The 72,089-nt window shown below is 35.7% G+C and overlaps 1 protein-coding gene across 1 annotated transcript; it reads right to left on the minus strand.

Annotated features, from left to right (window-relative positions):
* Positions 1-25,263: 25,263 nt before the first annotated feature.
* On the minus strand, positions 25,264-26,732 carry LOC133803339 (AT-hook motif nuclear-localized protein 23-like). Its single transcript, XM_062241345.1, has one exon. The coding sequence runs from the start codon at positions 26,452-26,454 to the stop codon at positions 25,531-25,533; it is 924 nt and encodes a 307-aa protein (XP_062097329.1). The 5' UTR covers positions 26,455-26,732; the 3' UTR covers positions 25,264-25,530.
* Between the last annotated feature and the right edge of the window lie 45,357 nt (positions 26,733-72,089).

The raw sequence follows: 72,089 nt of genomic DNA on the forward strand, positions 1-72,089 counted from the left end.
CTTGAGCAAAAAAACGAAAACTATATTTTTACCACAAGCATCTTCTAATTTTGAAGTTATTAAGCATGTATATCTGTTTTGATACATGGTGACCTCCATAGTCTCTTGTTTATGTGCATTTATTTGTTTATGGTAAGATAATGGTTTTGACATCTTATTTTTTTAGTTGCAGAAATTATTTTTCATAGATTGAACCTATTTGTTATATTGTATAATTTTCAAGCATATATCCATATGAATTTGTAAGCACACGCACACGCACACACACACACACACACACACACACACACACACATATTTATATATATGAAACAGTTGGAATGGAAAATGGAGAGAACGAGCCAGAGCAAGAGCGAGAGTAGGAGGATGTTATAGTAGACAATACTCTCCAAGTTTCTTGTTTAAAATCAGACACCACTCAACTTGGCCGAAATGAGTTTCTGAATCAGATTTCTGCAGGTATATCGTACCTACAAAAGTTCAAATATAAAAAACAACACTAAGCTATATCGTAATTAATAATAAGAGAAATTGGTTTCTTTTTAAAGTAATTTTGTCTACATTTGATGCAAAGTTGATTGACTTTATTTGTCTTTGACATGGAGCATTGAGAGACACCTCATTTCTTTCTTTTTTTTACTCATTAAATGTGATTTTATGGTTTCAGGAGTTGGAAAAGTCAGTAGATATTTTGAAGCATGCTCATGACTTGCTATCAACAAATCTTGAGAGGCATTTTCTTTTAGCTTCAAATTAATAGAACGAGTAGAGGTAGTTTCTCTTAGCTTCAAATTAATAGAACGAGTATTCACACACACACACAAGGATCTTATTTACTGTTTGGGAAAATATAAGACGCAATTTTTTTTTTAAATATTGGAGCGTTTATTATGAGTTTTCTCTTAATCAATTTGTGTCTTTCAGATATGGTTAGAGATGCAAAATGATTTCTTGCCAAACTTTATCCTTTGCAACACTACCCAATGTTTTGTTAGATCATCGAAGGTTCCACATGTTCATGTGCAACAGCCATCAGTTCCCTATGCAAAGCCTATTTTCTATTGTGGCACTCAAGTACTAATCTATTTCCCATGCACCACAAGTAATATCAAAGATCAACTTTTCTGTTTTTTTACTAATAACTAAGTATAATAATGTTTTCCATCATATATTTGATTTCCCTGGATAATCTTATTTTCTGCTACATTGGCTTTTGGCATGATAGGAATTAAATTTGGCTCATCAAAGTTTTGCACGACTTCATAGTGGTTTCTTTGGAATTCCTCATTTGTTCTTCATTGTCAAGCTTCTAGGATTGAGATCTCTGCCTTGGCTTATTAGGGCACTTCTCGATCATATATCAAATAAGGTGTTCCTCCTATCCATTACAAGTCCTTATTCGCATCCAGTATTTCAAAACAAAATAAATTTTATTTAGCATAATGATCTCTTCCTGCTTGCTTCAGCTAACAACACTTGAACCAATGATCACTGGATTGCAAGAATTATTGCCAAAGTCCATTGGATTGCTTCCTTTTGATGGAGGTGTGGCAGGTATATGATATTATCATACTTGAACCTGAAGACCTTTCTTTAGAGTTTGTTTATAAAATTAAGGTTGCCGGTGTCCTTGCTTTTGCTATAATTTTATTGAAGTCTTCAAAATGAACTGGAGATGCCTGAAACATGATGTATACGATCTAATTGGTTAGTTAAAGTTGAAATAAGTGTTTCTGGCCACTTGAATCTTATTGTTGCCATCTCACATGCTGAACAGAGAGAAGTAGATACCTTACACTTCATGTAAATAGCCCCTTGGCTGCAAGTATTACATTCTCAAGATGGTGGAGATAGTCCAATTCTCAATCTCTTTAAATCAGTCACTACTGCAATATTATCTAAGCCAGGGTGCCCAAATCCAACCACTTTCAGCACCCTATAAAAACAAGCAGAAGCTGCAGGTACAAAGCTGAACATTCAATATTTAGAAAACTCATTGTATGTATATATCATCGATTCTTGGGTAGTTAAAATGGTCAGACATGTGGTTTGCTCTCATAAAGTTTGAGATTCGAGTTTCCATAGCATTTTTCTTGAAGTAATAAACAATGTCTTATAATTTAGTGTTTGGTTTCTTTGTTTGATTTGGTGTAGTTATGAATTCATTATTTTGTATGTGGTGTCATTTCTTGGATATAATTTCCATAGCATTTTTCTTGAAGTAATTTGTGATGCTAGATAATAACAATAAAATATTTTTTTGTTTATTTTGCAGATGTGACAAGCAAAGTAGAAAATGATACTTAATTTTGAAGGCTTTGTGTTGGGCAGCTGTAGAACATTTTGTGTTGAAAGTAGTAACTTTTCACTATGTTGAATATTTAAGACTCCTTGAATACTTAAAGAACATTTTGTTGTTGATGACAGTGTTGAATGTTTTAAACTAATTTGTGGATTGTTAATACAATGTTGAATGTTTTTACTTTTTGTTATTTGAAAATCAAGTTCATTTGATGATGCTAGTATATATTAGAAAGCTAATTTTAATATAAATAAAAAATAAAAATATAATAGAATAAATTAGTGTTATATAAATGAATATATAATGAGAATTTAAACTTATCTAAATATTAAAATAATACGAAAAATGTGTTATAATATCTATTACAATAACACTTTTTATAAGTAAAGAATTTTGTTATGCAAACTTCATTATATAACACAAAAAATGTGTTATACTAAAGTGTAGTATAACACAAAAAATGTGTTATACTTAAGTGTAGTATAACACAAATTTATAAGTATTGAAATGTGTTATATAATCGACTATAAATAATATAATTTGTTGATGCCGTTTTTCGTCAACAGTGAAAGAAAAGCACGTAAACAGTAACTGATAATGGCCAATTAAAATATAACAACACAAACACACGATTTTTTCGTGGTTCAGCAGTTAAATTTGCCTAGTCCACGAGTCTCTGTTATTAAACTCAAGATTATCTCTGAAAATTCTTAAGAATGAATTCTTCAGAGTTTTCTCTCAAGCTTCAGAATTTCGGTCCATTACAATGGTGCTTGACCTCTCTATTTATAGAGAAGGCTGCAGAATACTATCCCACATATTTTGGGTAGTTACTCTTTTTGTGTGAATAAAATAAATGGCTTTAAATGCCTATAATCAGATATAAAAGGAAACGTCCCCTGAAGACCAGGGGACGTATAACTGACCAAATAATATCCCATGATATTATGGGATTTACAACAATAAATGCAGACTGCGTCTGTTATGGATAACACTTATAGATATTCTAGGTTTTTATCATATATCTCCAAGGCCTTAGCTTCCCAGCTTTTGAGCTAGAGACGTCTCCCGAGGTCACATGGCTTTCGAGATCGTATGTGCGTTGAGCTCGGGACCCCTGATCCGAGGTCATCCCTGAGGATGGATGCATCTCCGGAGCTACCTCTCGAGATCATGCACACTTCGAGGTCACCATATCCGAGGTCGTCTATGTCTTGCAGGCTCGATATTCATTCCTGGAGCATACTTCAAACCTTATGAGTCCACTTGCTGTGAATCCACCTTTCGAGGTCATATTTAACATAGCTCGAAATCTGGGTATAACATCTTGCCCCCTCAAAAGTATTTGTTCGAATCCTAAGAGAAGGAAACTTTTGAACTACTTTCTTTGAGAACTGTACTGTCATACACTTTTGAAAATGGACACGCGTCAGCTGGGTATTGCTCATTTTCGGTACTTGAGTACCTTGGAAACATGCCCACGATCATCTGTCTGCCACCTTTTCGGCGCCATCTTGTCATTGATCCCCATCCGTTGGATCTAGCAAGGATTTCATTCAACGCCCCGGATTAATCCCCCTTTTTCCATCTATATATACGAGACCCCACTCTTCATCTTCTTTTTTACCTTCGTTCACCAGGAGCAAGAAAAAAGGAAAAACAGAACCAGAGACCTTCCTATAAAGCTTCTATCCCGTGCATGTTTTCTCAGCCAAAGAAACAAAGAAACCTTGGTTTGTTCGAGTCCGTGAGTTCTTATTTGCAACCTCTCCTTCAATCAACGATCTCTCTGCAATCTCCATTATTGTGTAAGTATGCAATCTTTGTTTTTCATTTTGTCAGTTTTTGTCCATGCTGTTCTTGCTGTGTCTGTGTATGTACTAGTTTACATCTTAGCATAATACGATAGGAGATTTCTATCCGATAGGCTCTTGTGTTTTTTTTTTTTTTACTCCCAACATAGAATTTGCATCACTGGTTCATACCCAGTTTTGATGTTTGAACAAGGTTCCTGTTTTCTGGGTTTTAAAATTTTAAGAGACTTTTCTTGTGCACCAAGATTTCGGGTAAAAGACATGGGCCTTGACAAATGCACGAAACCCAAGGCCGCCTTTTCTAGTTAACCACCACTCTTTTTTCCCTTGATTTTCGGGATTTTCAAAAAATTATCCACTCTCCTTCCTTTCACGTGGAACGCACGTCCTGACTCTTTAATAAGGGCCTTAATATGTAGCTTGTTTTGTTCCTAAACCCGAGCTCGAAACTCTTGCATGCATGGCCCTCACCATTTTTTCTTTCTCGCTAGATGTCACAAAATCTGAAAAGACGGTGGGGGTCGTTGCTGGCAATCCCTTACGAGCCAAAATCTCCGAGCCCAGAATCGTTGTTCGCCCGGAATCAACGTCGGATAAGAGAATACGAGCTTGCGCGCGAGAAAGAGGACATTCAAGCTCATTATCACCGCCAGATAGACGAGGTCATAGAGGGGAACAGGAGAGTTCTTCGGGAGGCCCTCTATCCAGAATCCAATTCAGGACCTAGGCCGATTCCCCTCGACCCTGCACTAAAGGTCACTGTCGCATACCATCCAGGAGAGCTCCAATTTTCACTAATGGGGGAACCTTCTTCCTCGCAGCCGAGGAGAGAAATGTTTGAAGCCGAGCACTATTGGAGCTCGGTTACCACAACTAGTCAGATAACTGAAATCCTGGCTTTCCACGGCCTTATCCTGTCAGGCTCCTTGAAGTGTCGAGCTCCGGTCGACCATGAACGAAGCTGCTTCGCCCCTGGGGGCCGCGACGCCAATGTGAAATATGCGGCCTGGAGCCAGGAACACATGAGGGCGGGAGCACTATTGCCCTTGAAGTCTTTTTTCAAGGACTTCACGAATTTCGTTGGGTTGGCTCCGTTCCAACTCAACACCAATTCTTACAGGGTGCTGTCTGCCCTGAGGTCCTTATACCACGAGATGGGGTGGAAAGGACCTTCGCCTCAAGAGATTTTGTATCTCTTTTGTCTGAAAAGTAACCCCTCTCGAGCTCGGGGTGGGGATGGCTTTTATTATCTCTCGAGCTATCCCAAGGAGAAGAAGGTCTTTGAAGATCTTCCCAATCATCCCCCTGATTTCAAAAGGGCCTTCTTCTGGACAGACGGTCTGTCCCCGTCTCGACACTACTCGTTCAGACGGATTCGTAAGTATTCTCGTTATCTTTATTTCTGTGCTCGAGATTTTAGCTCTTAGATCCGTACTTAGTAGAAATATGTCTTGTCTTTCAGCCAATTTTCAGCGTCCCACTCCTGACGAGAACATGAAGGAGCATAAAGAGACCCTGCTCCAACTCCCCCATGGAAAGAGGTCTCTCTTATACCTTTTACACGAGGATAGGCTCCGAAAGTGCATACTTTTGGGGGAGGGCCAGTCCACCTTTGACTGGTCCAATAAAAAATATGAACACTGGGAGCAGGTGCCACTGCCCACAGGCGCCCTTCCTCCGAGGAGAGAAACGAGGCCGCCACTTCCAGTTCGCCTGAGGAGTCCGCTGTCGGGGAATGAGGCTAATGATGAAGCCTCGAGCTCAGATTCGGATGAAGGTAAAGTCCTCCCTACCTCGAGAATGTGGTCCCCCACCTTACTAAAACATAAGCCCAATAGGTTAGTCTCATGCCCACAGGATAGATACCACTTCTACATATGGATTTGGGTAGATGAGTGTGTCCATAGATTTGATAGTGGGCTCGGGAAATACGACACCATGTATACCACGGACGAGGTGTGGAACGGGATAGCTGTTCAGTACGAGACCAACGATTATAGGGACCTTTCGAGGTTATCACCCACATATAGGGAAGGCACTCCCCCCGCCTCCTCTGAAGATGGGGGAATTTCATGGTCCCCAAGCTCGAGCTCGGGGGAGAGTTCCAGTTAGGTTTCTTCTATCATCACTTTATATGTCTGTGATACTGAAAAAACTTGTATGCTTCTCTTTTATTAACTCACTCTGTGTTGTGACTTGTGCAGGCAAGATAGACTCCGACCTCGACAACATCATCGATGGTGTTGGCGCCAAGAGGAGCAAGCGTCCCAGAGCGGGGTCGCTGAAGACCGACCGGCCGGGCAAGGGCCCCAAGAGATCCAAGAAAACCCCTCCTCCTGCTCCGCCGGTTTCGAGCTCCACCACCGCGGCGACTTCCCAGGCCGGCGCTTCCGCAACGGCGCCGTCCTCGTAAGTCGTCGCTTCTGTAGTGGCGCCGACTTCGCTGGTCGGTCCCTCCGTTATGGTTGAGTCCCAACCTCCTGTGGTGGTTCAGTCATCCTTAGTTCCGCCTTCTATAAGGCCTTCTGCTTCTCGAGCTCAGAAGCTATCAATTTCCACCCACATGGATGCATATGTGGTCGACAATGCCGCTGGGTCCCATGGATCTACGCTGGTCTCGGATGTTATGTCCCGGATCGGCCAGAGCTTTGGCAGTCTCGAAGCTCCCCAATGGCAATGCTTGAACGATACCCAAGACTGCAATGTCCTCTATGAGAAGAGTATCGAGCTCGCTGCCGCGGTAAGTATCCTTCTATAGCCCTTCTTCTTGGTTATAATCACACAGACTTGGTGTTAATGATGACTTTTCTTTTTTCAGTCTCTTGCCTTTACCGCCCAGCTCAATTATAAGTTGAACAACGAGATTCATTCGAGCATGTCTCATGCTCAAGAGGCGAAGAATCTCCACCTCAAGGCGAGCGATGATCTAAAGGCAGCGAATGCGAAGCTTGAGGCAGGAGCCAAGGAACGTGAGGACATGGCCATCGAGCTTGGGAAGGTGAAAACTGAGCTCGAGGAGCATAAGAAGGAGATCACCCAGCTCCAGGAGACCAACAAGAAGCTTGAAGAGGAAAAGGCTGCTACCTTTGACATCATGGAGGATGCAAAAGCTCGTCTCCTTGCTGAGTACAAAGAGAAGAAGGATCAAGCGGTTGACTCGGCCATGTACCGAATGTGGGCCTACAATGAAGATCTGGACACCAGCTTCTTAGGTCCTCACGAGGCGACACTTCTTGACAGGTGGAATGCTCGGCTCGAGAAGGAAGAGGCTGATCAGCTCGAGAAGGAAAAGGCTGATCAGCTCGAGAAGGAAAAGGCTGCTCGGGATGCCGTTTCGGAGGGAGCCCAGGAGGACAGCCATGCTATTCGTCCTGAGGAATCCGGTGCTGCTGATGCTGAGAAGGCCAAGGAGACTCCTCTTCCTTAAATCTGATCTCGGGGAAATCATTTATTGGGGCTGCGTCCCCTTATTTTTGTAATTATTTTAATTTATGCCCTCGGAGCTGATACAATTTCTTTAAATATTACTCATATATGCTTTACATTTCTTGGCTCAAAATATTTTGCACATTTTTTATGGATGAACCATTTATGTTTATTTATTCATACAAACATATTGTGGATTTAGGTTCGAAGCTCAATGCATTCATGCACAGTTTGTTCAAATTATCCGCTTCCGACCTCGTTATGTTTCAAAGTCGGATATTACTTTAACCATGAACCCAAAAGTACTTATATGGTATGTAATGTGAATGATTTGGTTATATCTTTTTTGCTTAGTCACTTTTCCTCATCCTCAGTTTTTGCTCCAAGGTTAAGAGTTCGAAACTATTTTTCTTTAAGATATTCCAACCTCGATCTCGACTTATTTCGAAATGGGTTTAGGTTCCTACTTATCATCGATTAGTTTTTTGGCTGGTTTGTTCCAAACCTGTTTAGTTTGCACATCTGGTTAACTCCAAACGTTTTCGGTTTTCGATAATTTGGTTATGTCCGAACTATCTAAGCTCGCGTATCTGGTTACATCCAAATACTTTATACGTTTTTGATAATTCGGTTATGTCCGAACTATCTAAGCTCGCGTATCTAGTTATATCCAAATACTTTATATGTTTTTGATAATTCGGTTATGTCCGAACTATCTAAGCTCGCGTATCTGGTTATATCCAAATACTTCATATGTTTTTGATAATTCGGTTAGGTCCGAACTATCTAAGCTCGCGTATTTGGTTATATCCAAATACTTCATACATTTTTTATTTTTTAAGCTGATAGTATATCTACCGTTGATGCCCCCTTAATATCCTATGAGTGTGACCATAGGTTATTAAATTAAGAGAGATTGCAAAAATAAAAAATAAACAGAGATAATATACTGAATGAAATAAATATTTATTTGATGGTAATCAAAAGGCAAACAAACTAATACAAATAGAAACTCATGGTTATAGGCAACACTTTTCCTATACTACTGATAGTAACGTCTAAGGTGTTCGCCATTCCATGCTCGGGGTACTAGGCTCCCGTCCAATCTCGCAAGTTTGTACACACCAGGTCGGGTGACTGACTCTATCTGGTATGGTCCCTCCCAATTCGGCCCGAGCACTCCAGCTGCCGGATCTCGAGTTGCCAAGAATACGCGTCTCAACACCAGATCTCCCATTCCGAACTTTCGATCTCGAACCCTCTTGTTGAAATATCTGGTAATTCGTTGCTGGTAGGCAGCATTTCTCAGCTGAGCCTCTTCTCTTTTTTCTTCAATTAAGTCTAGGGTTTCTTCGAGCTGAGTGTGGTTTGAACTTTGATCGTAAATCTGAGTTTGGATCGTTGGGATTTCGACTTCTATGGGCAACATTGCCTCGCAGCCGTATGCTAGAGAGAACGGGGTATGTCCTGTTGAGGTTCGAGCCGTGGTCCTATATCCCCAAAGGACTTGGAGCAATTCTTCGGGCCACCGTCCCTTTGCTTCCTCCAACTTTTTCTTTAAAGAACTCTTGAGAGTTTTGTTCACAGCTTCGACCTGGCCATTCGCTTGGGGGTGAGCCACTGATGAAAAACTCTTTATTATGTCGTTCTTTTCACAAAAGTTGGTGAACAGGTCGCAATCGAACTGGGTTCCGTTGTCGGATACGATCTTCCTTGGTACCCCGTATCGGCACACGATGCTCTTTACTACGAAATCAGGGATCTTCTTTGAGGTTATAGTTGCCAATGGTTCAGCCTCCGTCCATTTTGTGAAGTAATCCATGGCGACTACAGCATATTTTACTCCGCCTTTGCCAGTCGGGAGAGAGCCTATGAGGTCGATGCCCCATACCGCGAAAGGCCATGGGGATGTCAACATGGTCAGCTCGGATGGTGGGGCTCGGGGTATCGTGGCGAATCTCTGGCATTTGTCGCATTTCTTCACATACTCGAAAGAATCCATTTTAATGGTTGGCCAGAAATATCCCTGACGTATGATTTTCTTGGACAGGCTATGCCCCCCCGGTGTGATCTCCGCAGAACCCTTCATGAATTTCTTCAATGATTTTCTTAGCTTCGGGAGGGGTTACGCACCTGAGTAACGGCATGGAATATCCCCTTCGGTACAGCCTTCCATCCAAAATTGTGTAACGGGGAAGTTGATACATCAACTTTCGAGCTTGGTTCCGATCTTTTGGAAGAACTCCGTTCTCGAGATAATCAACTATCGGGGTCATCCAGGTCGGCTCTGTTTCGATCATACACACATCTTCCTCTTCTGGCTCGTTAATGCTAGGCGCTGATAGGTGTTCTATGGGTACAACATTCAGCTCTTCGTTTTCGGCGGACGTGGCGAGTCGAGCTAAGGCATCTGCATTCGAGTTCTTCTCGCAGGGAACCTATTCAATTGTATAGAATTCGAAACACTCTAACGCGGATTTTGCCTTCTCCAAATAAGCTGCCATTCTCGTGCCGCGAGCCTGGTATTCACCCAAGATTTTATTAACCACTAGCTGGGAGTCACTGTAGCAATGTATAGCTTTAGCTTTGAGCTCCTTAGCTATACGAAGTCCCGCGAGTAAAGCCTCGTACTCGGCCTCATTATTCGACCCTTTGAAGCCAAATCTTAGGGCAGAATGAAATCTTCTTCCTGCGGGGGTAACTAAAATGACCCCTGCCCCCGCTCTATTTTCATTTGACGAGCCGTCGACGTAAAGTTTCCACAGCTCGTGGGTCGTGGTTATTACCTCGTCGTCGGCTATACCAGTACATTCCACTATAAAGTCCGCCAATGCCTGTGCCTTAATGGTCGTTCTCGGGTGGTAGGTGATCTCGAACTGACCGAGCTCAACAACCCATTTAAGAAGTCGTCCTGAAGTTTCTGGTTTAGACAGGACTTGCCTAAGTGGTTGATCAGTCAGCACATGGATGGGATGTGCCTGAAAGTAGGGGCGGAGCTTACGGGATGAATGAATTAGACTGAGCGCGAGTTTATCCATCAATGGATATCTTGACTCTGCCCCCAGCAATCTTTTACTGATGTAATAAACGGGTCTTTGCACCCTCTCTTCTTCTCGGACGAGCACTGCACTTATCGCGTGTTCGGTAGTTGAAAGGTATAGGTACAGTATTTCCCCCATTTCAGGTTTTGACAGGATGGGTGGTTCTGCAAGGTGCTTTTTGAGCTCCTGAAAGGCCAGATCGCATTCCTCTGTCCATTCAAACTTCTTACCTCCTCTCAGTAAGTTGAAAAATGGAGGACCACGATCAATAGACTTCGAGATGAATCTGCTTAGGGCCGCCATCCTGCCAGTCAGACTTTGGACATCCTTGTGCCTTCGAGGTGAGGGCATGTCAATCAGGGCCTTGATCTTGTCGGGGTTAGCCTCGATTCCACGAGAGTTCACAATAAAGCCTAGAAATTTTCCTGAAGATACCCCAAAAGTGCACTTCTGAGGATTTAGCTTCATGTTATACTTCCTGAGCACGTCGAAGCACTCTTCGAGGTCATCAACATGGTTCTTGTTGAGTTGAGACTTTACAAGCATGTCATCAACATAAACCTCCATATTGTTCCCTATTTGTTCTGAAAACATCATGTTTACGAGCCGCTGGTATGTAGCTCCAGCATTCTTGAGCCCGAATGGCATGACATTATAGCAGTATAGCCCTTTATCCGTGATGAAGCTCATATGTTCTTGCTCGGGGGCATGCATGGGAATCTGGTTATATCCAGAATAAGCATCCATGAACGACATCAGGCCATGCCCCGCCGTGGCATCTACGAGCTGGTCAATCCTCGGTAATGGAAAACAGTCTTTTGGGCAAGCTTTGTTGAGATCTGAGTAGTCAATACAGGTTCTCCACGTCCCATTGGGCTTTGGGACCAACACCGGATTGGCTACCCAGTCAGGGTAAAAGGCATCCCTAATGAATCGGTTCGCCTTCAACCTGTCAACCTCCTCCTTTAGCGCCTTCTTTCTGTCTTCGTCCAGCTGTCTTCGCTTTTGTTGCTTTGGGGGAAAGCTTTTGTCTATGTTTAGAGTGTGGCTTGCTACATTCGGGCTTATCCCCACCATGTCTAAGTGCGACCACGCGAAGACATCCTGGTTTTTCTTCAAAAAATAGATTAATTGCTATTTTTCCTCGTCTTGGAGGTGTTTTCCGACCTTCACCTTCTTTGAGGGATCAGCTTCCTCGAGCTGAATTTCTTCGAGCTCTTCTAAAGGTTCGAGGTCAACTTTCTCCTCAATCCTCGGATCGATCTCTTCGTCAATCTCTAAGACCGTTCCGTCTTTGTTTTGTACGATGACGAGTGCTTGAGCGTTCGTTTGTTTCTTTCCCCTCAAGGAGATGTTATAGCATTCCCTCCCTGCCAATTGGTCTCCTTTTAATGTCCCGACTCCGCTAGGGGTCGGGAACTTAAGGGCCAGATGCCTCACTGATGAAACTGCCCCCAGCCCGACCAGGGCGGGTCTCCCGAGCAGCACATTATAGGCAGATGGTAAGTCTACTACCACGAACTCCATTATCTTGGTCACCGAGACTGGATAGTCTCCCAAGGTCACGGGGAGCTCAATGGATCCCATACAGGCAGTTCCTTCTCCTGAAAAGTCGTACAAAGTAGTTGCACATGCTTTCAGGTCGCGAAGGGAGAGTCCCATCTTCTCGAGGGTTGCTTTATAAAAGATGTTGACTGAGCTCCCATTATCTATGAGAACTCGGTGGATCCTTTTATTGGCCAACTGAAGAGTAATGACCAGCGGATCATGATGAGGGAACTGAACATGGGAGGCGTTTTCCTCGGTGAAGGTTATTGGTTGTGTTTCAATCCTCTGGCTTTTTGGTGCCCTAGGTTCGGGTTCATAAGGAGACCCGTCCCCTGTCTTCAACTCGTTAACATACCTCTTTTGGGCATTCCTTCCCCCTCTTGCGAGATGAGGCCCTCCCGAGATGGTTATTACATCCTCTCCATCTATCGGTGGGGGCCTGTCTTCTTCCCGAGCTCGGGAGTTATTGTTTTGTATCATCGGAGGCGCAGCTACTCTCTGGCTCGCGGCCGCCTGACCAGTACTCTGGTTTTTGACATAATGCCGGAAGTAACCTCTCGAGATCAACCCTTCGATCTCGTCCTTCAGTTGTCGACATTCATCGGTTGTATGTCCGGTGTCTCTGTGGAACCGACAATATTTACTGGAATCCCTCTTGGATTTTTGATTTCTCATCGGGTCTGGGCGCCTAAAGGGGACCTGGTTCTCATTAGCCAGGTATATGTTCTCCCGAGACTCATTGAGCTCGGTGTATACTCTATACACGGAGAAATACCTCTCCCCTTTCTTTTTCTTTCCTCCCTCAGCTTCGGGGTTACTTCCTTCGTTCTTTTTCCTCTTGGAGGGGTTCTCCGTGGCAGGCTTTGGAGCTGCTGGGTCCGCCGAGGTTAAGGCAGAGTTGATGTTTGTCGTTGTAGTTTCGGACTGGGAGGTCGCTTTGAGCGTCGACCTCGCTTCCTCTACATTGACAAACCTCTGCGCTCGTCTGTTAAACTCGGTTATTAACCTTACCGGTTTTCCTTGCATGTCGTCCCAAAGGGCACTTCCCGGTAATACACCAACTCGGATAGCCATTAGGTGCCCACTGTCATCCACGTCCCGAGCTCGGGCTACTTCCAGATTAAATCTCGTTAGGTAACTTTTCAATGTTTCGCCCGGTTGCTGCCGAACGTTAGTTAAGGTGGATGCTTCTGGTCTGACCCCCACCATTGCTCTGAACTGCTTCTTAAAGTCTTTAGACAACTGCTCCCACGAGGTTATTGAGTGTCTCTTATACTTTTCAAACCAACTTTTGGCAGGCCTTGCCAATGATGTTGGAAACAACATGCACCTGAGCTCGTAACCCACGTTACTGGCTCTCATGATAGTGTTGAACGTGCTCAGGTGACTACACGGATCGGTCTTTCCTTCAAACGTAGGGATGTGAGGAATCCGAAACCCTTGAGGAAATTGAGTGTCAGAAATATGGGGAGCAAACGGCTCGAGCTCCTCATCAGAGTCCTCATATCGACCATTCCCTCGTTCATTCTTTAAAAGCCTAAAGGCTCTTTCGAGCTGATCGATTCTTTCTTGGACTGGGTCAGTAGGAGCTGCTGTCTGGAATTGATTGTCATCGATCGTGATTCCAGGCTCGCGTCTCCGCAAGGGATCTCTACGCCTATTCAATCGATCCCTTAGGTCCGGGTTTGTTTGCTCTCCATTACCCCGACTCTGGTTTAGGTGATTTCGCAGGTCGGGACGATTCTTGCAGCTTCCAGTGTTATTATGACCTTGGTCATGTTTACTAACGGACCTGGTCTCTCCGGACTCATCACTGGTGAAGCTCATTGCTCGGTTATTCCGTGATGGATTCTTTCTATGTCGCCTCGTCTCCGCCGTGCGAGACCGAGACGTTTGACTTTTCTCAGATGGATCGCCTCTCCGCTCCTGGAAAGTCTCCCTGTTTCCTTGTCTTTCCCCCGTACGCCCTTCATTATGATCTCGAACAGGTTGAGCGTTCCTGCGAGGGGGCGAACGAAATCTTATGGGTGACGGAGGAAACCGTATAGGCGACGGTGGCTGCCACCCTTGCCGCGGCCTAGAGGGTCCGGAATTCGCCCGAGATGGGTCGGTCGCATTTGGTGCGCTCCCAGGTACCTGAGTCCGAGCCTCTGCAGGGGTTCGGTTATTCTCAGCTCTCGCAGGCACTTCCACAGGCGGGTTAGCCGGGGCCCGAGCTCGAGTACTCCTCTGGGGCCTAGGTGGAGAGGATGGCTCTGTTGGTGTCAGAGGTTGAGTCGGCCTCCTTGTGGCAGCATCCTTTCGTGGACGCCCGCGGAGCCTCCAGGGAGGAACATGCACGTCCCTTGGAGGAGGGACTTGGTTTTCGCGCGGAGGCGGGGGCTGAGCCACCTGCGCCTCTGCGGCTATCCTTGTCAACTCCTCATTTCGTTTGTTGGCCTCTGCCAACAGCTGCTTCAGTTGCCGGTTTTCAAGTTCCACAATAGGAACGTACCGCTCAGGATTGTAGTACATATCCTCATCTCTTGGTGGAGGAGGTGGTCCCCAGGAATCAGAAGACCCACTTCTCTCTTCAACATCCGGATTCTCCATTGGCTGTTTTCCAGGATGTCTTGGGTAATTTTCTTCAGGTGTGTTCTGATTGTTTGTGGCCATGATTTTCTCAGGGATGAATGCTTATGGCTCTCAATGAAAGCACCAAACTGTTGACGCCGTTTTTCGTCAACAGTGAAAGAAGAGCACATAAACAGTAACTGATAATGGCCAATTAAAATATAACAACACAAACACACGATTTTTACGTGGTTCAGCAGTTAAATCTGCCTAGTCCACGAGTCTCTGTTATTAAACTCAAGATTATCTCTGAGAATTCTTAAGAATGAATTCTTCAGAGTTTTCTCTCAAGCTTCAGAATTTCGGTCCATTACAATGGTGCTTGACCTCTCTATTTATAGAGAAGGCTACAGAATACTATCCCACATATTTTGGGTAGTTACTCTTTTTGTGTGAATAAAATTAATGGCTTTAAATGCCTATAATCAGATATAAAAGGAAACGTCCCCTGAAGACCAGGGGACGTATAACTGACCAAATAATATCCCATGATATTATGGGATTTACAACAATAAATGCAGACTGCATCTCTTATGGATAACACTTATAGATATTCTAGGTTTTTATCATATATCTCCAAGGCCTTAGCTTCCCAGGTTTCTCGTCAGCTTTCGAGCTAGAGACGTCTCCCGAGGTCACATGGCTTTCGAGATCGTATGTGCGTCGAGCTCGGGACCCCTGATCCGAGGTCATCCCTGAGGATGGATGCATCTCCAGAGCTACCTCTCGAGATCATGCACACTTCGAGGTCACCATATCCGAGGTCGTCTATGTCTTGTAGGTTCGATATTCATTCCTAGAGCATACTTCAAACCTTATGAGTACACTTGCTGCGAATCCACCTTTCGAGGTCATATTTAACATAGCTCGAAATCTGGGTATAACATAATTAAACACTTATCTATTTATTAAAATAACACAGAAATTGTGTTATCGTTGACAGAATAATAACACATCTGTATAACAATGATAAAGTGTTATGTAAAGTACCCTGACCTACGATAACATAGTCGGTCATAACACATCAAAAAGTGTTATGGTATGTTTTGATAACACATTTTTGGTGTTAGTAAAAGCATTTTTTCTTGTAGTGTCACGTCCTTGAGCATGACTCTAGGCTCAGTCTCATGGTCTTGAGGACCAGGACCTTCTGATCTAACAGGCTCTCTAGAGGAACCTGGCTTCTTGGAGGCCGCATTGGTGTTCTTAGGCGCCATAATGCTACAGGGATCGTCTGTCTTTCTCTTCAGGCTCTCAATGAAAGCACCAAAATGTTGACCGCGGTTTTGGCCAACGACGTGTAGACGTCAAAACGACAAAAAACCTTCAAGAAAATAAACGACATAGACAATTTTTATAGTGGTTCAGCCCCAATGTGTTGGTAATAACCTAATCCACTTAGATTTATGATTATAGATCTACACTCAAGATCAGATGAACCTGAGTCAACTGAGTTTCTTCAGCGCAGATTAAAAGAATACAAGAGTTTCTTTCAAGATACAATTACTTTCTCCCTGGAAAATTGAAATCCGAACCCTTTTATGATGCCATGAGCCTTGTATTTATAGGCTTAGGATCGTACAGATGATGTCCCCCATAATCAGGATATTTTGTTATTCTTCCTATATTCAATTAATAATAATATTCAAAATACAACAAAACACTATTTTTATGGGATAATCTGAGAGATTCCCGCACAAGTATGACCGATTCTTGTTGAAGTCGTTACTGGGATCTTTTGTGTAGCCTTGCTCTGTTTAGTCGGTCCACATCATACCGAAAACTGAAGGGCCAAAATTCCTCACTAATCGGCCAAACCTTCACTGGTCGGACAAGCACCTGACTGGGCGGACATGCACCTAACTGGGCAGACAAGCACCTGTCCGATCGGCCAAGGATATGACTGGTCGGCCAAGGGCATTGACTGAGCGGACAAGTATGTGACTGGTCGGCCAAGGTCATGACTGGTCGGTCATGACACTAGACTGGTCAGTCAAAAATCTTCACTGGTCTACCGGGTCACTCCTAAGTCAGATTACCCAGCCATTCCTTGCTATTTGTCACTTCCATTGCCACATCATCGTTTTCAAATTTTGGGGATAACACCACTCAACATCCACAACCCCCAAAGCTTCCGTGTGTAGAGCCATTGACACAGAAGGTATTGTCAATCTCTCATAATGATTCGACATCTATGTCAAGCACTTTGACCTCTTTATTGAAGTTTGTATCACCATGGGATAATGACTACCACAAGAATCTTAATATCACATCGCATGTTTTTGGATACAACACAATTGCTATGCTTTTCAAGGAAGACGTGACACAATTTTGCAACATGGACAAGATTGGGCAAACTCCAATGATATTTTATTTGAGTTATATATTCATGTCTTTTATAATTTTAAGTTTAAATTATATGCAGGCCATTATATAATTAAATATGATTAATTTCTAGGTTGTTGGATGATATACTACATACCAATGGGTTGGATCATTTGTATGCATTTCAGCATCCAGGTGAAGTTAGTGTAGGTCATGAGAATAAGCATGCTCAAGCACTTAAAGATCGATTCATTCAAATGGACGAGAAGCAATTCCTTATTTGTCCTTGGAATAAAAAGTAAGTTTATATTGGGTTTTGAAATGTTAAGTTCATATAGTCATCTTCTAAATATTTGATTGTTTGTTTTCTAGTGAACATTGGATGTTATTGCTATTTCAACCTCCCTCACATTCAGTGGCGTTCTTGGATCCCATATTAACCTTCAGTTACGCATTGAGATTAAAAATATAGTTAGGTTGTAAGTTTATATAAGTTTCATTCTTTAAAGTATATTATCTTTTTAATAGTACTTGTTTGCTAATTAAAATACTTTTATTATGTATAATGCTTTCACGCTATATGATACGAAAAAAGAAAAAAGAGTTGTAAGCCTAAAGTATTATAGTCCAAAGGTATGTAACATTCAACTTTATAAAACATAATATTTAAATTATAAATATACTAACAAGTATATGTAATATACTTTTATATTTGTCTATGTTAATAGTGCCGACAACAACCAAAAACCACAGAGTGTGGTATCTACTACATGAAGTATGCTAGGGATCTCATTTTACAACAAAAAACCAGAGCATATCTATCGAATAATGCAATAATTAAATGTGTTTACCTTTTAACTTTAATAAAGTTACATATATATATTTGACATGTAACTTATAAATTCAATTATTTGCAGTTCAATTCAGATTTACCGTATACTGACGCTGAACTTAATGAAGTTCAAGAGGAGTGGGCAAAATATATTCTACTACATCTCACTAAATAATGATGGCATGCATGCTCAGTACCTATGTGAAGGGATTTACTCATTTTTGGAACTTTGTATTTCTTTTATTAGAAATTGTTAGAACTAAACAAATACAAAATCAATCTAACAAATTATAGGTTGAGTTCATTTAGCTTTTTGATGTGCATACTAAGCTAAATATTCATTTTATGACAAACTAGTTTTTTGGAACTTTACTAGATATCCATTTTATGACAAACTTTTTTGGAACTATATATTTCTTTTATTAGAAAGTGTTAGAACTAATCAAATATAAATTTAATGTTACCAATGTTAATTTAATTTAATTTTTTATGTGCATTCTTTTACTACAATTGTTGCGTTGATTTTGAAACCAGGGGGCATTGACAACATATTTGCAATGTCCTCTGGTGTGGAAACTTTGTGACTGTTAAAAACTGTCACCATAGAGAGTCAATGACAACACCTAATAACTGTCGGCGTTGCCAGCAACAGTGACACATAATAACTGTCAGCGTTGCCCGCAACAGCGACAATGTTTAACTGTCGATGTAGCTACCCCTACGCCGGCATAGGCAAATACGACAGTCAGTCGACTGTCGTCATTGCTCAATAGCGACAGTTAAAAACTATCGGGAAAGCCTATTTTTGTAGTAGTGAATATAATGACGCACGTGAAAAGACTTGCCATTATACGAATTAGTTTATTACATCCTCGAGCAATGTTTGACGTTATAAAGTGTTACATTAAAATTGATATGTTTACTTTTCTTTAATTTTTCTTTTATGTTTTGAGAAAACTTGTATCATAAAAAAGCAAAAGCAATAAATTCTTTTGCTCTTTCTTTTTTCTCTACTCTCTCTCTCCCATGCACATTCTCTCCAAGGAGCGAAGCTAGAAATTTAAGTCAAGTGAGATAAATATAAAAGAAAATAAATAAAGTAGGGCATATAATATAAAATTAAACAATTAATTAATAAACAGAAAGAAATCCCTAACTATATATGATTATATGAGAAATAAAATTCAGGTAGGGCGACACTATTCTATCCCTTTCTCTCTTTTCTTTTTTCAAATCTGAAAAAAAAAATCCTTAGCAAAAAAAATTAAAAAAACAAAACCTCTCTTATTATCTCTTTGACTCTTTCTCTCTCAAACTCGTTAGAGGCTCATTGTCGAAGGACGAGGGTGTAGGAGGTCAAAGGCAGAGGTCTAGGACAACTGGGTTTTGGGCAAAGGTTTGAGGTAGAGATCAAGCGGCGTTGGCCTTGAGGCTGTGGGCTATATTTTTTGGGTTGTGGTATATTGATTTGTTGTATTATTGTTGTGGGTGTATTTTTATGTGTTTGAAACTCATTTTGTAAGTATATTTTTCAGTATTTGTTGTGTCTCTAGGTATTGGTATTGGACGTTGAGCACTTTTGGGTATTGTGTTCTTGAACATTTTTTAGATTGTTTTAGGTATTGGTATTGGGTATTAGTAATTATTTTATTTTATTTTTTGTTTTATTTGTTTACTGTGGGAAGTTGTGATGGTTTGGTTTTTTTTTTTCATAGTGCACATATGACATTGAATTGCTCGATGTCATAATATTTATGAGTAGGATTGGCAATTTGTGTAAACATATCGTGTTCGTGTTAACATGTATATAATATGATACAATAAAACAAACGATTCATAAACGGATCGTGAGACCCAGATATGAAATCATCACATTTAATACACAATTAAATGTGTTATATGACACAGACACAAAATTAACACAATTATTCATAATCTTATAATACATAATCTAAATTCTACAAAACAAACACAACACATAGTTCAAGTGTTCATCAATAATTTTTCATAGAAAAAAAAGTGTTATTTTATGATTTTTTTTTCCAAATTTATTTAGTGTAAAGTCAAAATATATTTTTAAATTAAATATTTACTTAAACAGGTTAGACAAGTTATAAGCTAGTTAAGCAGGTTGACACGAAAATGACATGTTTAATATAAGTATTAAATGAGTCGATATGAAAATTAAATGTGTTACGCAAACCTATCTATTTTGTATCGTTTTTTAGTCAAATCTTCTTGTCATGCCAAAAATTATCGATTATATTTATGACCTTCAGCACTGCTTCGATCGACGCTGAAACCCCTGTTATTATGTCATGGGTGACTATCTTTTATAGGGGCAAAGCAAGCTGCTCGTCCCTATCTATAGTAGTGTAAATACATAATGATGTGTGGATTGTTGTCTTGGTCATCTTTTATTTGGATTCTTATTGTGTCCTACAAGATAAACTAATTAGTACTAGTTACATATTAGAATATTCTAAAAAGAATATTATTTGATTCAAATGTGTTAACCATATCGTATTAATATATCTAATAAGCGCGCTCTAATTAAAGAGAACAATACATATATATGCGCAGAAGCCATGTATATAAAAATTCCAAATCCAATAAAAGCTTGAAAGGTGTCTCGAATCATTATAATATTTAACTATTATTTATGTGATTTATAGATTTTTCCCCTAATTTCTTTATAACAAGTATGTGATTATTCTGTCATTGTTCGCACTAGTATATATTTATACTCGATTAATAAAGTCCTAAGGCTAGCTAAGATGCATGTATATATAATTTTTTTTTACCTTTAAATGGACTTTGGATAAAAAGCTAGCGAGAGATACACTAGCTAGCTAGTAGTTGAGGAGGATTCTAACGAGTATACTTTGATTACTGTAAAGCTACAACAATGGTGATCCTATTCATTATCAATATTCTTTTCTTTATTACTAGGTTATATTAAGATCCTAATGCACATACACATACATCCTTTTGTTTTTATTTATTTATTTTAATTTGTTACTTATTACCTATATATCGATGTCTATTTTGTACCTAAAAATATCTTTTGATGGTAGTTGTTTTATATTTTTATTTTATTAATTGATTAGGGATAAGCTAGCATTCTTATTTGGTTGACATAAAAGCGCGTTATATATCTCTTCTATATAATAAGTGTGTAGATAATGAAAATTCTTGGTTTTAACAGTTTTTTTATTTTTTTAAAGTTAACTTTAACGGAATATTCTTATATTTAACAGAATATTCTTATATTTAACCGTAGTTTATAAACACTTAAACTTAAATAATTAAAATAGGATATTTTTTAGATATTTTACAATGATAATTATTTATAAATAATAAATAATTAAACAAATTAAAATTGGATATTTTTGAGATATTTTACCATGATAATTATTTTAAAATAATAAATAATTAAAAAATTAAAATATGATATTTTTGAGATATTTTACAATAATAATTATTTAAAAAATAATAAAATCATACTTTTTATAACTTAAATAAAATTTAATTAAACTTAAACTTAATTTAATAATATCATATTAAACATATAATATAATATACTGTGAATTAGCAACAAATTATTTTTTTAACAAACTAGCAATAAACTTAAATTTAAAATCCACATATAATATTTAATATTACATTAAACATGTAATATATAATTTTTTGTTTTCACTCCCAAATTTAAAAATTAGAACAAACATAAACAAAAATAAATAAATTATTTAATTAAAATATGATATTTATTTCAAAATTTATATGACATTAATATAAATTTAATAAAAATAATTAATAAATTTTATAAATAAAACTAAACAAACTACATATTCCATGTTGTTTGTATGTAGTATATATATATATATATATATATTATATGAGTGTCGGAATTTCTAATTCAATAAACTTTGAATATATATGTATATATATATATAATTAATGTGAAATAAGTTGTTTTTGCATATAATGCTCGGTATTGATTACATATATACAAATAATAAAAAAAAGCATTCGCCTAAAAAGGAGAGATGGTCTTAATGATGTATATATATATATATATATATATATATATATGAAAAATTCGTGGGTAGGAATTAATTTTAATCACTATATATATTTAGTATTTTGTTACATTGATAAGTTTAAACTTTGTTTTTTTATAGATTATGGTGTATAATGTGGTTACATAGGGCCTCTCACAAATTTTTAGGAAATTCTGAATAATTTAGGATGCAGAAATCAGAATTCAAACAACTTATTGTATGTGTGTTTGTTTTGATATTTATACTCACGTGCAACAAGTTATTTTTATTTTGATTTCAGCATACCAAATTATCAATATAATTCTTAAAAAATTGTAGAATGTCACATGTAACTATGTACATTATTATACATTGGTCGTTATATGTAAAAAAAAATGGATTTGCAACTTATTATTCATGTACTGAAAATTTTAAAAGTATTTATAGGTAGTGATTATAATATCAATCACTATCAAAGTTGTATCCTGTATGTATGTAGTATAAATATATTAATTCAAGCATATATTTCTAAGAACTAAGTTGGATCCTGTATGTATGTATGTAGTATAAATATATTAATTGAAGTATCTATATAGGTAGATAAGTGGTATATGATAAGAAGTATGAGATTCCATCTCAAAATTAATTAGTGATGAGTGGAGTAATCCACGCTTTTATGTATTATTGAATGCACATATATTTTTTTCTAACATCCCTCTCAAGATGGTGGTTATTTTTTGCTCACTAATCTTGGACGGCTCGATCACAAGTGGCTCTGGCTCACCAATCTTGGATGGCTCGATCACAAGGGGCTCTTTCACTCTTTTTTTGGGTCACTATCCCCAAATCACAAGTGGCTCTCTTATAGCTTTCTTTTTAGACCGGTTTTGGATTTGGATCGAATACATACTCGTTGGAGTTTTCTTTGGCTCTTGATACCATGTTAAAATGTAAAAAGTGGTGCATAGTAAGAAGTATGAGGTTCTATCTCAAAATCAATCAGTGATGAGTGGGGTAACCTATGCTTTTATGTATTATTGAATATAATTTCTATGTGGGATATTTTTCTCAAACAGAGAATAGTATGTATATATAGTAGGTTCATGAAGTAGATTAGATCTAATAAGATCCTAGAGTTAATGTTAAATCACATATTATGCAAAGTTATACCTTGGTACAGTATTATATATACCCCTGGTTAGAAGTCATTATAACATATGTAGGATTTTATACGATTGAGTAGATTGATATTATTAAACATAGATCATGTAAACGCGCAGTATATACATATTTTTTGTTCTAGAATTACTGCATATATAGCATCGAACTGATCAAACACTACACATAGATGTGCTAGTTTAAAAATTAATGCATGCATACCACTATTCGAATTGAGCTATACACATATACACACACGTATGTATCATCTAATTTATTAAGTTTTCGAAAATGATGAGTACACGTACTATACCATGTATGATATATGAACTATTTACATATCAAGCATATATACCCTAGTTATATATATATATATATATAAATGTATGTATTTTCGATTCACACACACATATATAAAAGTATTCATCAAATTAATGCATGAAAATATAAAAGATAAGCTAATAATATTTCTACATGTAACAAGATTATTCAAATTACAATAGGTTATATATATACTCTCACAAAACAGATATTACTCTCACAAAACAGACACTAGACAGGCCTATGTATATGTATTACATAATAAATTAAGGACTTAATATATATCTTAATTATATATAATGTCAATAAAACAAATATTTGAACAATCACATTCTACTGGAACTGGAAATAACAAAACTGCGCATGCGCTAATTATGTTTTTTGTCTATTGATCGATCCGTCAACAAATTGGAAAATTAGGGTTTTGACCTAAATGATTATATATGATGTATATTTGTATGTGTGTATATATAATGCAGTGTGTAATAATGTACTATGGGTAAAAAGCAGGTTGGTTTATATATGTTGGACACTTAATCCTTAATGAAGCTATCATCAACGTTAGCTCATCTACTATAATACAAATCACAGTACACGAAATCATGTTAATACCAACATTTAGAATTTCCTATTAACTAATATTATCCATTAATTTATCTTGTTACACTAGCCAAGCCAGTTCCTTAATTAAGTCATCTACTTCATCATTATATATAACCAATTTAGTTCCCAAAAACATCGTAGTATACAATGAAAACTTACACACACACACACACTACACAATATTATCAGTTTGTTTATTACCTAATGTTTTGTTTTTCGTTTTAATTTTTGCAGAATATATGGATCGATAGCGTTGACTTTAATTTGGGATTTTAGTCTTCCAATTTGTAATTGTACGCTAGCTGTAGTATAGATATAATGACCATTCATAGAGCCAAGAAAGAGTTTTTTTTATTTAATTACCTTGATCTTATAGTAATTAATAAGATCAAGATTACCTCGAAATGCAACATATATATATATATATACATAGAGATCTTATGATATATTTCAGACATGCATATATAATATTCCCATTAATAATTAACCAATACAATTTCATCTAGAAAAAAGAAAGAAATAAAAAAAAAAAAAAAAACCCAGCAGCTATAGCAAATTAAGTAAAGTACCAATAATATCTAAGTAGTGGAATATAATATCTCTCGTTAGGGAAGACATTTAAAAAAAAAAAAAACTATATATATATATATGTACTTAAAGATCTAATTGTACACTTCATAATCGAATTATTAATTATAGCAGCCCCTTGCGTATTATATATATAAATATAAATATAAATATATTCATGTATTTGTGTATATGTATAGTATGCTTTAATTTTCTAATGTAGGGAAGGCGGCTGGAGCAGAGTACCAATATTTTATGTTGTCTCCAAGAGTTTTAAAAACTTATTTCGGAGAAGAATTCCTATAAAGTTTAGTCAGCTTAGTTGTCCTTTACATTTTTATTTTATTTTATACATATTTTAAATTATAATGATCATACATATTACTAATTAAATTAATTAAGCCTGAGCTTATAATGTATGCAGCTAATACATATATATTTATACATGTCTCCTTTAATAATCATTAATTATTAGCAGACACATTATATAGTAAACAAAATTTTCAAGCCACGCCCTAATTTAAAGGAATCACACATACATAGAATATATTTTTGGAACATAACACAATTAATTCAATCTAAATCTATCTCTATTGAAGATTAATACATATAATATACTTAAGAAAAAGGTTAATCGTGAAGAAGAAAAAAATCTAATTAACTTGGATTAATTAAGAAGAAGTGACTTCCATCAAGATCATCGTGATCAACAAAGACTAAAGCATTTCTCAGAAACAATTTTTAAAGTTACAAAAACAAACAAAATATAATTGGATGAAGAAGAGAAGAGAAGAGAAGAGAGATAGGAACTAATTTTACAAAGATTTGGGATATTATATATTAGTCTAACAGAGAAAGAGAGAGATTTATATATATAATTCCCTGACCTCAAATCTGCAGTTTGTAGAGACCTAATCCGGAAAACGCCGTCGTTTCCTCAATAAGGCTGCCGTCCGGAATTTGAGTTTCCGGTCCAACCGTCAGCCGGCAGTTGAGGCATGTTATTCATCGGTAGGTTGAAGAAAGGTAGGCCGGCCGCTGATGGGTCCGGAAAAGGGTTATTAGTCACTCCACTGGCACTGCCACCACCGCCACCACTTCCACCTCCTCCGCCGCCTCCGCTGGAGGACTGTGGTACTTGCTGCTGCATCTGAAGTGGTACCTCCTCCTCTTCCAACGGCAATCTCTCGTAAGCCACGTTCGTGAAAGAGGAAGCTATCACAATGACCGGACCGGCTGCAATTAGGGCTCCAACAACATTCCCACCGACCACCTGACCTTGTCCACCGGCCAAGAATACGGTGAGGCTGGTGGCACCCGGTGGTGCAGGCGGAGGCAAGAACGATCCTGAAAGGGAAAGTATCTCGAACCTTCCGTGGAGGGTCACCACGGCTCCAGCTGCAGCGGGCTGCCGAAGCGTGACGTTGGTAACGGTGCCGCTTCCGCTGAGGACACAGATCCCACGCTGCCGCTTCCGGGCATAGGTGGCGACCGAGTCAAAGACGTCGCAGCCGCTTCCGACCTCCAAGATGTGGGCCCGGAGAGTGTTTGCGCTCTCCCTTGTGATGATCACCGGCGGCTTTGGCTTGTTCTTGGAGCCAGGTGGTCGGCCTCTGGGGCGGCGTGAGGCCATATCGCCGGAGTTTTGATGATGTCCCGATATGAGATCAAAGCCCCCACCCGAGTGGGGTCCGGAGTTGTTGTTGTCGTCGTCATCGTCGTCGTGATCGGCGTTGAAGTGACCGTTGCGGTTGATATCATGGTGGTGATTATCGGAATCCGGTGGGAATTGGAGGTGAAGTTCGGGTCGTTGAAGCTGCTGAGCAAAGCGAGAAGCTGAGCCTAAGTCTAAGCCAGCCATATACTAAGAATTGTTTGAGATAATTGGAGAGAGCTAAAGGGAAACAGAAAACAAAGAAAAGAAAAAATAATAATAATAATTATAGTTTATATAAAATTTAAAAAAGAAAAAGTTATTAAAAGTTTAATTATATAGTGTTGATAGAGAGTATATATTATAAGGTTTTTGGGAGAAAGAAAGCATAATAATATAATCTTGAAACCCTAGAACGAATAGAAAAGAGAATCGAGTACAGAGAGAAAGAGAGGGCCGGGGAGGAGAAAGAGAAAGAGAAAGAGATTAAGATAATAAGAGAGAGAGAGAGAGAGAGAAAGGGAGATGGAGAAAAATAAAGAAAACGCAGCCATTCTCAAACACCAAAATTATATAAATAAACAAATGGAATATTTTAATGTTCGATCGAGGAACAGTGGGTATGATTAAGATATGTTTAATTAATTACAAGTATTTTTTTTAACTTATTATATATATTTTATCTTTCCTCTTCTTATTTGTTTAATTAATCATAATTAATTTACAGAAAAGTTGAATTTTCCTCTATGTAGTACTACTTTTTGCTGTGAGTAACGTTGTTACTTGTTCGTTGGGTTGGAAAAACCTTAAATATGTATGTATATTAAAACTATTGCTTTAATTATATATGTTTCAAAAGAAAAAAAAAACTATAGCTTTGATTATGTCTTTCTTTTAACCCACGAAAAAAAGCAAAATAAGATTAGTTTATTAAGTCGTACATATTGGATATGCTGTTTTGTTTTGATATTTATCATCTTAAAAACGGCTCATCATATTGTTAAAATATGACAATAAGAACATGAGTAACTATAATTTAGGAAGTGATTTTTATTTTTAAATATAATGAATCAATATTTGTAAAAATATCATAAATTGAACCAATTACTTAACACCACTTAATACTTTATATTGTAAACTACCTCGATCAAAATTATACATTTTCACTCATTTTAATAAATATTATTTTTCGACAAAAACTTTATGAATATTTTTTAAATTTATCAAAATTAATACAAATGTACACTTTGAAATTTATTTTCACTTTTAAAATTATTAAAAGGGTATATTCTCTTCTACCTAACTTGAAAAGTTAAGACACGTCATTAGTTTCACATTAGTAGTATTATATGTGATTATTAATATTAATTATTAGAAAAATTATATATTTTTTATTGCTTGAGTTTATTATCCTAGGGAAATATTATTTTAGTAAAATTCTCTATTTTAGTTAAATACCAAACTTAATTTATTTTTAAAAAGTAAATAATAATATCTAGTTTACAAAATGTATTAAAATTAATGAGATATTAAATTAACATATTTATTTTACCATTAATTTAATTACATAATATATAGATAAAAATAATTTATCATCATTGTTTTCTTTGTCATATCTAAAGATATTTTATTATATAATTAAAGTGTAATTAATTTTGGATTAATTACATAAAACACTGTATATTTAGAAAAAATTTAAAATATACGGTGAATACAAATAATTACAAATATACGGTTCTTTCAACAAAAATAATGACGGAGAATAGTAAAAATAAATAAAACAAGAATATAACTCACTAATGTATAAATTTGGTCTCTAAGTAATGAAGAACTTTTTTTTAAGTCATGATGAACTTTTATTTTGTCTTGTACTAGTAAAAAAAGACACATCATTAATTGATGTAATATAATTATATTGATGTGATATAATAATAGTTTATTTTCAATTTTTTTATTTTTATATATTTAAAATAAATGTATTATTAATATTAAACAAATTTTTATGCTTGCATAAGTTATAATATTTTTAATAAATATAATCTATTTCTATACTAGTAGTTATATATTTTTTCTAATATTTGTTACTTGTTTTAAGCAATCTAACATTTTTGTATATATTAGTTACAAAATAAAATAGTGTCTTTTAGTAAGAAACTTAGTTTTATAAATTTTGTTACAAACATGTACTAAATTCACAACTTAATTTTATAAATTTTTGTAACAATCATGTTAAATAAATTTATAAATATTTATGTAAATGTTAGTTACAAAACTAAACTTTTTTGTTGTGAAATTAGTTTTGTAGACTCTTATTACAAAAATGTAAAACTTGTTTAAAAAAATATATTGTATTTCACCACTATATATATATATATTTAATAAAGTGTTTTATAAATAATGAACATCTTAAATTTATATTTTTAAGTTGTATAGCATAAATATGAAGGTTCTGTAATTTTTTGGTACAATATTGTAACAATATGGAAAAATATAATATTATTATGTATATTTTGGTTATGATTTCTTAACTATAACATATTTTCGTAAATGTTAGTTACAAAAATATATTTCTTAGTTGTAAAACTAGATTTGTAAACTATTATTACAAAAAAAAATTAGTTACGAACTTGTTTGTAAGTTTTATCTACAAAAAAAAATCTACAATTCTATAACTGATTTTTGTAAATATTATTTACAAACATGTAACAGATATTTACAAGTTTGTAACAGATATTTACTAGTTTGTAAACGTTGATCACAAAAAATTGTATTTTACAGCTTTTATTTATGATTTTGCCACTCCGTATTTACACTTTTGTCATTTCGTGTTTTTATCTAAAAAAATTCCGTATTTTTGTAATGTACCGTATTTTTCATATTTTTTTTTAACTTTTAGTGCATTTGTATAGATTTCCCATTAATTTTTTATAATTATCTTTACATTCTTATTAATTTGAATAGTTTTTTACTATAGGTTTAGAATTAGGATTTCTCACTTCAAGACAATTATCTTTTCTTAGAAACCTCTATTATTGCCCTTTATACACTAAAAAAAAGTATTTGTACAGAGAACATGTTCTCGGTAAATACATTTTCAGATTCACAGGAGTTATTCACGGGTTTGAAAAAACTTAAGTGACTATAACTGAGAACATGTTTCTCGGTATAGGGTCTGGACATAAACCTGTAAACAGACCCCTTCTTCTTCCCATTTCCCTCATTATGTTGACAGCCCCTTTTTCTCTCTCTCCTCTGTTTCCTCTCTCTCTCACTAAACTTCAACTCTCGCTCTCTCACTAAAATTTCTCTCTCAAGTGTTAAATCTCTCACCAAACTCAGTTTTTTTCTCCATTTCTGAAGGTAATTTCTATTTCTCTAAGTTATATATATATATATATGTATATTTTTGTATAACTTTCTAACCCATTTTTTTTGGGTTTTTTGTTTGAAGATTTTTTAGGTGTGATTTTCACATTCCAATTTGAAGTTTACCTGCTATTTCAAAGTTCAAGGGTAAGTTGTTTCCTATTTTTCAGATTTGTATGATTTTTTTCCTTTTTATTTTTTTGTTATTTTGTAAATATATTTATTTTCTTACTTACTTACTGTGTAGAGATTTGGATTTGGATTTTGGTTTTGTATGTATATATATTTATGTATACTTTGTATTCTGTATAGAGATTATGATTGTGTTTATATATATATATAAATGTTAGTTAAAAATCAAAATCTGTTATTAGATTAGGTGTTATTTTTATTTTTTATAGATTTTTATAATTAAATTTTTTAAATGTTTTATTAGTGAAAATGAGATTAGGGATTAGAAAATTAGAAATTTTTTAGATGGTTACTAAATTAGATGATTAATTAGTATTTTTTTTGGTATTAAAATGGATCATTTATTTGTTTGGTAAAAATTATGTACAAGATTAAATTTAGTAGATTATAGAACTTATAAATTGTATTTTAGACTTTCATCTCGCACGGCTCCTAAGTGATAAAAGAAAGAAGCTTTAAGTTAATTATTTTTAGTTAGTCTTATACTTGAATAGTATATTTTTGTAATTAGATTTAATATGCTTCAATAATATATTTTTTGTATGTAATTTGACTTTTAGTTATAAAAATGTGTTTGCAATTTTCTATTGTTTTGTCCGGGTATTTTTTGGGTGTTGTTTCCAGGTTTTTTATTCTGGAATAGATGAAAATATAGCCGTTATGCTGCCGATTTTTTTTTATAAATTTAGGATATCAACTAAAATGTTTAATAAAATATTTTTTCAATAACACAAACATTTAATTGATTTCATTAGTGAGTTAACAAGTAAATTTAATAATTTTTTAATTATGATGAAAATAAATTTTATAAATATTAGTGAACATTTTCATGTTAAATATTAAATATAAAACTAATTAAAATTTATTATATAATTAATTGAAAATAATAAAGTAGAGTTTAATTTAGAAGAAAAAAAATGTATCCCTAATATTTTTAAAATAATTTTTATTCTAATCAAAATATTGTTAAAATTACTAAATTTAATATCTAACAAAAGATTAATTATTAATAAATTTAAATAACTAAATATAAACAAATAGAGATAATTATTAAACATATTACAATTAGGCATCATAAAACATTATAATTCATTGAAAATAACATAAGACAAAAAATTTATCTATTTGTTTGTCTTTGGTAATAAGAAATTATTACCAAAAATAGGATAGTGTGTTATTATCACATAGTGATAACTTTTTAATTATTTCTATTTTCATTAAAAGCCTTAGACCTGTTCGGAGAGGATGAGTCATTAATGACTCTTAAATTTGCCTCTCTCTGAATTGTCCAGTTCGGACAGTTTGGGATTACTATATACCTATAGTGTGATTTGTTACTTATTTATTATTTCATTTGTAGAGGTTTTACTATACATCTCTTTTGTTCTCACAAGTAGGCAGAATTAATTTTAGTTTGCGCACTTATGAGAACTATGGGGAGGTGCTGCCGAAATTTTTACAAATATGTAACAATATTATGAGTGTAAACCACATTATATGTATATTGTAAACCAAAATGTGATAGGTTATTTACCCTTATAGAAATAGAGTGAAAATGTGGATTAGGACACACACAAATTGATTGTAAGTTTGATGATAAGTGTTCCGTGCAGTGCTACACTCATACAATGTCGATCGACAAGAGCTGAATTAATTTGACAGATCGATTATCTGATGAGTATGAAGCTGGTGTGATGGATTTTCTTCAGAGAGCTAGGCAGTGTGTTGACTCAAGGGGATTGGTGAAATGTTCGTGTAGGAGGTGTGTCAATGTTGAATTTCAAACGATTGATGTATTAGAAAATCATCTCTTTGTAAATGGTTTTCTACGAAAATATACCAATTGACATTGGCATGGAGAGGATGAAATAATAACAATGAGGAAAGTGATAGATCAAAATGATGAAGATGAAATGATTGATGCTCTCAATGATGTTATGCAAAATGACAATAACGAATATGAAGAGAATGAGCACGAACAAGAGATACCTACAGCATACTACAGGGTTGGGCAACATTATAACGATTTGTTTGCTGAGATCGAGGATCCATTATTCCATGGGTGTCAAAATTACACATCATTAAATTTCCTAGTGAAGTTGATGCATTTCAAAGTGTTTGGCAAAATTCCCAACAAAATATTTGATGAAATGTTGGAGTTGTTACATGATGCATTTCCGGCCTCAAATAAGCTTCCAAAATCGTATTATGCAGCGAAAAGGTTGTTGCATAAACTTGGATTGGGCTACGAGTCAATCCTTGGCTGCAAGCATGATTGCGTATTGTTTTGGAAAGGACATGCTAGAAAAAGCAAATGTCTTGTTTGTGGGGAGAATCGGTGGGTGGACAAGAACTCCAAGGGCAAGAAAGTGCCTCATAAAATGATGCGTGATTTTCCTTTAACCCCTAGGTTAATGTGAAAATATGCATCGAGACACGTTGCTCAACATATGAAATGGCATCACGAGCAATGTACAAAAGAAGATGGTGTATTGCGTCATCCTGTTGATGGGAAAGCTTGGAAATGACTTTAATATATTGTTTTATATGTTTAATATAAGTGTTTTAATTTTAATCTATTGTTTTATATTTAATTAAAATTAAATCAATAAATAAATATGTAAATATATAAAAAAAATGCACAAGTAAAAAAAATCTCAGTTCAGTCTATACCAATGACAGTGTTCTCGGTATAGCCCATCCAAATGACAAAATTGGACAGGTTTCACCGACGACATTGTCAAGTCTATTATGATAACTATTATCCTCGTTACAACCTATACCGATAACATATTTAATATCCTCGGTAGAAGTTTTCCTCTACCAATGAGGATGTATCGAGAACTTTCTACCAAGGACATGTTCTTGGCACAGCTTCTACCGATGACATACGGACTTTTACCAACGATGTTTGTTCTCGGTATAGCCCCGATTTTTTGTAGTGATATTCTCTCTATTCGGTATAGCCCATCCAAATGACAAAATTGGACAGGTTTCACCAACAAAATTGTCTAGTCTATTATGATAACTATTATCCTCGTTACAACCTATACCGATAACATATTTAATATCCTCGGTAGAAGTTTTCCTCTACCAATGAGGATGTATCGAGAACTTTCTACCAAGGACATGTTCTTGGCACAGCTTCTACCGATGACATACGGACTTTTACCAACGATGTTTGTTCTCGGTATAGCCCCGATTTTTTGTAGTGATATTCTCTCTATTCGGTATAGCCCATCCAAATGACAAAATTGGACAGGTTTCACCAACAACATTGTCAAGTCTATTATGATAACTATTATCCTCGTTACAACCTATACCGATAACATATTTAATATCCTCGGTAGAAGTTTTCCTCTACCAATGAGGATGTATCGAGAACTTTCTACCAAGGACATGTTCTTGGCACAGCTTCTACCGATGACATACAGACTTTTACCAACAATGTTTGTTCTCGGTATAGCCCCGATTTTTTGTAGTGATATTCTCTACTCTGTAACTTTTTTTTTATTTTGCTTCTCTTTTCTCTATTTAATTATAGTTAATAAAAGTTCTTCCTTTACCAAATTTTCTCATGGTAACAATCATTCATCGCAATTTTTCTTGTCTTACACTATCAATCAAGATTTCTTGGTCGATGCCAATGGTGTAATGTCTAGGGGCATGTTTCCACTAATAAGTGCCTTATTTTTCACCAACAAGAATCACATATATCTCCTCCTCATAATACTCATTAGTAATCTCACGCACATGTCATTGTCACTGACCCTTCTTCTACTTCTAATTGACCTTTTAATAATAATGCATCTCATCATGTCACTGCTAATTTAAACGATCGTTCTAATCATACACATTACACTACTACAAAAAAGGCTTGCGAGCTCTAAAAAAGTTTTTAGGAATCGCGAGGCACGAGCCCTCTATTTGAGAACCTTAAAAAGTGAAATTTTTTAGAACTCGAGTTGCGAGCCCTAAAATAATGTTTTTAGGGCTCGCATTGCGAGTCCTGAAAATTTTTATTTTTAATTTTTAAAAAATGAATTGGTAGCCAAACCTCCCACCAGAGCTCCAACGATGATGGCAGCGCCACCACCCCACGGTGGTGGTTAGATATGATCCTTTAGTGGGTTTTGAAGCCCAAAGCACAAGGAATGCAGTGGTGGTGGTCATTTGGCTTGGGGGTGGCTCAAGGTGGTCGGAAAATTCCCTAAAAGTTTTGGAAACTCACAGAGTCGTCGAACTTTGGAGGCTCCGTCGAGAGGGCTAGGGGGCGCATGTGGCTAGGGGCTCGCGAGACTAGGGGTTTCGGGAGCCGGGGAAGATGCCTAGGCAGCACGTGTAGGCGGGGGGTGGTCGGAGAGCCACCGCTCGTGGCTGGTAGCAAGTTGCGAGAGAGAGAGAGGGAGAGAGAGAGAGAGAACAATGGGGGAAGAGAGAGGTAATCGGGGGAAGAGAGAGGTAATCCAGGGAAGAGAGAGAGAGAAAGAGAGAGAGAGAGAGGGCTAATTGTTTTTTTCTTTTCTGGTTTAATATATAATAAAAAAGTTAAAAATAATTATTCAAAATTTTAGGACACACATAAGTTTTTAGGACTCGCACTGTGTGTCTTAAAAGAAATTATTTAAGGACTCTCAATGAGTATCCTAAAAAGTCTAGGAACTTTTGTTAAAAAGAAATTTCAGACTTTTAGGACACACATCAGTTTTTAGGGCTCGCACAGTGTGTCCTAAAAGAAATTCTTTAAGGACTCTCTATGAGTGTCCTAAAAAATCCAAGAGCTGTTTTTAGGGCTTGCATCTAGGTAAGTGCCCTATAAAAGTATCATAAAAGCCTGTTTTTGTAGTAGTGTTATAATGACACATGCAATATTATATTGTTATTGGAGGTGGCACTGGTCTTGTTATCTCTCATTCTAGATCCACATCTCTCTCCCCCTCCCACATCTTTTCATTATCTAATGTTCTTTGTGTACCTACTATATCTTATTTCTATTTTACAATTTTGTCGTTCCATTATAACACTTCTATATAATTCTCACTTAATTCTTCTAATGTGAAGGACCAACATACAAGGGCAATACTTTTGCAGGGTTGGACTAAGAATAGTCTTTCACCCCTCAAAATCGAAAACAATCCAAAATCTATGATGTGTTTCAGCTTTTTAGCAAGAATAGTTGTAAAAATTTGTACAAAACAAGAAAAAAATAGGGGAAATGGGCGAAACCCTCTTTCTCCGCATGGTGGCTATGGAAGTTTTCCTTATGGTTTCGTTTTAGACTAATAAAGGAGAGAAGTGGGAGTGTCGTATATATGGGGCTTTTAACTTTGATTATTACAAAAGAACCGAAGTTAAAATGTCACTTTTAACTTTGGTTTTTTTATAATAACCGAAGTTAAAAGTCTCTGCCTTATTTTATTACAAATTATCTTTCTTCCATTGAGCACTAAACTTAAAACCAAAGTTAAAAGCCCATTAAAGACTTTAACTTCAATTTTCATGTATTTCCCAATAATTTAAGTATATATTTCTAGTAGTGACAATCTTCTCTATTAATTGCTAGTGTCAAGGCTACTTCGTTTGAAAATATCCATTGAAGATGGAAGATGTCAAATTTCATCACTAAATAGATATTTTGAACTTGTTAAATATTGGGGATGGTGGTATCATAATTGTGATCATGAAAAGAACAAAAATTATAAAGTAGTGTCCATCTACTGCCACAATATTGTTGAGGTGAAATCAGATTATGATATTAGATATATACATATTTATATATATATATATATATATATATCAACGCTGTAGTGGTATTTTAAATGATTTTTTGTGGTCCTAGATTAAAGGAGCGCTGTCTAGTAACTGCATTATAGAAGAATAGAAAAGTTCTAATTTAAAATGAATTTGTTTAATTATAATAATAGAGTTATCGAATTCCATGTATAACGATATGTTTCCGTGTTAATTATATCAATGCGATGACGATTTTCTAATACACATTGTTTATGACCAAAAGTATTATTTGAAAAAATCTCATAAAGCCAAATCAAAAAAATAATTTACATATATATGAGTATACACATCAATACATAAAAAATGGCATACCATGCTTAAAGCTCTCAAATAAAGGTCAGGAGTGGAGAAATATGAATGTTTAATATTGGCTCTTCATATCATATTATAAATTGAAAGAAAAAAAAAACTTTTTTCAGAAAGAAAAAGAAAATTGGGTTTTGAACTTAAACTAATTAGGATTAAGTATATAGAGTAATTTAATTCTATATGTTTATATTGTGTTTCACACGTTATTCCAATAATATTTGACTATATATGTCTACTGTATAGAGTATATATATAGAAGTTCCAATACTTCTGAGTTTAATTAATCAATATTCTAAGCAATTAGCATCATTGTTCGCTGATATTATAATTAATTACTACTGTGTATATTAGAAAATGTATACTACTTAGGGGAAAAGGTTTTAAAAACAATTATATTTCTTTAGTAGGAAATTAATTAAAAATGTATTATGCGATTACTAAATTATGCACATCTTATTATTAAATTAGTAATGAATAGTAGTAATTATAATAAGATATATTCTAACTACGTATAAAGCATTATCTTACTGTCGTTTATTTTTTTTATTATTATAACTTAACGCGTTCATATATATAAATATAAATATATATTATAGGGTGCATTTGACTTAATTAATTGATCGTGTAACTATTATATATTGTCTCTAATGCAGACTGGATTAATCAAATCTTATATGCTTGTTTAAAAATTGAAGCAATAAAAAACTAAGTATTATTTGCTTAAGCAAAAAAAGTTTTTTTTTTCTTTTTCTTTTTGCAATCTAATAAGTCGGGGTCTCTTCAGTGTTACTTTTTATTTGTGAAAGTTATATCTAGCCAAAGGTCACTAAATTTTGATGAATTTTTATTTTGTGTAATAATATTTTATAAGACCCTTCAACAATTTTATAAAGTGGAGAAATGCTCTCTAGCAAGTAGGTGTGTAGTAGATATTCTAATATTATTTTATTAATATGATCTAATATCAAATAGATACATATAGCCCAAAAATCTAGTTGATTGCGGCTTTTTTATAATAATTTTTATTTAATATTATATATGTGTATGAATTTTAAATTTCTTAATATCCTCGAATGTATTGCTTCCATTTGATCATTTTAGTTGGTGCTTAATTAGGACCAACCGACTTGCTTTTTGGTCTACACTTTCATGCATTGTCATGATTTCTCCCTTTCTTTCTTTCTTTTTTATTTATTTTAATTATCTATATACATTTAAATATAGTTCTTCTATATATAAATGTATATTAACTATTAGGTGATTCCTAATTATAGATATTGTCTCGGTCCAATAATAATATAATACACCAACAAAAGCCTCACGCTTTGTAATTCAAGAAGTGAAAACCTTTTTAGGAGTTTTTACTCCACGCTAGTCGTGATGCAAAAACTCACTTTTTACTCCACGACTAGTGTGGAGTAAAAACTCTGATGCATGGAGCAAAAATTCTTGTAGGCCTAAGTGATATGAATGAGTTTTCACTATATGAAAAGGGGTCTACAGTGACGACTTTTGTCGTCACCAAAACAACATCGTTATAGGTTCATATGTGTAGTGTCCTACAACGACGACAAAGTACAAACGTCGCACTAGGTTATTGCCACAGCGATGACAGGTCAGCCGCAGTAGAAAATCCCTTTTTTGGTTGAATCGTTCTAGACGGCATATCATCGCTGTAGGACATTGCAAAATTTGAAATTTTGAATTTAAAAAACTCTTACTGCGACCACATGTCTTCGATGTAGGTCCATGAACCCCCATCCTCTACAGCGATGACATGTGGTCGCTGTAGAGGGTGGGGATTCACGGACCTACAGGTATGACATGTGGTCACAGTAGGATCACGATCTCTGAGCATTTTGTGTTCTACGTGTACTCTACTGCGACGACATGTTGTCGATGTAGGTGATTTTTAAAAAAAAAATATTTTGATATTAATATTAATAAAACCTAATTATAAAACCAATTATAAATATTAATATTAAATATAAATAAAACCAACTTATTAATTAAAATATAATTTAATATTAATAAAATAATATTTAACATAAATTATATTAATATGAAATCAAAATATAAATCAAAATCAAAATAATTTAGTTCAACTTAGTATAAAAATAAGTAGTGTAGTCTCCAAAATGTAAAAAACAAAACCAAAATATTAATAAAGTTAAAAGCATAACATAACCAAACTAAATGTCATCTAAATCAATCCAAAAGTCGTCATCATCGTCAAGCTGTTGTAATGGTTGTGGTGGAAATTGGCCCGAGCCTGGAAAGTTCGCCATCATGGACTGTATCATATTCATGTCCAAGTTCACAGGTGGGGCTTGGATGTTTGGGTTGGAAGCTTGCATAAATTGTTGCGTTTGGAGAAAGTTGTTGTTATGGGCCGTGATGGCTTGATTGAAGGGTTGAACCATTGACTGGAAAGCCCCAGCTAGTACCATTGGAGGGCCGACTGTGGTCGATGTAAATAGTGATGCCTCCGATTGCGAAGAGGCTCTGATGGCGCCGGTGGCAAGCGAACTAGTGCCATTCAAATTGCGTCCAATACCTCGGTTTTTGCCACGACGTTGACCAAGTACCTTCGAGACGCCTTGTGTCTCATCGATAAAGACACTTACTGTTGAAGATTCAGATTGGGATTGCGTTTGTGCCTGGACATCTTGCTGCAAGGCATCCTGCAATTTAGAAACAAGACAATTAATACATAATATAATTAAATAATTCATATATGTGTAGAACTTAGAAAGTTACTTACATATGAATCCTTAGCATCCGTGTTCACCCATCCACATGTCGGATGATTGTGCATATCATGAAACGTATCAATAACTCTGGGCAGTTCCTTAGTTTGAGGATTCATCTTTAGAAAATAAATTGTAACAAAATATTGGTTAAATACTGAAATTACTATTAACATAACTAAAAATACTTCAAACTATCTACATATTTTGATTTACCTTCTTTAATCGAGCAGAAGTGTAACGTCCCAATTTCCCTAATGTGGCTTAGTGCTTGGAATAGGGGGCCAGGAGGGCAATAATTGGTTTAATGTGTTATTATATGATTATATGCATGATTATGTGCGTTGTATTATTATATGACAGTAGTTGCATATATGTGGGTTGTTTCTTATAAGAATGGGATTTTCGTAATTTTGGCCCATTGAGGGCATGTTTGTATATTTATGTGCGTGTATGTAATATATGGGTGAGACCACATTATTATGTGGATATATTTGAGCTATTCGGCATGAGACGATCCTAGGAAGCAAGTTAGCAGTTTAGTCATAACGGGGTCAATTACCGGGCTCGGGGTGAGCCTAGGGGTAATTTGATACTTAGTACATTACCAGATTTGAGCGGGTAATGGGAAATGTTTTGGTAATTATTTTAGGATATTGGGAATGGTGGGAATCGTGAGACGTTAATTATGATTAACGGGGTAGGTGTTAATGACCAAACTGCCCTTGGGTGGCTTTGAGAGGGAAGGTTGGCCCTAGGGGCATTTTTGTCATTTTAAGCTATTAGATAGACTTGACCAAGGGGGGAAGGCTGTGGAATGAACTAAAAGAACAAGTCTCTCTTTCTCTCATGATCATTCTTCCTCTCTCTCTCTCTCGGTTTGATTTTGAAGCTAAGTTTGAGCTAGGTTCTTGATTGGGTGAAGCTTAGGGATAATTCAGTGATTAAGGTAATGATACTAAGCTTGAACTTTAAAGTTTTCCTCTATTTTTATGTTGTTTATAAGCTTGAAAGTTTGATTATGGAATTGGATTTTTGTTGGTGTTTTCAGTGTTTTAAAGCTTCGGTTTTATTGCTGGTTTGGTGATAATGTTGTATTGAGGTTTGGTTTTGAGTTTGGGATTGTTTGGTAGTGTTTTTGGTTGAGTTTGGATTGAAGAAAAAATAGGGGTGCTTGGTTCGTGGGGGCAAGTCGCAGCTACGGATGCACATTTTCCCCATGGGGACGGGGCCCCGCAGGGACCCGCCCCTAATGGGCGGGGAATCCCCGTCTAAATGGGGCGGGGCGGGGCGGGGACAGGGATAGCACTCCCCGCCCCGACAGGGCCCCGTTTAATTTTTTTTTTATATACTTTTGTAATATTTTATATGTATTTTATATCTTTCTTTATGTGTTTTTGTATTATAGTAGTAAATTTTTTAATATTTTAAATTTGATTTAGGATAGTGTTTAATATTTTAAATAATAAATATTGTGAAATATTTTTATTTACATATAATTTACAGTTTTTATTTTAAAATTTATTTTTTAAATAAATGGGTTCCCCGTGGGGATTCCCCACCCCGTCCCTGATGGGGAATAAGCAAGGATGGGGTGGGGACAGGGATTCGAAATATAAATGGGGACGGGGGGGATCACTCCCCGCCAATATCCCACCCCGTGTGCATCACTAGTCGCAGCTATGTTCTTGGGCGCCGCGACCTATGCGAACCCCAAAGCCAAGCTGAGGCTCTGTCATGATAGCACATTGCGACCCTCAAGGGAAATTCGTGGCCCTCCCCTGCCACCCAGAGATGGGGCTTTCTATCTGGGAGGCACACCGCGACCCTTGGGGGCAGGTCGCGGCCCGCCTGGTCCTTTTGAGCCAATGTTTGTTTTAAGGGTGGGTTTTCAAACCTTAAGGATCGAGTTCAAATCTACCAGCCATTTTAGTATAATTCGAGGTCCCGAGGGCTAGGACTCAGTGCAAAACCTTTGATTACCGCTAAGGGCTCAAGGTCAGGATCGTGCTCAAGGATCGTTCTTAACTTATTTTACGCTCAAGCTTGAGGTAAGAAAACTGCACCTGTTATGTGACATACAAGAATATTGATGAAGCATGTTGAGTGCTCTATATATGGATATATGTTGCATTATAAATGCTTGGTTCCATTGTTTACTTGAGAAACGCACTGACTTATCAGTCAGAAACGCCAATAGTGTTGAGTGCTGGTCGTAAAGCACTGACTTATCAGCCAGGAACGGCAATAGTGCTGAGTACTGGTCATATGGAATTGACTTATGATTCAGGAGCGGGAATAGCGCATTAAACGCTGGTTGAAATGATTAGATCTAATCAACAGAGCGTTACACGCTCGTCCGACCCTATGGTCGAAGAAAACTAAAGCGTTTGACTAGTTCCATGGCTAGTTACTCAGAGTTAGGGATAAAAGGCTCAGGGTGACTTGATGGTCACATGGCTAGGGCACAGGACCCCAGAATGACTCCACGGTCATCTATTCAGAACAAGGGACCTCAGGATGACTCCACGGTCATCTATTTAGGGCACAGGACCCCAGGGTGACTCCATGGTCATCTGATTAGGGACACGGGCCCCAAAATGATTCCATATACTTGTATGCATGCAGTAATAAGTTTTCTTGTTGAGCCTTGGCTCACGAGTGCTATGTGGTGCAGGTAAAGGGAAAGAAAAGCTTACCTAGCCTTGAGTAGAGAGCTTAGGTAGCAACGTGTACATATGCGGCTGCTTGACCACCACAGCCAAGGTGTTTAAGGGGAACTAGGGTTTAACCCTATTTTTTCCACTTAGGTCGGCGGATTGTAAATTTTGAATTGTAATGACCATTTTGGATTGTAAACAACTTTGTAAACACTATTATAGGATCCCATGTACAGTTTAACAATTTTAATAAAACAACCATTTATTTTGACTGAGATTTTCACCCTGACCCATTAATAACACTTAGATGCATGTTTATAGCCTAAGGACTCATTTAGCGAGTTAAGCACTATTTAAAGTACACAGTGTGACGGTTCTGACTATCCAGAGCGTTTCAAGAAGCATAAGAAGTCAATCCATGGAGACTTGGATACTTCTCTTTTGCTCTGTTGGCTGAATTTGCCTTTGAGTGTGCCATGAACTGTGGAGAGGTGAAGAGGTCAACACACTTCTGCCAACTGTTTGTCCTTGGTTGGATTATTTCTAGCTGCCTCGATATCATCATACCCTCCATGTTCATCGAAATGTTTTTTCTTTCGACCTTTTCTATCATTGTAGCAATCTTTAAACTCTCGCTCAATGTTAGTCTCTATCAGTCGCCACTCGGGGCGAGCTCTGGGAAGAATGAAAATGTCACAATCCAAGCCCTAGGAATGGCAGATGTGTAATATCCATAACTTGGATGGTCAAATGTCAAGCTTTGACCCTTGTTGGAAAATAACATTTATAAATTATCCTTTAGTTTATATTAAATGGTATCATAATTGTAAGTCCAAAATAATGGAATAACTCCTATAATTATATAGAAAAATATTAGTGATAAAAGCAAGATCATCTTTCATTATACATAAAACAATAATATTCCTATGGTTATATAATCACCAAATAGTAAAATGTAATAAGTTACAAATAAAAAAAATATACTTGGCATCCATAATTCCTCGAACTAAATAGCATAGCTAAACTCCAACATAATATACCTTAATAGAATCAGGAATAATTCACAAGTCATACACTTCGCCTTGAACCTAAAACCTTAAAGAAAACTAGATTGGACTAAACTAGGACAAATCTAGACTTTGGATCCCTATCCATCAATCTCAAATTGAGCGTTCTCCTGGAAGGGATAAATAGGGGTGAGCTTATAAAACCCAGTAGGAATACAACTATTCACAAAGGACCCATAGTTTTAATAAAAATCCTTGTATGGTTAGCTTTTAAAACAAAACATATCATCATCATGTGTAAACAAAGACAGAGAGACCACACATAATCACAAGAGCATAGCTACACGTTCACATCACACCATCCACTAGATCCCTAGTTCCCGTTACCCACCATAGAAAACCGACATCCTAAACCGGTTAGCCGGACCTGATAACCACCACAAGGGGGAGGCTCAGAACACTTCTTGTATACAGATGCTAGGTCTTTACACCTACAGGTGAGTGGACACCTGATCTACCTATGATGACATAGATACTAGGTCGTAAAACAATAACATGCACAAATCATGATCACTATGGCTCTCAACAATATAACCAAAAGCAGGTAAACATGAATAACAATAAACATATTCCATTTTATTTTAGAAAATTGGGCAACATAACGACTGTATTTGAATAAAACCCTAAAATCATAACCTGCATCAATATGTATACAAAAAGTATAGTTGGCACATAATGCCATCAGAACACTCTAGAAAAACATGCAGATTAAGTATCTGCTTTTCAAACATTTTATAAATATAAAAATAGCAATATGTTTAATGCACTCCAATACAAATGAAAAAGTCTAAGAACCAAGTTGAGTCCCTTCCTCTAGATACGATCATTTGATAATTATCCGAGACACTCTCGAGCTTAACGATGATCCTAGTGTGATTATTCTATTTAAAATATCACGTTTTTCCTACATGCATCAAATGAGTAAACGATTGTCATCTTTGCATTCATTATTCGAAATCGTGTCCAACGACATATAATATAACTATATTTAAAATTTCAAGTTCTGGAACCTCACCCAAGCGGTGCACAGTAGTAGTTGGCGACAGTGAACGGTGCACCGACAACGTCGACGAAGATAGGCGTGGCATATATCAAAACAATCCTCTAGATGAGTACATCACATATGTGCAACCCATTTGCCCAAATAGCCAGCAGTGTCGCCAGAAAACGCTTCCAAAGGACAGAGATACCCAAAATCTCGTCGGAGAAAAATGGCGAGTTGACTAGAATGACTTAGTGGGAAAAGTTCCCCTCTTCGTGTTGGTTCCAATGGTACCAACCATTCACCGAGGGGTGGCTGGGGTTGGCCGGAAAACGAGTTCAAAGTTTGAACGGCAAAACTTTGACTGGCAACTCCGGGAAAACGACGGCGAGTGAGAGGCTGCCCCTTGGTTGCTGACTTCGTCAACGGCTGGTGAACACTTCTGGCCGATATGTGGAAGCAAATGGTGGTCAGAAAATTGTCACCCATGGTGTCTTCCATAGCTTCCAAGGAGAAGAAAATAAAAAGAAAGAAGAAGAATAAGAAGAAATGAAGAGAGAGAGAGAGAGAGAAAGATAGATAGTGTCGGGGAGAGAAAAGTAAAAGAGATAAAAAATTTAGAGGGGTGCTATGTACAGACATTGTTTCAACCATTTGTGCAGACACCATCTCTATAGATGACACGTGGGCAGCCCTACAATAAAATAATTTCCATATTTTAAATAAATATACGATTTTTCTTTTTTAAAAAAACACACAATGTAATACATATTTCTTGTGTGCCTGTGAGTTTTTTTTTTTAGATTTATAGTTTTTAATTAATAAAACCAAATAACATAAGTTAACACATACAATAGCAAATTTTAATAGATTACACCTTAAGCATTAAAATTAGAATTGAAATTTGTATTACTTCTTAAAATAAATTATATAACAAAACAAAGTCCATATTTTTATTAATGTTAAACAACTCATGTATGTACAACTTTTTAAAAAAAATACACAATGTAATGCATCATAAGTTATCACATACAAAATCAAATTTTAATAGATTACAGCTCAAGTATTAAAATTAGATTTCTTAAAATAAAATAATAATTTTCTCTATTTTTTTATATATATTTTACTCTAAAAAAATTATAGCTCAAGTATTAAAATTAGATTTCTTAAAATAAAATAATAATTTTCTCTTTCTTTCTTTTTTTTTATATATTTTACTCTAAAACAATTATTATTTTCTCATAAATTAAGTACAATTGTGTGTGATTAGTTCCTCAAAACCACAACTAATTCTGTAAATGGGTTGTTACGTTCTCAAACTCTCATAACAACTTCATTGACTTAAGTGTTAATTCAGTCATTGACTTATAAAATGACAATTTCACTCCATTTGTTTCACTGAGATTCATTTGAGGTTCTTGAACTAGGAAATCTATCTTTATTTACTACAAATTGTTTTTTGATGATATATTTAATATTTTAAAAATAATTAATTTCAATAAAAAAGATCATTTTAAATTGAAAAAAAAAAAACTCACAGGAACACATGACAATGTATATTACATTGTGTGTTCTTTTAAAAAATAAAATTTGTATATTTATATAAAATATGGTATTTGTTTTATTGCAGTGCTCCCCATGTGTCATCTATAGAGATGATGTTTGTCCAAATGGTTGAAATAATGTCGGTACATAGCACCCCTCAAAAATTTAATATAAAAAAATGGGTCCCACCACTTAAAAGAAATAGTATAATAATCATAAAAAAATGTGGGTTTTACATTCTTCCCTCCTTATAAAAATTTCATCCTGAAATTTAGTAGCACTCCCTCACAAAGATAATCCAAACAAACAAGGATACTTCACATAAGCATACACCTCCGTCTCTAACTCCAACTTCCAAAGAATTATCTTTTTTCTATGGATCCACCATTAGACCCTAATTATTAGAATTTTCCATGTTCCTTTGCACATTTAACTCGCTTGTCAAAATTATAAAAAGTTTTCTTCATAAACCATATATTTTTGACGATGGACAACCTCATATCCAATAAGGTGCGATGAGTATGGATTATACTTCCTCAACATTGACACATGGGACTCATTGTAAACGTTCCCTAATTGTGCTAGTAAATTCATCCGATAAGTGATCTTCTTAACTCTTTTGATAACTTGAAAGGTTTCGCATACATTAGGGCTAGCTTACCCTTCACTCTAAACCTCGTTACACCATACATGAGAGTCACCAACCTCAATCTCGACTTCTCATCGATGGAAATCAAGATAACTATTCTGGTGACTTTGAACAACCTTAAGTCCTTGTATGGTCTCGGTATTACCTACTATATTAGCAAAAATATAATGTCCAATGATGACATGCTCGTCCATTCATGCCCAACAGAAGGGCAATCTACATGGTCTCCCATATAGATTCTCGTAGGAAGTCATGTTGTATATAGATGATTAAGAAATTTTGTTTCTAAGTAAACTCCACTCACCACATGTGATTCCAAGTATTCCAAGTAACTTCCAAAATCCAAGAAACAAAAATGAAGCATGTCTTGCGACATCCTTATTGTCTTCTTAGACTATCCAACAATCCAAGGATGTGAAAAATACTTAAGTCCAATTCAGTCTCTAAATCTTTCTGCAATGTTCACCAAAATCTTCATGGGAAACGGGGATCTCAATCTGATACCATGCTTAAAGATATCTATTGTAGTCAACTACACTGTCAACATATAGTTGAGTAAATAGTAATTTTTTTTCAACTTAGTGAACGAGTCATCAATCATTCAACAACACCATGCCTTAAAAGCATCAAGAAAACCATTCGAGGGGTCTATAACGACGAATTGTCGTTTCTATAAACAGTAACTGTAATGTTTTCACCAAATTTTTGGGACCCTATAGCGATAGATGATGAAAACTGACAGACAGCCTTTGGCGGTCAACTTTCCCTCCATTTTTTCGAGGGGTCTATAGCAACAACAAGTCGTCGCTATTGAACAGACATTTTGGAGGCCAATCTAGTTTTCCCTCTTTTTTTCCTCGACGCCCTACAACAACGACATGTTGTTGCTGTAGGGTGTAAGGAAATTGGAGAGACTGGACATTTCTTCGTTGATCACTACAACGACGACCGTACCTCAATATTTTCAATAAATTAGCTAAAATTATTATTTGGTGGAATTTGCCTACTTTCAGCCACAATAGGTGTGGTGCAAAAACCCTCGATATAGAAGGGCTTTAGGACACACATAAATCATTTTCTGCAACATAAAAAGCTTGAACCAGCTCTGGCGACAGCGACCAAAAAGCTCCATGACGAGATTTCTAGGTATTTTCTGCAACATAAACTTGATTAATTCTTATTGAAATAATGTTTCCCATTGATTATTATGAAGTTTAAACTAATAGTTTTTTGGGTTTAAATATTAGGTTTTAAGTGAAATTTAGAGAAAATAGAGTTTTAAGATTTTTCAAAGTCTAGATTTCGAGTTGAATGATTTTTGGAGGTAGATTTTCATCTATATTGTCGGTAAGGTATTAATGTTGCATGTTTTTGTGTTAGATTTAATTTTTTATGATATATTTTTTATTTTTTTTTTGGTTTTAACCGTATTCGGTATGAAGAATTTATTTATTTTTATTTTTTTTACTAAATCCATTTGTAATATTTTAATAATAATTTGTATTTATTGTTTTTGTTAGATTTCTTTTTTTTGGTAATTTGCTATTTTTTAAAGACAAAAATTCTATTAAATAAATATATATATAAATGTTTTTTAGTAAATTTGAAATTAATTAGTGTTAAATATAGATTTTTTTTTCATACATATATATTTCTTTTAAAATGTAAGTAATAGTAGGTAATTTTTTGTGTTCATTGGGTTAGATTAAACTGTTTTGTATAATATTTTGAATTTTTTTGAATTAAAATCTAAAATTAGTGATGTATTATTTATAGTTAATTTTTTTTGTATTTTTTTGTTTGATTTAACTTTAGTTTATAAATTTTGCGAACTTTTTAAATTTAAATGTAAAACTAGTAAGTGCATATTAATAATTGATTTATTTTGTTATTTTTTATTAGGTCTATATTTGGATTCATACTAAAGCATTGGATAAAAGTAGCTAATTGAAAGAGGTGCGTTATATTCATTATATATACATATTTTTATATTTTATACAAATTTGAGTATAAATTGTATGGATTTAGTGGAGTTTGAATATCTTAAATATTCATCTAAAATGAAGTAGGTTCTGAGAATTTTGTGTGCTACGGTGATAACGGAAGGTTGACAACTTATGTGTCTTAGTGAAATAGGTTCTTAATTTTTTGTGTTGGGGTAATACAAGGACAAAAACTTCAGTGTTGTTTGAATTGTTCGTGACAGACGGCTAGATTAGCAATTTAGGAAAAATGTTGTCCAATTTTCTATAGATTCTTTCAGTACTTAGTTTCTTTTGGTTGATTTTTATGTATATTTTGTTCTGTTGAATTAACTTACCATGTCTTTGCAATCTTAGATCCAATTTTTTGGCATGTATAAATGAATCGTGGTGGTTGAGCTCGTCATTGGTTTATGGAGGTGGTGGTGGTGATTGGGGTCCTCCTGGGTTCACACAGGTGGTGGTGGCTAGGTTGTCTTAGTTGTGTGCAGTCATGGCTATGGAGCAATCACTACAACAAAAATGTATTTAAGCATCGCTTTTTTGTGTCGATTTTTCACACTCACTGTCACAATGGATCAAATCAACTCAATAGCGTTTGTTTTAAACATACGCTAATTTTTGTCAATTGCGATGATACACTATCTGACACTGTTAGTAAAGACCATTAGTGTTGGTTTAGAACCGACGCTATTGATATCAATTGCAACAGTTCTAAACCAACGCTACTGATATCAATTGTGTTGGTTTTAATATCATTAGTGTCAGTTATGCAGTGATGCTAATGAGCTTATAATAAAAAAGTTTTAAAAATGCCTAAAAAATCCATTAGCATCGGTTTAGAACCAACACTATTGATATAAGAATCGTCTGTTTAGAATTGATGCTAATGGACTAATTATACATAAAAAAAATGACTAAAAGATTGGTCGAAGCCCATTATCCCTAAAAATCCTAAAATATATCTCTAACCCTCTCATTTTCTACTACCAGCCAACCCCTCAATCTCATTCTCTCTCTCTTCACTTTGTGCCACACCTAGTGTGCCACCCTAAAATATTCTCTCACTCTCATATATAAAAAATATATGAAGACCTATTGCTCCACGCTAGGTGTGGCACAAAAACAAATTATTGCACCACGCTAGGCGTGGCATAAAAACTTGCTCGCAAAAAGTCTCCTATTGCGCCACAAATATACGTGGCGTCAAAACCCCTTTTGCACCATGCATGCAGTGACACAAAAAGCATTTTCTGTAGTAGTGATACATAGTAGCCTCTAAATTTTACCTAAAGATATTATATTGTGTCATTTATTTTTTTTATTAGGAAATTAATTGAATTGAGATCATGAATTTTGTCTTAATTTGGATTACCAAATTTATATAGTAATGTAATTAGTTAGGTAAACTTTCATTTTTTTTATAATAAAAAATATTTTTTTTCGTGTTTTATTATTTTTTTAATATTTGAAACTAAAAATGTGATTGGCAACTGTGTTTTCATAAAAAATATATTAAAAGTAATTGTATTTTTTTAAAAAAGAGTTGAATAACATTTAAAAAATAATTTTGAAATTTTATGTAATTATAAAATAATATGATAAATAAAATAAGAGAGACAAAGTTGAGAAATAAAGAGAGATGAGAGAGAAAATGGAGAAATGCAAAGTAGACTAGAGAAAGTGAAGAGAGTGTGAGACCTAAAGGAAAGAAACTGAGGAGTAGAGTGAAGAAAGAGAAAATAATGAGAAAGTGAGAGGATGGGAGATAAAATAATGAGGAAAAGTAAGTGATAAGATATAAATTAATTGAAGTAAAGAGATTGATAAGAAAGAAGGAGAAGTGAAAAATAAAATGAGTGAGTGAGACGACACACATATTGTTATCCAAAAAGCAGGTGTGGATGACGTGGCAAACATTTTTAACACGTGGCTGACACCTGGCAGAGGTTCTGTTCGACTATCGACCAGGGGGATTCCCCTGACATAGCACTTGGATTTTATATACGACCAGCTTGGTCGTATACTCTGTATATTTTGAGATGATCTTGTGCAATTGTAATCATATCCGAGATTATCTCCCATGATTCCTGATTATCCGATTAATTAGGAAAGAATATCTGTAACTGATTCATGTAATCCTCCTTGAGCCTATAAATAGAGAGAAATAGCTCAAGGAATGGACTTTTGGATAATTTGAGTTTACGCTTTACAAGAGAATTATAGCTATTATCTTTCGATTGTATTATTCACCCCTCTAAAGCTTGTGAAACTCAAAGAACCCTAGTTCTTTGATCACCCCTTTGAGAATCAAGATCAATCATAGCTTAAGTGGACGTAGGTCATTACCAATTCGTGGGGTCGAACCACTATAATTTGTTGTGTCGTTTACTGTTCTCTCCATTAGATTTATTTCAATATTTTCTATCACATCAAGCATTTGACTCCGTGTCAATTGACCAAAATGAGGGTCAACATTCTGGTGCTTTCATTGAGAGCTTGAGACGAAGTGGTTGAAGTACTAATGGCAAAGACAACCAGGAAGACTGGGCAAGCTGCTGACGCTGCACCATCTCAACCTCCTCCTCCGAACATGGCTGAGAATGAGCCACACTTGGAGTTTGATGAGGAGGAACTGGACTCTGAAACGCTGAGAAATACTCTGGGAGTATTGCAAGAGGAATTGGCCAATCTGAGGGCCAGTCAAGAAAGTGCTGCGGAGACCATGGCGCGACAGCAGCAAGAAATAGAGCGCCAACACCAAGAGCTGAGTGAAAGACAGGCGGAGATGGACCATCATCAGAGGGATGCCATGGAAGCCCTCGAAGCAGCCTTCCAATTGGCTAGGAATTAGGCTGCGCCTGCCTCGCAGCCTGACCAACCCTCGAATGGGCCACCTCAAAGAGGTCCCAATCATAGCCCTCTGCTTCAGCCAACGAGCCCTCAAAGGCCGGAGCAACCACCAATGCCTCAGGATGATGTCCCACCTAGGGACCCTAAGACGCAGCCTCCATCCCAGGCTGGTCAAGGCAATCCCCCACGTCCAAGGCAAAATAGGGCTGGGCAGCAACCCCGCAGCCCTAGACGCTCGGGGGGTGAAGAACCGTACCCACTGAGCAAGGGGCAGCGTCCTTCTGGAAACAGAAGGAACTCAGAGACAAGTTCTGCGGTCAGGGGCCCCCCACGACATGATAATGCACGGGGACCTATCGACCAGCGCAGGCCTCCCCCTAACGCTCGGGAAGTTCCAGCCCAAGGAGGCAACCAAGAAAACAGTCGGTCCCACCACAGCCAGTTGTGGTTCAGAGATGGCTACAGCTACAATGAGGCCGACTCAGGCAGAGGGAACGCTGGTCGGAGGAACGAGGAAAGAGGTGGAGGCAGAAGCCCACCACCTAGAGAAGACCAACAAGCAAGATGTAACGTTGGGGGGCAGCCCAGATAAAACAACGTCCTTAGCCGGCTCGGAGCCAGCGAGCAACGGCGAAGAGACGACGATCTAAGGGATGTACTCAACGACCGCCGAGAACGGCACGACGAGTACATTCCCCCGGCACCAGAGGCCCCGGCAATTCCTAAGGCTGTTCAGGCCCAAATAGATGCCCTGAACCAAGCAGTGCAACAGCTGGTCGGGGGAAGAACGTCTCACATCGAGTACGACAGGAGAAGGGGCACTCCTTTTGTCCAGAGGATTATTGTGGCAGAGACTCCCAGTAAGTTTAAAATGCCCACACTTCTAAACTTTGACGGGTATAGTGACCCGGTATCTCATGTCAACAAATTTGAGATACAAATGGACATTCAGAAGGTGTCCAAAGACGCTCGGTGCAGGATCTTTCCTGCAACACTTTCTGATGCTGCACAGGAGTGGTTCTTTAAGTTCCCTCCTGTAAGTATTGTATCTTGGGAGATGTTCGTAAAGGAGTTTTACGGACAATTCTACGCGGGTCATGTGCACCCAATTGAGGCAAACCAGCTGGTCGAGATACGCCAGCAAGAAGGAGAACCACTGAAAGACTACGTCCAGCGTTTCATGCGAGCAGCGGCTGGGGCCAAAATAATGGGAGATGAAGGCAAAATGATGGCCCTAATTGCAGGAGTTAGGCGCTGTACGCCTCTTTGGAGTAGCCTCAGGAAGCATGGGGTTAAAACTACCCAAGAATTTTTGGATCGAGCTGATCGATACATCAAGCTCGAGGATGCAATTGCCAGCGAGGGAAAGACCCCAAATAAAGATAAGGGGACTGAAGACCCCGCCAAAGCCGCCAATGGGTCAAAGCCCAATGGTAATGGCAAAGGCAATGGGAATGGAAACGGCAAAAATGGGGGGAAGAGGCCCCATAACGAACCCTCTACCTCCGAGAGTAAGCACGCTAAGGGCAATCGTTATGAGCCAATGTCCACCAACTACACTGCCATTGTCGAGTCTCGAGCAGAGGTGTATCAGGCCACAACTTCCAGTATGCCTTACAAAAGACCCGCTCCCATTCGAAAGGATATTTCGAAAAGGGATACCACCAAGTTCTGTCGTTTTCACAATGACTACGGACACGATACGAATGAGTGGAACCAGCTGAAGGATGAAATCGAGTTCCTTATTAGACAAGGACACTTAAGGAGATACGTGTGGGCCGTGGGAGCTTCCCAATGAGAGGCTCCAGGTGGCAACGAGCAGGTGCCTACACGCCAATGCTCGCCACCTTTACAGCCTGACCCCGTGGCAGGCACCTTACTCACCATCTGTGGAGACCTGCATCTTGCGGGAAACAGTGGAAAGGCAAGGGAACGATACGCTTGGACCCTACGTCACGACCAGGACATCGAGATGATGACTGTGGAGGATCGGGCATCAAAGAAGGCTTGGACAGAGGACGGTGAAATAACCTTCTCTGATTGCGATGCCCAGCATGTCCGGTTCCCACATTCCGATTCGCTGATCATGGATGTTCAGATTGCCAACATGATGGTGAAAATAGTACTGGTCGATACAGGAAGTTCAGTTAACATCCTGTATAAATCTTCACTGGAACAAATGAAGTTGTCCGTCAAGGACTTGGAGCCCTGCAATCAAACAATTTATGGTTTCTCTAGTGAGGGACTCGCTCCAACAGGGTCAATCAGGCTTCCAGTAACAGCAGGTACTACGCCCACCACCAGGACATTACTCACTACTTTCATAGTAGTTGATTGTCCTTCGGCCTACAATGCTGTAATTGGAAGGCCAATACTGGTGGACCTTCGGGCCGTCACCTCTATATGGCACTTAGCCATGAAATTCCCAACAGACGCAGGGGTAGGACGCGTATTGGGAAACCAGAGGGAAACAAGGGAGTGCTACAATGCCTCAATCACTAAATCTAAGAAGGGTATGTCGAGGAGCGCTCCCCCAGAAAAGTTGCAGATGGCCATTAATGTACAAGCCCAATCAGGTGATGAAGTCACCAAATAGGGTGTTGCCCAAAGTGAGGATAGAGACTTAGATCCTCGCTTTGGGGATTTTGAAGAAGATATAGAACCTGTCGAGGACCTTGAGGAGGTCCAACTCGACGAAGAACATCCAACTAGAGTTGTGAAGGTCGGCAAAAATTTAGAAACAACAACCAAATACGCACTGGTGGAATTTTTGAGGAAGAACTAGGAAGTTTTCGCCTGGTCACATAAAGACATGGTTGGGATAGATCCTGCAGTCATTAGCCATGTCCTGAATGTTGACAAAAACTTTCCACCTGTGCAACAGAAAATAAGGCTGCTCGATAAAGACAGATCAAAAGCCTTGAAGGAGGAAGTTGAAAGATTGAAGGAGAATGGGTTCATCAGGGTGGCGTTTTATCCATCATGGGTCTCTAATCCAGTATTGGTTCCCAAGCCGAATGGAAAATGGCGAACCTATGTGGATTTCACAAACCTTAATAAAGCCTGCCCTAAAGATTGCTTCCCACTCCCAAGGATCGACCAACTGGTCGATGCAACTGTAGGCCATGAGATCCTCTCCTTCATGGATGCATACTCAGGGTACAATCAGATTAGTATCCAAAACTTTAAAGCTAGATTAGTAGCAAAATGGTTTAGACTTCAACAGTACCTTTCCCAAGTACCTTGGATTTTCCCTCATTGGCCATTTGTATCTCATGGTTGCCCTTTGACTCTTCAAAGGTCTTGAACAATGATTTTTCATAGGTGACATGGACGGTGGCACATGTATCATACCACCACCCTTTCACCTTGCCTTGGACCGCATTCATCTCACTAAGAGTAGCAACTATGTTTTCCTCTTGAGTTGCGTTCACCTTAGGTCCTTGTTGGTCTTTTCTATGCCTACACTCTCTAGCATAGTGACCCTTTTTCCCACACACAAAGCAAGGGCCTTTCTCACCCTTAAACTTGTTTGGGTTGGTTTTTGGTCCCAAAGGTTTCTCATTACCCTTTTCCCTTTGTTTTTGGGATGTTTTGGTTGTGACACTGCATTTGCTTTCGAAGTCTCTCCATTAGACCCCTCCACAAGTTTATCTCTATATATCGATTCCTCTTCGATTCGAATATGATTTTGGATTTCCTCCAAAGAATAATCCTCATTTTTATGAAGGATTCTTTTCCTATAGCTCTTCCAAGTTGGTGGTAATCTAGCCACTATAGCATCAACTTGAAAGGCCTCGGGAAGCTCAATCTTTAACACTTTCAATTTGTTAACAATTATTTGCAATTCGTGAATTTGAGGAAGAATAGGTTTATCACCAAAAAATTTGAAATCGAAGTATTGAGATATCAAAAACTTTTTGGTACCTTCCTCTTCCGCCTTAAACTTTTTCTCAAGTGCATCCCATATCTCCTTGGCCGATTTGGTCTCGGTGTAGAGGTCATAGAGCCTATCGGATAGAGCATTGAGGATATGACCCCTACAAAGGAGATTGTCCTCCTCCCTCTTCCTTCTTTTATCCACCTCCTCGGGAGTGTCTTTGTTGGATGGCTCGGCTAGAGGTGCCAAGGATGACTCAAGGATGTAGGCGATTTTGAGAGTGGTTAAAAGAAACCTCACCTTGTCTTGCCACTTAGTGAAATTGGACCCATCAAACCTATCCAACCTCACTAGGTCTTGATTCATGATTTTGATAGTCTCACCTTCAATTGAAACAAACAAAGGGATAAGCTTTTGAATGTTAGGAAAATATGTATTTTTCCTTAATGGAAATAATAATAAATTACACCTCTATGCAATATATTACAAATAAATAATGATTGATTAAAAAGAGTTACAACTCTATAACTGAAAATTACAAATAAACAAAGAAAATGAAGAAGAAGAGAATAGTAAAAATACAACTCTAAGCAAAATGTTACAAATAAAGTAAAGTGTTTGAAACAAAAGAAAAGAAAAGATTACAACTCTTGAACAGGAAATACAAGTAAATAGAGAAGAACAATATAAAGATGAAAAGCAATAGAATGAAAGAAAGGAACAAGAAACAAAAGATAAACAACTCTCACTCACACTACCAAAGTGAAGAGTGTTGGGGATCACCAACTTGAACAAGGTTTGAAACTTTTGTCCAAAAGCTTATTTCCCCCTAACTCAAGCACTAAGGGATCTTTCACAGATTATAGGAAATGTTTTCTGGAATTATCAAGCCTCAAGGTGTTTCTAGCCAAGTGCTCTAATGGATAGAAATGTCATGTCTTACAAGTGAGCTATAGTCTCCTATTTATAGAGTTTAGAGACACCCTTTGAATTTCAAATTCCACCAACCCCCATGGTTGTTACCAATGTTTAATTGGAATAATATGGAATTAAAAATTAGATTTTGGAGTTATTTGGGTTTTTTGAGCCGTTCAACAAAGATTGAAAAAATGGTCAGTTTTTAGCCTGTGGCCGCGGCCAGAGACATTAGTGGCCGCGACCACTAGCCTCTGTCCCACAGGTCGCGGCCACCAACATTTAGTGGCCGCGGCCACCGACCATTTTCAGCACTAAAAAATGTGTTGTTTTTCCAAACAGTTCCAAACCCTCCCAAATGATTTTGTAACTCCCAAAACACATTATTGAGGTTAAAATCATATCACTAACAACCATATCACATATGACTTTATGAAATTCATCTCAATATTGTGTAACAATAAATTACACAATAAAGGGTAATATTTGGAAGTTACAAATTTGTAACACCAAATATGTTACATTATTTGGATATATCTCATATATCTGAATAATGTAACTCTCTATTATATGTTACAATATGTGACACTCTTTGTCACATTTATTTAATCTAAAACATTATATTATAATATAATATAATATTACATTATATTATAAAATAATATAACAACCTATTCACCTACTGCTTTGGAGGAAAAGCTTATTTGTCCGCCTATACTATAGATGGTGTGAATAAAAGGTAAATGCTGTGAATCATAGAGCTCTGTTCGTTTGCATCACTCTATTCGAATCGATCAATGATTGGGCAAACAAGCCACAAATTAGATGGGTTATGAGGACCTATTCGCCTAAGGCAATGTGGAGTTACTTAGGTTCCTGTTCGCGCTAGGCTTATATACGCATACCAAATGAGAACAGAATTGAAGAAAAGGGGCTTGCTTATGAGGGGAACGAACATAAACTAACTATTTGATTATGTGCCTAGAAATAAGTAAGAATTTGAAGTCTCTCCTCTAATGTCATCAACTCATTCGAATAAATGGGAGATGGTTAATCATCTTTATTCCTACACATGGAAATGAAAAAGGCAAGAAGCAAACGAAATACACATAAGGTTAGTAGACAAATCAACTTGTTCGCTCATAATCATTCTTGGGATGATGAGCGTGGATAAGGATATGTTCTTCTACTAATGCACATAAGGTTTTGTTCGTGTGTTTAAGTACATATTAAAGGAAAAAAATATGTTCGTTTATAGGCAATACTTCTGTTCGTGTACATCATAAATTAATAGGCTATACTTCTTCGCTCGTGTACAAGGGGTTAATAACATATTCAGAAATAAGAACAAGGGTTGTTCGTTTGCTTTGCATATAAAAAAGAAATCCATGTTCGTTCGCTCGTATATAGTAAACTAAGAGCACAAGCATGTGCATCTCTGGGAAGTAAACAAAAATGAACATAAGCGAGAAGCCAAGTAAACTCAACAAGGACAACTCAGATAATTGAAGGCTCAAAGGGAAGAGAATCAAATATGAAAATTGTGTTCGCCCAATCCTCCTTTTCAAGAGAAAGTCCGCTCGTCCCTATTTGATACAAGTTATATACATTGTGCGAAGAGAATTAACTAATGGACTGCTCATATATGTCAATGCAAGGAAACCAAGACCCATTTCTACTCATGATTGTTTTAGCAAGAGTTCAAGTTGACAAGTAAATATATTTGGTATACCTGGTTTGTTAGAAGAATAGGATAAGCCCCAAAGTTGCGATACCAAGCTATGATTTTGTAAGCCAATCAAGTCAAGCAAAATTCAGAGAGATTACTGCAATTTTTATTCCGACAAGTTGAGATAACAAAAGAAACAGAGGCATGAAGGAAGAGAAGGGGTTGGTAGCATCCTCCCTCTCCAGCAACACTCCTTCCCCTCTGGAGATGTCGGCGTTACTCCAGCTAGCTAAAGGAAGTGCTTCAGCCGCGTTGTTGTCCATTGGGCATGGGGTTGGCGGTAGCTGGGTCTTGCAACATCGGTTCACTCTATAAGAGAACAATAAGTCTTTGGGCTTAGGGTTTGCAAAGTTTGGACCTAAAATTCTTGCAAAATATTTGGCCTATAACCCATTTGAAGAGTGCAACATCATACAAGCCCAACAAGTTGTTGTCAAATAAAATGCCTTTGGAACGATTAGGGAAGTGATCGTGAAAAAGATATTTTATTTAAATGTCATGTAAGTGTATAACCAAAAGTGAATGGGGAAATTGTTCAGGTAACTAAGTCAAAATTGCGCAAAGCACGAAAACTGACTTGGGGGGCAAATGTTATACACATTTTTTGGACATTTAAAAAAATAGCAATTATGAAGGGATTATGAATGGAACATTTTGTCTTCCTATTCTCACACAATGCAAAATGCTTCATATTCTCACACAGTGCAAAATGCTTCTTGTTCTCACGCAGTGCAAAATGGTTCCTATTCTCACACAGTGCAAAATGGTTCTTGTTCTCACACAGTGCAAAATGCTTCTTGTTCTCACACAGTGCAAAACGGTTCATGTTCTCACACAGTGCAAAATGGTTCCTGTTCTCATGCAGTGCAAATTGGTTCCTAGCAGACTACTAAGCGCTAACAGAAGGGATTTGGTCACGTAGCTGCATTCCTCAACCTCTGTTCGCACAAGGCAAAGGATCATGTTCATTCAACACACAACATCCACGCTAACAGAGTTAGCAAAGGAGTACAGAGTTGTCATTTATCAAAATATAATTGTATTTCTGTTGTAATGTATTATTTGCGGGCCAAGACCCAATAACCTAAGTCCATGATCTAATTGTAACCCTAAACTCTTCACTATAAATAAGAGGAGATGGGATAGAAATAGGGGGAGACAATTGATAATGCCAAATGATCATTCTTATATACACAGTCCTTATGTAATGTAAAGCGAAGGAGGACTATAGAACAACCGGGGACGCAAGTTCGCCAGAAACTATGGTTCTTCAAGCCTAAATATTAATAAAAGTGACTAAGTGGATGTATGTTATTTTTTGGGCCGAACCACTATAAAATATAGTGTTATTTATTTGATTATATCTCTATTCTTGAATCTATGCTCTTATGTTCTCAAGTCGACAAAAAACAACGTCAACACCTATAGTTTAAATACCAAGACTTTTATGATAATCTTTTTTATCTGGAAAGTTTATGTTTTATATATAAACTATAATAATATAGTATTACATAAATTGTGTTTATATATGATGAATAATAATGTAGATATATTTTTAAAATAAAAAAAAACATAAAAATAAAGTATATTTTTTTATGTTATATTTTTACTTGTTCAAAAAATTAAAGAGTGATTTTCTTTTTAATTTTACATTTTGACATTGTCAAAGAGAAAAAAAAAATTGAGAAAAAAAAAATTATATTTTTAGAAAAGAAAGAAGATAATGAATAATTAGTTTGTGTAACAAGATTTTTGAATCCTAACTATGTATATATAGCACTAATTATTTTACATTTAAATAAACAAAATAGTGACTAAATTATTTATGACTCAATAATTAGCAAAAAGCCATTATATATTGATTTTTGTCATTTACTACTCATTTAAAAGCATCCTACATAATAATTAATGAAGGTAAATTTATAGATATAAAATAGCTATTGCCGCTCTAACACCAACACTACTACAATATTACAATATGGACTAATGAACAGTATACTAACTTAAGTAATTTGTTAAGAATAAAATTACGACATTGGTAACACTGCACATTACTCCATATTCTAGCTACACTGGTACCAGAGCAACATTACATCTAAAGTCTTAAAATTGACATTTATTCATAAATGAATTCTGAAATATATAATATGAACTAAGAAATTTATCATGTCAGTTGTCATGTTTGACCAACAAAGTATAATTACATAGAGAATAATTTATGTACAGATATATATATATATATATATATTAGTAGTATATGGAGTGGATTAGCGAAAAGCAAAATAATTATTATTCACTCCATATTATTCTTCTAAGATATATATAACCATATACCATTCCATGTCTTTAAATCCATCATTTTTTTTTTTATAATTGATCCTCTTATAATAAAAGATTTAACTTTAATCTTTTATTAGAAGAAGGTGTTGCAAATAATTATCTTATATCTTGAATCAATTTGAAGTCAAAATAATTGAATTTGTCGTCTTCAATAAATACACTACAACAAATAGTGATTTTAGAGGACAAATTCAAAAATCATCGCTATTATTTATATATATATATATTAAATGTTCAATTGTATATGTATATACAGATTGTTTGAAACATATAATTAATACCTTTTTTTTAAAAAAAAAAAGAAGATAATTAATATATTAATGCCTTTTCACACTGATAATAAACTAAATATAAAAACATAAACTAAGCTAGTGAATGAATAATTTAATTAATATTACTATTAAAAAAAATGACATGACATTATTTATATTATTTTTACATGAATATCATATTAATAACATCAATCAAAATCGCTGAGTTCATATATATATATATATATATATCAATTGTGCACGTTTTTATTACCAAAAAACTATATTCATGTACATACAGTTAATATGTGTATATATATATATAAATGTTGTTTTTCAAGAATTATATATATATATATATATATGAAGATCATGCATGATGAGACGGTAGTGCTGGTATTGTGTACAGTTCAGAAAAAGCTTCGTTTCCACCCATATGTGTTTATTTATTTAATTAATTATAAAGCTAAGCTAATAAAGACTACTACACTTCACCCACTAAAGTTGAACGTACGAGACTATAATTATTAATATTATTACTACTTTCTCAAATTTAAATATTTATATTCTAATCATAAACGACAAAACGCTGAATCATATTGGGACAAAGTAGGAATTGATTAATTCACTATATAATTAATTAAGTTTTCGATCTTCTTAGGTCTCATGATCAATAATAATGAAAAATTGATCGATTAATTACCAAGAAACTAGTACAGTAATTTCCTCTCCGCAGCGATTATGTAGTAGCTAATTCTACTCAAAAACAATAATTTTATATTCAATTATTCTATTTCCAAATCCAAATCCAAATCCAAATTCTTGATTAAACAAAACCTGCCTTCACTTAAAAAATAAAACCGTGTCATTAAATAATTATACTAAATAATAAAATATAAATATATATATATATTAATTAACTCATAATAATAATAACCATTTAATTAATTAGGAGTCAACGCAATGTTTGTTTAATATATGTTAATTAATTTGAAACAATGCATATAATATTCTCCAATTTAACATGGTTAGAAATCTCTCTTTCTCTTTTCTAAATATATATATATATATATAAATTAAAAATTGGCAAACAAAATTTTGGTCATCGATCCGTGTTCAGTACTATTAAAGAAAATAATAAGCTTTTGTTGTGTTGTTCATAAGACAGTTCAATATAGTAGTTGTGAATACTACTCGGACCGACACGCACTAGCTAGGATCTCTGACCACCATCAACACAAACTTCTACCCAATATATATACTAAATCCATGTTTGTTTTATTAAATAATTAATCACCAAACCCCCCACATATATAAATATTAGATACAAACAACACGCAATGTAAGTTTATTTAGTTTTATTTATAAAATTAATATATTAATTATTTTTATTAAATTTATATCATTGTCATATAAATTTTAAATTAATAGATAATATTATATATAAAAAAAATGACATAAAGACATAGCAAATAAAAAATTAAACTAAAATATTGTTGATGATTTTTTTAAATATATATATATATATAATATGATAACTTTTCTAAATATAAATTCTTTTAATAAAAATTAAGATTATGTATTATATATTATTATTATAATGATATTTTATAATATTTAAATTTATATTAATATAAGTATTAAATGTCTGAATTCATATTAATATAATTAGTAAAAAATTATGATTATATAATATTTTATAACATTTAAACTTATATTAATATAAATATTAAATATCTAGTCTTGTATTATATATTATTATAATAATGATATTTTATAATATTTGAATTTGAATTTGAATTTTTATTAATATAATTATTATATATGTAGTCTTGTATTAAATATTATTATAATAATGTAATTTTATAATATTTGAATTTATATTAATATAGTTAATAAATATCTATTTTTAGTTAGTTTTAAATATATATTCTGTTAAATATTTATAATATTCTATTAACAAAATAAACTGTTAAAACCAAAAATTTCCGTATGTACACACTTTTTATATAGAAGATATATATATTTACTAGATACAAACGACGTACAATATGCACGTTTGTTTAGTTTTATTTATAGAATTTATTAATTATTTTTATTAAATTTATATTAATGTCTTATAAATTTCAAATAAATATCCTATTTTAATTAAATAACTTATTTATTTTTGTTTAAGTTTATATTTGTTCTAGTTTTTGAATTTGGTGGTGATAACAAGAGATTATATATTATATGTTTAATGTAATATTAAATATTGTTACACCCAGATTTCGAGCCTTAAGAATTGTAATCTCGAAAGCTGGACTCGTCAGGTATAGGCTCGTAATGTCTAGAACACGTGTCTGCAACCTAGGCACCGAACCTACAAAGCAGGGGCAACCTCGAAGGTGGTAGCCTCGAAATCCTCATAAGCTCGAAAGACAGACATCGAAGTACGTCTATTCTCGGATGACCTCGGATCAGGGGTTCCGAGCCTGACATAAGTATGAGCTCAAAGCCACATGATCTCGGGGAAAATGCTACAACTCGAAAGTCATTAAGAGACCTGGGTTGGCACGGCACTGACGATGTAGATTGATAACTTTGAATATCTTAGTGAGTCATTTTGGAGAGACGCAATCTACATTTATTGTTGTAAATCCCCTATAATAAAGGGGTATTTATTATTCAGTTATACGCCCCCTGGTCTTCAGGGGACGTTTCCTTGTATATAGGAGTTACAGGCTTTTAATGCCATTAAATTTATTTACATATACAGAATAACTTCCCGAAATGTGTGGGATAGTATTCTGAGATCTCCTCTATAAATAGAGAAGTCATGTACCATTGTAAATGACCGAAATTTTGTGATCTGAGGAGAAACTCTAGAGAATTCATTCTTGAAGAATTTCCAGAAATCACCTTAAGTTCTAATAACAAAGACTCGTGGACTAGGCTGAGTTAACTGCTGAACCACGTAAAAAATCTTGTTTGTCTTATTGTATTTTTCTGGCCATAACTATTTATTGTTTTTGTGCTCTTTGTTCACTGTTGATGAAAAACGGCGTCAACAAATATTATACGTGGATTTTAAATTTAAATTTCTTGCTAGTTTTTAAAAAAAAAAAATTAATTTGTTGCTAATTCACAGTAGATTATATTATATGTTTAATATGATATTATTCTAATAAGTGAGTTTAAGTTTAATTAAATTTTATTTAAGTTATAAAACGTATGATTTTATTATTTTTAAATAATTATCATTGTAAAATATCTCAAAAATATCATATTTTAATTTGTTTAATTATTTATTATTTTTAAATAATTATCATTATAAAATATCTCAAAAATATCATATTTTAATTTGTTTAATTATTTATTATTTTTAAATAATTATCATTGTAAAATATCTAAAAAAATATTCTATTTTATTTTTTTAATTATTTATTTTATGTTATTTAAGTTTAAGTGTTTACAAACAACCATTAAATATGAGAATATTATGATAAATATAAGAATATTCTGTTAAAGTTAACATTAAAAAAAATAAAAAACCGTTAAAACCAAGAATTTTCGTTATCTACACACTTATTATATGGAAGAGATATAATAGACATTTTTGTAATCCTTAGGTGCAAACAATGTGCAATGCATATTTTGCTTAGTTTTATTTAAAAAAAATTATTAAATTATTATGATTGTCATATGAATTTTAAATAAATATATAATATTATATATATATATACATAAAAGAATGACATAAACATATTAGAACAAAAATTAAACCTAAACTTCGTTTATGGTTTTTTAAAAAAAAATATATATATATGATAACATTTTAAATCATAAGCTATACTATTTAATGTATAAAATATTCATGATATTATTCAAATTACACATTTATAATTGGAGAAAAACTTGTTTATTCTTGATAGAAGATAAATTTCACTACAAGTAACGGGGTTTTTGCCGGCATGTTTCGGAATTGCAGAGGCAAAAAACACCACTTTCACCGGCGGCAAATTGCAGCAGCACAAGTGGTTTTTGCCGGTGCAATTCTGAAACGCGCCGACAAAAGAAACTTTTGACGACACCATGTTGAATTGCGCCGGTAGAAGTTTACACACTTTTTATGACCTGCTTTTGCCGACGCACAAGGCATTATTGTGCCGGAAAATGTGATTTTTATACGAACTTAGTGTTGACGGTGGTACTTTTGTCGGCGCATTACGATATTGCGCCAGCGAAAGTCTTCAGAGCACGCCTGTAAAAGTCATAAACACGTCGGGAAAGATAAAATTGTGCTAGCAAAAGTATGAAAGAATAGAAATACACATTTTATTTTTTATTTTTTTAAGTGATTATAGTTTTATATAGTATCTTCATTAATTAATGATTATTTAACATCTAATGAAGGGTCTAAATTTGTTAGATTGTTCTAAGATCAACAACAATACTAATGAACTTTGTAATTATCGACTAAGATTGTTGTGATCATTTTCAATTATGCTTATCTAACCATATGATTGTCATTTATTTTCAAAAAATTATTATCGTAGGTCTAATAAATTGTTTGATTACACATAAGTTTATGAATATATACAATCTTTGTCTTACTCAGCATCATTAGTGTTATTGATCATGATCGAGTATTGTTATTTTGATAATATATATATGTACGTTTTATTTTGATAATTTCTTGAAACGTTAAATAATTATTCATTTTTTGAGGAATAAAGAAATAGTCATCATACCATTGATTTTTTATTATCATTAACAAGAATTAATAGTAATTGTATTGAATGTGTAGGTAAATAAACTCTTCTGATATATAAATATTGTTGTATGCCATCAAATTTTGATATATTTAGTGTTTATTATTAATTATGGACATTATAAATAGTTCAATTAAACCCTAAGTGTTAAAATAATTGAAATGTTAAGCAGTACTGTTGATAGTGGTTGTTTCGATCCCGTTTGATGTAACATCTGAAAATAGTAGTATAAGCCTTTAAACTATTACTTTGTTGTTTAGAAACAATAAATATTTCAATTATTGTGCCCAAATAATTGTAATAGTTTTAAAGATTTAAGGGGAAAGAAAAGAAAATAAAATGTTTTTACCAGTGCAAAAATACTTTTGTCAGCGCAATTATATGTCGACAAATGTACTTTTGCCAGTGCATTCTATGAAACGTGCTGGCAAAAGTCAAGCTAGAAAATTCATGTCTTGCCTCGATTCTAAACCCATAAGGGAATACTTTTGTTGTCGCATGTCACCTAACATGCCGACAAAAGTCCCACGTTTTATTGCTGTTGGAACTTTTGACGGCGTGTTAGATGAAATGCGCTAGCAAAAGTCACTCGTATTAAAGTTGGTAGGTGGAGACTTTTACCGACGAGTTTTATTGCGCCGACAAAAGTCAAAATCTGCATCGGCAAAAGTTTCACTTAACCAAACGACACTGTTTTGGGCTAGGGTTTGGGAGCTTACTTTTTCATACGCAAATGTGACTTTTGTTGGCGCAATGAAACGCGCCGACAAAAGTCTAATGATATTAGAGCAGCCGCCCGACCCTTTTCCCCACCATTTCCATTACTGAATTTCTCTCCCTCTCTCTAAGTTCTCTGCGAACCACCCACCGTCACCACTGTACACTGCCTCCGCCCCTCTGCCCCTACGCCCCCGTCCCTCTCTCTCTCATCGAGTCTGCCGCGACACCACGCTAGCTTCGACCACCTCCTCTACCATACCGGCACCACCACCACGCCAACTCCTACACCACCAATCCTCATATATATATGTATATATAACTATATATATGTATTTTTTTTGTTTTGAATTTTTGAATTTATATTTTTTTACTAACATTAGTTTTTTTTTTATTTTTAAATATTGTGTAGCCTCTGCCCCGAGCCTAGACCTTGAGCCCCCTTGGCACAACCTCTGCCTTGAGCCCCTTGGACAAGCCTCTGCCCTGAGCCCCCACTATATTATTTTTTGTGTTTATATTATGTGATCATTTATTTGTATATTATATGTTTGTAATATTTTTTTACAAAATTATTTTTGTATTTAAAAAAACACATTTAAATTTATAATAATGTGTATTTTTTTTTCATTTTAATGGTTTATGTGTTTATTTTAAAAGAACATATTATATTATTATGTTGTATTGTATTTTCGTATGATACTTGAATTTTTTACATTAAATATTATTTGTTGATAAATATTTTTAAATAAATTGTTTTGGTGTTATTGAAAATAAAATTGATATATTTTATTAATCTTGCTTTATGTTGTGCCTGCTCTGGGAATACTGTATATTTTTGTTTGTAGTTTGCAGGTTTTATAAAATTTAGGGATAGTTTGAAATACAATCGTTATGCTGCCCAAATTTACTTAGACCTAGGAAAATTAACATAAATTTAGAAAAAATAAAAAATTAATTTTAAATAATGAATAAATAAAAGCAACAAATAATTAAATGATTTACAAAAATTGTAATAAATAATAATTAAATAAAAAATTAATTATAATATAATTTCCTACTAATAAGGTAAAAAAAAATTGCATAAGACATAATAAGTTATTCTTCCATAATACATCATAATTTGTTGTTTTGAAAATAAGATATCATAAATATTTATTTTTGCAGAAGATAGGATATTATTATCACATAGTGATAATTAGTGATAATTTGTTCTCCTAATACTTTCAGTTGAAGATGGCGAGCGATAGAAGCTGGATGAGTGCTACGAATTGTTGGTATTCGAAGTATAGAAATGGTGTTAAGGAGTTCATCGAGGTTGCTCAAAATATGGTGATGATCGGGGTTTGACTCGTTGTCCGTGCAAGAAATATGGGAATGTTAAGTTTCAGTCGCTAAATGCAATTTCGATGCACTAATTCAACACTGACATCATATAGTCCTACAAAGTGTGGCATTACCATGTTGAGCCGCTGTCGCCGCCACCACATGTGGTACGAGATGAGGATAGAGACGAGATGGCAGATATCCTTGAGGCTGTTTACGCTGAAGATGACACTCCCGCTGGAAACTATCATGATCCTCCCCAAGATGATATTCACCATCATGACAAGTACTGCAATTTGTTCAAGGAGATGTCAAGTGAATTGTACCCGAGTTGTAGAAAGTATTCTACATTGAACTTCTTGGTGAAGCTGATGCATCTGAAAGTTATTAACAAGTGCAGCAACCATTACTTTGATGGTTTGTTGGAATTGAAAGTCGATGTGATGCCTGAAGGAACGATTTTACTTAAGTCTCACTACGAGGCAAAGGCAAAGTTGCGGAGTTTTGGATTGGGATATGAGTACATCGATGCTTGCAAGCATGATTGCACACTGTTTTGGAAAGAGAATGAGAATTTAGAATTTTGCTCGGTTTGTGGTGAGTGTTGCTGGCAAGATAATTGTGAGAACGGGAAGAAAGTGGCTCATAAGGCAATGCGGTACTTTCCATTGAGATCGAGATTGAAGAGACTGTATGGTTCGATGTATACTGCAGAGGATATAAGGTGACACTACTCTAAAAGGCCAAAGGAAGATGGTGTGATGAGACACCTCGCTGATAGTAAGGCGTGGAAGCACCTTGATGAGTTGTACCCATCTTTTGCAGCCAAACCTAGAAATATTAGACTTGGGTTGGCTATGAATGGTTTCAAACATTTTGGTAACATGAGCAACTCTTACAGCATGTGGCCTGTGATACTTATCCTTTACAACTTGTCGTCATGGAAATGCATGAAACCACAGTCATTAATGTTGTCTCTTCTGATTCCAGGTCCTTCTTCACCTATAAAAGATATTGATGTCTACATGAGACCTTTGCTTGATGAGTTGAAGGAGTTGTGGGTGAATGGTGTCAAAACTTGAGATGCATACAATAATACATTATTCAATATGCATGCAAAAATCTTGTGGACTATTAATGACTACCCAACTTATGCTACGATGTCCGGGTGGAGCACAAAAGGGTACAAGACATGCCCCGCATGCAATGAGGAAAATCCCTCTATAGGGATTAGAAGTAAAATTTCATGCATTGAGCAAAGAAGGTAACAAGGAACTTAGGCCACCGTCGAAAGAGTACTCGGGTGATGATGTGTTGAAGCAATTGGAGAATTTGCAGATTTGACAATCGGGGAAACACAAAGAATTTGGGGGTGTGAAACGCAAAAGGGCTCCAGCCGAACTTAATTGGTCGAAGAAGAGCATATTTTTCGAGCTTGATTATTTGAAGGAATTGTTGCTCAGGCATAACATAGACGTAATGCACATTGAGAAGAATGTTTGTGATAGTGTCTTGGAAACTTTGTTAAACTTAGAGGGAAAATCTAAAGATACTGACAAGGCAGGACTTGATCTAGCAGACATGAAAATCAGGGAAAATCTCCACCTTTACAAGGAGGGGAACAAGTGGAAGAAACCTCCTGCTAGTTACACCCTCAGTGCCCCCTGAGCGTCGAGTATTTTGTAAATTTTGTAAATTGGTTCTACTGCAAATCTTTCGAAGAATGTCAATGTCCATGACGACAAGATATCTGGACTGAAATCCCACGATTGCGACGTGTTGTGTTCAGCAATTTTTGCACGCTGCAATTAGATTGTTTTTGGTTCCTGAAGTTCGGAAGCCAATTATTGAGTTCTGTGGTTTTTTCAAGAAACTTTGTTCACGAAGTTTGAATGTGAAAGATCTCAAAGAAATGGAGGGAAACATTATTACCATTCTGTGCAAGTTGGAAATAATTTTTCCTCTTGCATTTTTTGACATTATGGTGCATTTGGTTTTGCATCTTCCAAAGGAGGAAATTCTTGGCAGTCTCGTGCACTTTATATGGATGTATCCCATTAAACGTTCAATGGCGGTTTACAAACAGTATGTCAGAAATCGTGCACGTTCGGAAGGTTCAATTGCAGAAGCTTACGTGGTTAACGTGGCCTTAACCTTTTGCTCAAAGTACCTCCGGGGGGTTGAGACTCGATTCAATCAACCTGAAAAGGGACTTCAACCGCGTTGAATCCCAACCAAATCGAGAATATTCTATCTATAAGGTTGTTGGTCATCCTTTTGGTAAGAAATCAAGTATGCTCCTCAATCTGCTGTTAAAGCAAAAGGTTAAGTGGTATATCTTTAACAACTGTGCCAAAATTAAGGAGTACCTTAGGTTGGTAAGAAATCAAGTATGCTCCTCAATCTATTGTTAAAGCAAAAGGCTAAGTGGTATATCTTGAACAACTGTGTCGAAATTAAGAAGTAACTTAGGTGTGTTTTCCAGAATTTTTCTATAAATTTGTTTGGTTTATGTACCGGGTACAGTATGAAATCATAACATTTCTATTTGTTTGTAGTGAGCATATGGATGAGTTAAGAAGACGGGGGGGGCTCGAATCTTGAAGTTTGCTAAGAAGCTGAGTTTCCTCAGTGGTTCAAAGAACGAGTAAGTATCTTACTCAATTCTCATTAAAAAATGCACTTAGTCAATTCAAAAGTAACATTCAAAGCTAACGTTGATAGGTGAATGGTTTGCATGAGTCAACACCTACTGAAGTTAATAATGAATTGTATGCTCTTGCAAACAAATAAAGTGGCACCGTGTTCTTTTATCCAGGGATGATAGTGAATGGTGTCAAATTTGTGGTTCATGGTCTTGATGTGAAGCTTAAAACACAAAATTGCGGTGTAATGGTGCCAAGTGAGGAATGAGTGAATTACCATGGAGTGCTGGAAGAAGTAATTGAATTGTCCTACTTGATGGGTTTCAATGTTTTCCTATTCAAGTGTAGATGGTTGAACACAAGTAGAATTAAAGTGGAATCTAATTTTACGAGCGTCTACGTAAATGAAGAATGTTATAAAGATGATTCTTTCGTTCTCGCATCTCAAGCGAAGTTGGTGTATTATCTTCGGGATGTAAAAAATGGAGATGATTCGAGGCTCGTTAATGAATACATTCCGAGGAATGTGTGGGAATTCTTAGATAGAGATGTCAATGATACGGAGACCACAAGTGATATACAATTATAAAAAGAAGTTAATTCTTCCTCGTTTCAGCTGTGTGTAGAACTTACAATTTTTGATAATCTTCAGTATGATTGGGTTGATGTCAATCCCACTGAAGTGTACAACATCGATGATTTGTTTGGCAAAAGTTCAGATGAATTTGTTGTTGATGATGAAGGTGAATTTGAAGATGACATGTTGGCTGAGTATGAAGACGATGAGGATGACAACAATGTACTAGTCGATAGTGATAGTGATAGTGGTGTCCGTAATGATGTCGTAGTTAGTGATGATGAGGATTTTGATATGTAATTTTAACGAATATTTGTAACTTTTTATTTAATTCAATCAAAACTCTATTTATTATCATTAATTAATGATAGTATCTGTAACGACCCAAAATAACTAATAGGGCTTAAGGGCTTTGATTAGTGTGCCGGGAGGGCACGATTGGCTTATGTGTGAATTAAGTATTTTAATGCATGATTTTTTGATAAGCATGCTTGTATGATTATATGAACATATATGAAATCCATGTCTACGAGTATTAGTATGCATGTAGGCCCCGTTTAGCTTAAAGGGGTATATTTGTAATTTTAGCCTGTTGAGGGCATAAATGTGATTATATGATATAATTGTGAGGACCACATTATTATGTGGATATTTCTGCAGCATGCGACTTGAGGCGATCGTAGGGAGCTAGTTAGCGGAAAAGTCACAACAGAATTTAATACTTGACTTGGGGCAAGTCAAGGGGTATTTCGGAAATTGGATGGTTATTTGGGTTATCAAGTTATGGAAATAAATAATTTGAGATATATTTGAGGTTAGGAAGCTTAGGTGGGAATACTGGGGAATTTTACCATTTTGCAATCGGGGATGTTTTTGGTACCTCGAGCCTCGAGAGTGACTTAATTGCTTAAGGATAGACTAAGTAAAACTCAGAAAGTGGTAGAACAAGGCCAACCGACCCTTCTTTCTCTCTTCTCATTCTCTCAAGGGAAACTACAGAAAAAATAAGGGAACTTGGCTGGAACTCAGTGAATTGAGTAGGGGCTTTGGAAGATTAACTTAATTGAAGCTAAGGAAACTAACCGGGAACTAAGGTAAGCATTGAATTATACTTTTGATCTTTTGATTATATAGCTTTGGGGCTGGATTCTAAGTGATTATGGGTTTTGAATTTAAAGGTTGAATTAAGGCAGAAGGCTTGGGAGATAGCTTAGTAATTGTTTGGAGGATTGAGTCTTTAGTGAAGGTAAGCTTCAATTTATGATATAGTGTTCGAATTTTGGGTTTTTCTGACTGGTTTTGGTGTTCTTGAGCTTGAGGGTTTCAAAGATTGAAATGTTGTTTCGATGAGTTTCTAAACTAGGTTTCTACTGGGTTATGTTGCTGAAATCATGTTAGAATGTTTGTGATAATTGGATTATATCAATAGGATGGTTATAGGTTGTTTTGATTGTTAAAAATGGTAGTTTTTCTGGGTTCAAAGGGGTCGGGCCGTGACTTAGTTCTTGGGTGCTGCGGCCCTTTGAAGTAGATGGGAACTGGGGAGGAAGGGCGGGCCGCGGCATGGGGAAGCCTGAGCTGCGGCTCGTGTCAGTTTTTGGGCGAGGCTAGGCCTCTGGTCAGGGGCATGCCGCGGCATGGGTAGCTTGAGCTACGACCCTTAAGAACATTTGTGGCCTTGTGGAGCCTTCAAGCGCGGGAACCTAACCTAGGGTGCTCGGGATCGATTCCACTACCGTGTTTGGTGGAATTCGATGTCCCGGAGGCTAGAACTTTAATCGGAAACCTTTATACAATTATTAATCGAATCCCTTATATTGGTTGTGACTAGGTGTAAGCTAAGGCTTGGGAAACAGATCATGCTCAAGGGGCATCTCTCGTAATCTGAGTAATTGGAAATTAAAAGGTAAGAAAACTGCACCCGGTTGTGAATTTACAATGGGACTAAGGGTTCCTATTTTGTATGCATTATGAAGAATGGCATTATGCCATGTGAATAATAAAAAAACGGCATAAGAGTGCCGGAGTTACATTGGCGCATAAGGCGCGGCTCAGCCACTGGTAGCTGAGGACAACTTAATATTCACTGAGCTCGGTTTAAGCAAACCGGAGTCAGTGGGGTAAACAGAGGGTGTGACCTAAGGGCGTCGACCCTAATTATCATGTGATTTGGTTATCATTGTTGATTGATGAATTTGTCATGCTAGATAGATGAATATTGGTTTGTAGATTCTCTGGTTATGTCTATGGACTATGTGATTAATGTGGGATGTTAGTGTATGAACATGCTTAATGAGTTACTCAATTGTTATCATTGTTTGTGATATGATGTCATGTTTTCTTGCTGGGCCTTGGCTCACGGGTGCTACGTGGTGCAGGTAAAGGCAAGGGTAAGCTCGATCAGCCCTGACTTGGAGAGCTCTGAGGGCAGAATGTACATGACTAGCTGCTTGGCCGCCACGGTTGAGGAAGAGGCAGGAATAGGAGGATCATAAATGTCTATTTTGCCCTTAGAGTGGCTAGCGGTTGCTTATACTCTGAAATTTTGTAAACTGATTTT

The sequence above is a fragment of the Humulus lupulus genome, chromosome X (assembly GCF_963169125.1).
Source record: "Humulus lupulus chromosome X, drHumLupu1.1, whole genome shotgun sequence".
In the NCBI taxonomy this organism is placed as follows: Eukaryota; Viridiplantae; Streptophyta; class Magnoliopsida; order Rosales; family Cannabaceae; genus Humulus; species Humulus lupulus.

Excerpts from the sequence above, each read along its gene's own strand:
- LOC133803339 (XM_062241345.1), bottom strand. The coding sequence starts at position 26,454 with ATGGCTGGCTTAGACTTAGGCTCAGCTTCTCGCTTTGCTCAGCAGCTT.